This window comes from Neovison vison, chromosome 8, assembly GCF_020171115.1.
Source record: "Neovison vison isolate M4711 chromosome 8, ASM_NN_V1, whole genome shotgun sequence".
NCBI classification, from domain to species: Eukaryota; Metazoa; Chordata; class Mammalia; order Carnivora; family Mustelidae; genus Neogale; species Neogale vison.
Genome location: NC_058098.1, coordinates 107,075,023 through 107,145,486, shown reverse-complemented (window position 1 = coordinate 107,145,486; position 70,464 = coordinate 107,075,023). Strand labels below are relative to the sequence as shown.

The 70,464-nt window shown below is 44.9% G+C and overlaps 1 protein-coding gene across 1 annotated transcript; it reads left to right on the top strand.

Annotated features, from left to right (window-relative positions):
- The first annotated feature begins 39,663 nt into the window (after positions 1-39,663).
- SLC20A1 (solute carrier family 20 member 1) lies at positions 39,664-55,377 on the top strand. The gene is made up of 11 exons (XM_044261607.1): positions 39,664-39,862; positions 40,329-40,943; positions 41,088-41,228; positions 41,440-41,525; positions 45,995-46,091; positions 48,969-49,088; positions 50,583-50,852; positions 50,961-51,519; positions 52,502-52,687; positions 53,461-53,545; positions 54,407-55,377. The coding sequence occupies exons 2-11, from the start codon at positions 40,598-40,600 to the stop codon at positions 54,566-54,568; spliced, it is 2,052 nt and encodes a 683-aa protein (XP_044117542.1). The 5' UTR covers positions 39,664-39,862; positions 40,329-40,597; the 3' UTR covers positions 54,569-55,377.
- Positions 55,378-70,464: the final 15,087 nt, after the last annotated feature.

Genomic DNA, 70,464 nt, shown 5'->3' with positions numbered 1-70,464 from the left:
TTGGCATGGAGTCTGCTTGGGATTCTTTCTCCCTCTCCCTCTGCACTTCACGTCCTATGCACACAAACACACTATCTCAAAAAAAAAAAAATGTAGGCTGACAGCCTCTCCTCTGCTGTCCTGCCCAGTGCTCGCTTGTGGTATATTTGATAAACTTCTAACTCCTTTAAAAATGGGGGGAGTGGGGCGCCTGGGTGACTCAGTGGGCTAAAGCCTCTGCCTTCGGCTCAGGGTCCTGGGATGGAGCCCCGAGTCGGGCTCTCTGCTCAGCGGGGAGCCTGCTTCCTCCTCTCTCTCTGCCTGCCTCTCTGTCTACTTGTGATCTCTGTCTGTCAAATAAATAAGTAAAATCTTTTTTAAAAGGTGGGGGGTGGGGGCACAGTTGATTAAGCATTGGAAACTTTTTGTTTTTAAAGATTTTATTTATTTATTTGACAGAGAGAGATACACACAGGGAGAGAACACAAGCAGGAAAAGTGGGAGAGGGAGAAGCAGGCTCCCCACTGAGCAGGGAGCCCAATATGGGGGTCTATCCCAGGACCCTGAGATCGTGAACTGAGCCAAAGGCAGGCACTTCACGACTGAGCCACCCGGGTGCCCCAGAATTTTGTTCTTTGGCTCAGATCCTGATCTCACCGTCGTGAGATCAAGCCCTGCTTGTCTGGCTCTGTGCTGGGTGTGGAGCCTGCTTAAGATTATCTCTTACCCTTCTCTTCCTTTGCCCCGCCCCTCTTTCAAAAAAAAAAGAAAAAGAAAAAGAAAGATTACCCAGAATTCTGGTTCCTTATATCTCTTCATTTAATTACATTTTTCATTACAGATAATTTATTTTACTTTTTTAGACAGGGAAGGAGGAGAGGGAGAGGGGGAGAAAGAATCTTAACCTCTGTCCAAGCCCAGTGTGAAGCCTGATGTGGGGCTTGACCTCACAACATGGAGAACATGACCTGAGCTAAAATCAAGAGTTGGATGCTTAACCTACTGAGCCACCCAGCCACCCCTGATTACACAGAATTTAAAATAAATACAAAAATGGGCTAGAATGGTGAATACCTGTGCAGCGCAAGGACAACTCTAGAAGATCAACTACAATAAGGACCAGTCAGCACAGTGGGCTGAACCGCCCTACACCAGAGTTTCTCAACCTCGTCACTACTGACATTTTAATTGATTAATTAATTAGTTTATATTATTATTTTCTTGGTGAGTTCTACGCCCAGTGCAGGACTCAAACTCATGATCCCGATATCAAGAATCACAATGCTCTACCAACTGAGCCAACCAGGCGCCCCTTTATTGACATTTTAGGCTTGGCAATTCCTTGTGGGAGTGGGGGGAGGTCCTGGGCATTTTAATATGCTTAGCAGCACCATTGTAATATGCTTGGCATCCCAACCCTGTCACGGAAATAAAAAATGTCTCTAGACATTGTTCTATGTCCTCTGGACAAAAATCAGCCTTGGTTCAGAACCATTGCTTCATTTTTTAAATTAATTCATTATTTTTTTAATTGAAGTGTAGTTGACATACAATGTTACATTAGTTTCAGATGTATGACATAGTGAGTCAATACTTTCATACATTATGCTCTGTTCAGCACGAGTGTCACTCCCATCTGTCACCCTGCAATACTATTAAATACCATTGACTGTGTGTCCTGCGCCGTACCTTCTATCCCACTGACTTATTCCATAACTGCAATACCTCCCACTTCTCTTCCTCCATTTTGCCCATCCCCCAGCCCCCTCACCTCTGGTAACCACCAGTTTGTTCTCTGTATTTATGAGTTTGTTTCTGCTTTGTTTGTTTTGTTTTTTAGACATATAAGGGAAATCATATGGTATTTGTCTTTCTCTATTTGACTTATTTCACTTAACATAATACCCCCTACCTCCATCCATGTTGTCACAAATAGTAAGATCACGTTATTTTTTATGGCTGAGTAAAATTCCATTGTGTATATATACCACATCTTCTTTATTCATTCCTCTCTCAGTGAACACTTAGGTTCCATCCATATCTTTGCTGTTGTAAATAATGCTGCAATGAACAGAGGGTGCATATATCTCCTCTAATTAGTGTTTACACTTTCCTTGGGTAAATACCCAGTAGTGGAATTACTGAATCATATAGTATTTCTAACTATTTGATGAGGGTCCACACTGTTTTCCACAGTGGCAACACCAATTTAGATTCCCACCCACAGTGCGAAAGGGAAATTCCATTGCTTTAGATGATACTCTACAGAACCAGTCATAATTTTTTTTTAGGATTTTATTTATTTATTTGACAGAGAGAGCTCACAAGTAGGCAGAGAGGCAGGCAGAGAAAGAGGGGGAAGCAGGGTCCTGCTGAGCAGAAAGCCCGATGTGGGGCTCACTCCCAGGACTCTGAGATCATGACCTGAGCCAAAGGTTTATCCCACTGACCCACCCAGATGCCCCCGAACCAGTCATATTTTTACTGACTCTTGGATCTTCCCCAATGGACTAGCTTTCTGCTCTGTTACTTAAAACTGCTGACTGATTAAGACACCCCTCTTTGGACTGCAAACTGGAAAAAAGTTGTGGTTGGTGATTCAGCACACTGGGCTCGTGGTAAGGGCCCTTTCTCTGAGGAGGCTGACTGAAGTCAAGGTGTTGGTCAAGCCTATGTGGTCCAGATTGCCTCCTGGACCCACCGTCATCCTGAACATAGCACTCCATCCACCATCATACACTGGACACAAAGTCGAGGACCCTGTTTCTGATGCAGAAGCCTCACTGCATCCAGATTTGTGACTTCTGCCAAGAGCTGTCCCCCTTATCTCACTGCGAAGGAAGCCATAGGACAGAGGGCATTGGCCCTCCCCACTCTTGATGGATTGACCACATTGGACCTTTGACTCCTTTTTTGGCTTCCAACAGTGCTTCACCATTGTTGGCACATTTTAAGGTTATGATGTTTCTGTTCCAGTCTGATTAGCTGACTCTGGGCCTACTGTTGAGGCCTTTGAAACCAAACTATCATGTATTTGGCTTTCTGGATCATTTACAGTTTGACAGTGGTGCACCTTTTGTAGCAAAGCCTGCAAAGCCACCCAACAATGGACCGAGAGTCCAAGAAGTCAATGAATCTATATGCTCTCTGTCACCCAAAGGCTTCTGATATTGTTGAGCTTTGAAACAGCCTCCTCAGGTTTGAAGTGGCGGGGGGGTGGGAGGTTGGGGTACCAGGTGGTGAGTATTATAGAGGGCACAGCTTGCATGGAGCACTGGGTGTGGTGAAAAAATAATGAATACTGTTTTTCTGAAAATAAATAAATTGGGAAAATAAATAAATAAAGAAAGAAAGAAAGAAAGAAAGAAAGAAACAGCCTCCTCAAAAATCAACTCTCTCATCTCCTCCTTGTCCAAATGCCTGGGTAAGGCAGTTTGGTCACTGTGATGTCTTTGTAGTGTGCCACCTTGGCTAGAGTGAACCATATTTCCAAATTCCCATAGCTCGGTGTTGGCTGCCCCCAAAGGCAGATTGGACATTCATCAATGTCATAGTCATAGCAACCTTCTTCAGAAAAAACCGTTCTGTTGAACCCATGCCTAGACTCCATTACTCACTGTGGCCAAACAATGTCATACAGGAACTCTTCCATGTATACTGTTCCCACTTGTACATGGACCTAGTGAGCACTGGCAACATCACCTGATTAAAGTTGTGAAAACCTATCATCTGGATTTCGTACAGTCCAAACATGTGCGTTAAATGAAGATATGTTGGGGATCACCACCTTTGCATCTTTTGAGTTCTGGATGGTGATAATTCTGGATGGTGCTAGTAAGAGCTAGGGATCCCCCCGGGGATAGGGCATTGATTTTTGGTTGAGTATCTAAGGTGGAGGTGGGGAGGGAGCAGTTCTAGAAGCTTTCACTTGACCTGTCCCATCATAATACTATTCTTCAGTCAGGAAAGAAATGTGGGGATTTCACCAGTTGAGAAGGTAATCTGATGTGATCGGGGAAATAACCATAAGGTCAGTTCAGGGTCTCACCTGACCCACTATGAGATGGACTACTGCCAAACCTCTGTATCTATTCACCTCCATAAGCTCTTCTCTCTCCAATGGATGATGGGGCACTTTGACTTTCCAGAGTTTAGGTTCAGATATGAGCTAATATCCACAATATGGCATCTAGTGGAATGAGCACAGGCTTTAAAAATGACCAGAATCTGATTCTTGTTCTCACTTTATTCCAGGTTTTTTTTTTCCCTCCAGGGGAAGGAGGAGGAGAGGCAAGGGTTCTAAGCTCTCTGAGCCTGTTTGCTTATCAGTGAGATGGAGCTAAATATACTTATCTGATTGTTGTGAGGATATGGGAAGACTATTGAAGTCAGATATTTCAAGTGTTGCCTAGAATACAGTCTAATGACCACAAATACCATTTACTTCTGTAAAAATGAGAGTACAAACCTGACTCACTATCATTCCTTCATCAATATTTTGATAACTTACATTCCATAGCATTTTGATTTTTAAAATTCCAAATGTTTTACATCATTTAAACATTCATAATATTTCTTAAAAATAGCTTGAGCTGATAGAAATTCCCTCCTGAGATTTTAGATACCGAGACCTAGAGAATACAGATGATTTGTCCCTTATTTTCAAATAATGAGCTATCCAATTTAACTTACATTAAAAAAATACATTTGGGGGGCGCCTGGGTGGCTCGGTGGGTTGAAGCCTCTGTCTTCGACTCAGGTCATGATCCCAGGGTCCTAGGATCCAGCCCCACATCGGGCTCTCTGTTCGGTGAGCCTGCTTCCCCCCCGCCTCACTCTGCCTGCCTCTCTGCCTACTTGTGATCTCTGTCAGGTAAATAAATAAAATCTTAAAAAAACAAACAAACAAACAAACAAAACATTTGGGGCACCTAGGTGACTCAGTCAGTTGATTATCTCTGCCTTTGGCTCAGATCATGATTTCAGGGTCCTGAGATCAAGTCCCGTGTCAGGCTCCTTGCTTAGCAGGAAGTCTGCTTTTCCCTCCCCCACTCCCCCTGCTTGTGTTCTCTCTCTCTGTGTCAAAGAAATAAATAAAATCTTTTAAAAAATTAAATAAAAGGGGCACCTGGGTGGCTCAGTGGGTTAGGCCTCTGCCTTCGGCTCAGGTCATGATCCCTGGGTCCGGGTCCTGGGCCTGACCTCGAATCAGGCTCTCTGCTCAGCAGGGAGCCTGCTTCCTCCTCTCTCTGCCTGCTTCTCTGCCTACTTGTGATCTCTGTCAAATAAATAAATAAAATATTTTTTAAAAATTAAATAAAAAACACATCTGGGGGTGCCTCAGTGACTCAGTGGGTTAAAAACACATTTGTAGGGGCGCCTGGGTGGCTCAGTGGGTTAAGCATCTGCCTTCAGCTCGGGTCATGATCCCAGGGTCCTGGGATTGAGCCCCGCATCGGGCTCTCCGCTCAGTGGGGAGCCTGCTTCCTCCTCTCTCTCTGCCTGCCTCTCTGCCTGCTTGTGATCTCTGTCTGTCAAATAAATAAATAAATAATCTTAAAAAAAAAAATCTGTACTCCCTATCTTAGAACTTAATTTAGCAATTTTTTTTAAATGTTGGTGAGGGTGTAAGAATTATGTTCCAACCATAGCTAATAGGAATATAAATTGGAGAAGCATGTCTGAGAGATTTAGTAAGACCAAGAAAAATATCCATAATTTTAAGGCAGCAATCCACTGCCTAGAAATTCATTTATTTTGTCTTTTTTGCAACTTTTTAAGTTTAATTACTTACGTGGATGTTTAGTTTTCTCTAACATTAGAGCATTTAAGGCTATAATCTCGAGACAATATTTATGGTATGGTAGTATTGTCACTGTTTTTAATTACTACATCCTAAGTGATTTTCACTACAGTTTCTTCTTTGACACATGAATTATTTAGAAGTTATTTCATGAGGGGGCGCCTGGCTGGCTCATAAGGTAGAATGTGTGACTCTTGACCTCGGCTGATAAGTTCAAACCCCACGTTGGGTGTAGAGCCTACTTAAAAAGAATAAATAAAAAAAGAATAGAAGTTGGGGCGCCTGGATGGCTCAGTGGTTTAAAGCCTCTGCCTTCAGCTCAGGTCCAGATCTTAGGGTCCTGGGGGCTCTCTGCTCAACCGGGAGCCTGCTTCCTCCCTTCTCTTTCTCTGCCTGCCTCTCTGCCTACTTGTGATCTGTCAAATAAATAAATAAAATCTTAAAAAAAAAAAAAAAAAGAAGTGGGGGCGCCTGGGTGGCTCAGTGGGTTAAGCCGCTGCTTTCTGCTCAGGTCATGATCTCAGGGTCCTGGGATCGAGGCCCACGTCGGGCTCTCTGCTCAGCGGGGAGCCTGCTTCCCTCTCTCTCTCTCTGCCTGCCTCTCTGTCTACTTGTGATCTCTGTCTGTCAAATAAATAAATAAAAAATCTTTAAAAAAAAAAAGAAGTTATTTCATGAATTTCCAAATGTGATGTTTTTCTAATTTTTTTTTTCTTTTTGGTTAATACTTTCTAATATAATTGAATTGTGGTCAGGGAATGACATCAATCCTTTGAGATTTGGTGAAAAATGGGATGCAGGGTCCTTTTTCATAAAAGTTCAGAATGAGACTCAAAACAACGTGTGGCCCACAGCTGTTGTTCTATTTCTGCCCAAAAGATGTGCCTTTGACTGCAAAGTGTAGTCAATATAGTAACATCTTGGTCAAAGTATTAGAGGAAATGCTGTGTAAAACATCCCATGGATAGTAGCATTGTGAATTTCTCCTTATAGTTCCACCCACTTTTATTTATATACAGTATTTTATGCTATTTAAGTTTGCACAAGTTTGTATTTATTTCATGCTCCGGTGAATTAAGCCTTTTATCATAATGGAGTGATCCTCTTTATCTCTAGTAATGCTTTTTGCCTTAAATTCTATTTGGTCTGATAATAACATAGCCACATCTGCTTTCTATTCCTTAGTTTGTCTAAATATATCCTTCTGCATTCCTTTACTATAAATCTTTTAAGTGAAAATTTTCAGTTATTTTGTGATACACATTCTATTACAGTTTACATGATAATCAGCAACCTGTTTGGAATATTTGGGACACCTTATTTTGTGCTTCATATTTGCCTTCCTTTCTAATTCTCTTTGTCTCTGGCTTCTTTTGTACTGATTAAGTATTTCTCTATAAGTTCTTTATTTTTTTCTTTGAACAAGTGTGGGATTTCTATCTCTAGCCTAATAATTTTTACCCTAGATATTTTGACATTCACAATTAACTTATTAAAGTCTAAAATTAATGAATGGCTTTACTATCCTTCACATCATACAAGGATATTTGACTACATTAACTTCCCATCCTCTGTCCCTTATTTTGTTTCTCATTTATGCCTGGCAGGCATTTTTATCATGTTTTGCACCATAAATGTTCCCCTTTCTTTCCTTCAGTCTTTTTTCTGGATTGCCCTCTTTCTGACTAAAGTACATCCTTTAGGGGCACCTGGGTGACTCAGGTGGTTGGGTGATGCTCAGGATCATGATCGTGGAGTCCCTGGATCAAATCCTACATCAGGCTCCCTGCTCAGTGGGGAATCTGCTTCTCCCTCTGACCCTATCCCCTTTAATGCTTGCTCTCTCTCTCTCTGTCTCTCTCTCTCTAAAATAAATAAAAAAATAAATAAAACCTTAGAAAAAAATAAAGTACATTCTTTAGAATTCCCTGCTGCTCTGTTGTCTCTACTTTGTTAGCTAGAAAATGTCTTCACTTTGCTATCATGCTTCAAGAGTATTTTTACTGGGCACCTGGGTGGCTCAGTGGGTTGAGCTGCTGCCTTCGGCTCAGGTCATGATCTCAGGGTCCTGGGATCGAGTCCTGCATCGGGCTCCCTGCTCAGCAGGGAGCCTGCTTCCCTCTCTCTCTCTCTGCCTGCCTCTCTGTCTACTGTGATCTCTGTCAAATAAATAAATAAAATCTTTAAAAAAAAAAGAGTATTTTTACTGATAGCAAAATTCCAAGTCGACCGTTGGTGGGGAAAAAGGGGGGCAGGTAACATAGCAGGCCCAAGACTGCTATCTTTAGAAAGGACTGCTTACAAGGATGGCCCTTGGCTGGCATCTGGGCCCTTGGCTTTCAGCAGGGTTCCCATCATTCCTTAACTGACAGGAATGGCTTCCTGTGTTGAAACTGTAGCATATGGTCTATGCTGAACATCTGCTCTCCAACTGGGAGTCTGGAATTTTGATATGTGCTAGACAGAGGTGCCTATGTTACCAGTTCCCAATACAAGTCTTACATGCTGAGCCTCTAATGAGCTTCCCTGGTGGACAACATTTCACACGTGTTGTCACAACTCTGCTAGAAGAATTAAGCATGTCCTGTGTGACTTCACCAGGGGAGAGGACTTTTGGAAGCTTGCAGCTGGTTTCCTTTGGACTGTGCCCCGTGCACCATTTCCTTTTTTGCCCTTGTATATTTTTACTGTACTAAATCATAGCAAGAGTCTGACTATATGTCGAGTCCTGTCAGCCCTCCTGGTGACTTGTTGATCTTGAACCTGAAAGAGTCTGGACACACAGTCATCTCATCTCAGAACACTGGAGAGATTCCATCATTTTCTGGCTTCCAAGCTTGTTGGCGAGAAGTTAGACGCAAGTCTAGATGTTATCCTTATATTCTCAGCTCAAGCACAGTGATTGTCACATGGTAGGAATTCAAATACTTGCCCAAAAATGGTGGAGAAAGGGATTCTGTAGGAAGAAGGGGACTTGACTTCGGTCGTTAAATGCCCAGAGGCTCTCCTGCTCATTCTACGTTGTGACCCGGTCTGCCTGAAGAATGGCTCGGGCCTGGAGATGAACAAGAAGCTGTCTCCAGGATAAAATACTAAAATATTCTTTTAGAGGAACTTGGGCAGCTCTGAGGCACCTGTCTGAGTCTCCTGGACTCATGGGTCAGGTGCAGGAGGCACAGACTGAGAGCCATAGCAGCTGAAGGTCAAGGATTCTTGATACTGGCGATGCAGGAGGGAAATTTAAGGGCCAACAGAAGGGAAGACAAGAAGAAGCAGGATGTTCCTGCTTCGTTTTAGGTGAGAAGGAGCAGGTCTTCTGTTTGGAACGGCTTGGAGGGATGGAATGGTTAAATGCAGAATTTGCAGGATGAGGTCAAGCCCCAGGGTAGGGGAGACAATGGGGAAAGCTGGTCTTGGGAGAGAGGTTGAAGGGCTTGTAAAAGTAACTCATCTCCTTGCCTCCATGTTCTTTCTCCAGTCCATCTTGGGGGAGGAGAGCAGGTACTAGAAGAGAATACACATCCCCAGAGCTTGTGTTCAAAAGGGAGTTCCGTGCTCATTATGTTCCCTATGACTGCAGTTATCTGGGAACACTTTTAGTTGGTCTACTCCTGTTGTAACCTAACCCAGACTTGTTCTCAGGGGAATCCCAATTCCACCCCAAATCATCTTTGATCATAACCAGAGGGTGGGAGAGTTATACTCTGGGACAAGACTGTAGGTGGTCGCTGACAGGGCTGCAAAAGGGCCATTAGCCAGATCACCTGACTGCCCTACTACTGCCCTGAGAGCCTGTTTAGCTCCCCTGAGAAGACATCTGGATACCCTCTCAGGTGAGGCAGTGATGACCCCTGGGGCTACCCTTTGGTTGTGCACACAGCTATCCACTGGCTTTCTGCCAGGAATGCATCCGGTTAGGGTACCAACCGTTGTAATTTAAAGGGACAGGCACCTTTTGACAGGCACCTCCACCTGCTCGTTCTTTCGTCTTTATGGGTGTGCTACTCTGAGCCTATCCCCCTGGGATGAGTGTTGTTTTGGATAGATTATTTTGGTCAGGGGAAGCAGTTGCAGAGGCTTCCCCACTCCAGGGCTTCTTCCCCACAGGCTAAGGACCACATGGGTCCTTCGGATGGGCAAGCATGTCCATTCCAATGATCTACGTGTGGATCAGGGAAATGAGCCTCAGGTGGATCTATGGACACGGCAGATCCACTAGGACTTGGCCTGGTCCAGGACTCCATGTATGACCTTCCTTCTGTAATGGTAATACTTCATCTCTACTTTTCAGTTTTAACTCAGGTCCTTTGTCCAACTGTCCTTGAAATATCTGCTTAATCCCTTTTCTTCTGAGGTCCTTTTAGAGGTCCATTTGGAGAAGAACTGGAGGCATCATTACCATATACATTTTCCATGACATGGGGGGATCCTTCCTTATACAGCCTGGCCTCCCTTTTAGTCAGAGGTCTGATGGGCCAGGGATCATAATTAAAAAAAAAAAAAGATTTTATTTACTTATTTGAGAAAGAGAGAGACAGAGAGCATGAGGGAGAGGAGAAGAAAGGAGAGGGGGAGGGAGGGAGAGGGAGAAGCAGACTCCCCACCGATCAGGGACCCCCACCCCCCGACTCAGGGCTCAGTCCCAGCACCCTGGGATCATGACCTGAGCTGAAGGCAGACACTTAATGGACTGAGCCACCCAGGCGCCTCAGGATCATAATTGTTTATTGAGATGGCTGCCTCGAGCCTTTATCATCCATCCTGATTCCCTTTAGTTGTATAAATTAAGCTCTATCTTGCCCCCTAGGAATACTTTGGTATAAAAACACTTCCGTAACTCTGTGAGAACAGACTCCTCTGCCTGGCTGCCATGAATTAGCACCATACTTGTCACGTACTACAGTAATCTCGCCCACCTTCCTGCAGGCAGCGGTGTGCCATCACCTGGCCTCTGTTATTCTGACATTCTGTCATCCTCATTTGAGGGGTGCCTGCGTGACTCAGTGGGTTAAGACCTCTGCCTTAGGCTCAGGTCATGATCCCAGGGTCCTGGGATCGAGCCCCACCCACATCAGGCTCTCTGCTCAGCAGGGAGCCTGCTTCCTCCTCTCTCTGCCTGCCTCTCTGCCAACTTGTGATCTCTGACTGTCAAACAAATAAATAAAATCTTAAAAAAAAAAAAAAAGAAGAATTGGAAGCTTACTTCTTTCTGTACTGGCATCTCCCATCAGGCCTGGCCTACAAAGGAGCCGCCACTGAACTTTTCACGATGCTGTGGGCCACCTTCACCGGCACATTCCTTACCACTCTACCACTCGGGAAAACAGAATGTTCTTCAGGTCCTCCTGTGGACCACACCCACCTGGTGGGTTTCTGTCCTCAGCAGCCTCTCTCCACCAGCACAGCCTCTTCTCTGAGTCTTCTGATCCCTTCGCCCACTATTTGCCAGAGCCATTCTGGCAGTTCTGTCCCACTTAGTGCGGGCCAGAAGAGGTGTTGGTTATTACACATCCCCTCCCTTGACTGGTCAGCAGAAAATTCAGGCAATGTGATCATCCATTACACTACATAGTTCAGTCTGTTTATGCCTGGCAGGCAGTATATACCTGATCCTCACTGCAGGCAGTAGGGTTCATCTGGGGCAAAGGTGTGTTCGGAGTGTAATACCCAACTATCATAGCCCAGCCCAACCTCAACACGGTGTCCTGCCCGAGACAACGTACAGCCTGCTAATAGTAGGTCTGAGTCACCTCAGCAACAACATTTTGTTGATGTGAAGTCAAGGTCCAGTGCTGGCAAGACTGGGGAGCTGGGATTAATCATGTAAAGGAACTCTTAGTACCGGAAAGGACCTATAAGGGAGAATACCTTCTAGAGGAATTCTTTCAAAGTATCCAAAGGAGGAACTCTCAAGGGTTTGTCAGCAGGGTCAAGAGCATAAGACAAGATTCAGCAATCCAAGGGAATTTCGTGTGGGGAAAGGGGGAGATTAGCAGTAATAAGATAAGGCTGAGTAGAATCTAAGTGTCCTGAAAATTAACTTTTTTAACGTGTTGGATCAAGATTCTCTACTCCTAAAGTCCTTAATTTAAACTCACCACTAAAATGGCTGTCCTATAGTTAGTTGAGGGCAGCGGTGATAGCGCGGGAGCAGGTTACCCAAGTATTCCAAGACGATCCGCCCAGCCAGGTGCTGTGCGGGCCAGAGATAGAGAGGTCTAGGGTATTCCTTCACCATGAGCCTGCGAGGTTGCACGCCTTTCATGGTCACGTGATGGGTATATGTAGTCCCTGCCATCCATTGGCTACTGCCCATGGATCATTGAAAGTACAGCAAGGTCCATTTTGGAGGGCGTGTTCAGGACAAGCGTAGCTAACTCCCACTCTGTCCACCGGGCAGAGTTTTCCTCTTCGTGCAAAGTTTTGGACACTTTTTTTTCCATGGTTGCACAGTAGCAGGGCCCAAGCGTATTCCACCGGCCTTTCCCGTGGCTGGTCTGTCTATGAACCAGGCCCAGGCATCCTTGGAGACCTTGGGGCACTAATGCCCACCAGAAACCGGAGGCGCTGGCACAAACTTTTTCTCTGGGATTGCTGCCTCTGGGGATGTCTGGTCACGTTTTTGAATGCCTGGAGGCTCCTACCAGTCACTGACTTTTGTAGCTGAAAAAGCTGACCAGGACCAGTGGGTCAGAGGGGGAGGGCAGTGTGGACAGCCTGCGGGAAGCCTGCCTGGACCAGCTCTTCCATCAGTGCGGTAGGCTCTTCCCCACAGCCTGTGCTGTCTTGCGGTCTCCCCCATACCACCGGGCTGGGCTGGGGTGCCCGCTGGGTCCCGCATGGATACTCAGCCCACCAGCACTGTCGCTTTTGTAGTATCTGCCCAACAGGGTCTCTTAACCATCAAGAGAAGTTCAACACATACTTGAAACCGCTGTGTGTCCCCACATCGTGGAGGGTGCGTGACCTTGGGTGCAATTGTTCCTGTGAGTCAAGGTCATTCTTGGAAGGGGACTCGGCAGAGCCACCAGCAGCTGGAGGAATGAGTCCTGATGAGGATTCAGGGCAGTGCCCTCAGGTCAACTACAGACCCCAAAGTCATTGTCTTCACATTGCCCCCACAACCGAGACTCCAGCGGGCAGTCACAGCATTCTGGGAGGCTATCTGCTTCAAGGAGATACGACATGTGGTAATGTCAGGGAATTCCATGATTTGGGCACACTGCCACATTTTTTGTCATAAAATAGTGTCTCATGGCCAAATAATTTGTGGGACACCCTTGTAACTGAATAAGCACTTGTAAATCTATGGACAGCGATGTTGGCAGAAGTGCCGTGGAGAGCTAAGCAAATCCATCCCCAGAAGATGTTTGTGTTCACTTGCCTTCATTCCCCACCACCGGTAGCCGTTCACATCCACCACACAGGGGAGCTAAGTGCAGATGTGGTAAAAATCATTAGTCCTTTCAATTCTTTATGCAACTAATTTCTGCAATGTTCCGGAAGCACAGAATTTTGGGGTATTATCTTATCTGTAGGAGGACCATTCAAGGACTTCATTGGGCCATTCTTGCCGTAATAGACCTATTCCTCTGGTAAGGGAAGCAGGGCTGGTGAAATAGCCCTGCGGTGTGTCTGGGATCCTACTTGACCTTCTGTGAGATGGACTCTGGCCAACACTTATCCTGCTCCTGACCTCCCTAATCCTCTCTCCAATGAATCACAGCACCCCGGGGATTAGGCTCAGATAAGCACCAGTATCTACAAATGTGGCTTTCAGGAAAATGAGCACAGACTGAGATTAAGGCACCTGATTCCCGATCCTCTCTTTTGCTCGGCGTGTTATCGGGCAAAACCCTTAAACTCTCTAAGCCTGTTTGCTCATTTGTAAATTAAAGCCAAAAATATTCTTCTGATTGTTTCTTGTTTGTGCTGATGTGATAAGATGACACACAGAGTGCTTTACACACTGCCTAGGATACAGCCATTGATACCACCCGCTGTTTCTTCTGGACATTGTTTTTTGTTTTTAAAGATTTTATTTATTTACTTGACAGAGAGAGACACAGCGAGAGAGGGAACACAAGCAGGGGGAGTTGAAGAGGAAGAAGCAGGCTCCCCGCCAAGCACGGAGCCCAATGCAGGGCACATTCCCAGGGCCCTGGAGCATGACCTGAATCGAAGGCAGATGCCCAATGACTGAGCCACCTTCTGGACATTGTAAAGATGCATAGAAATATATAAATTTATTATCTATCAGTGTTTTAATAGCTCACTTTATGCATTTTTAATTATTTGCATATATTTCTGATTTTTGTTGCTTCTTAACATAGAATTAAGGGATAAGAACTTAAGTCAAGGTCAGCCATCAGCTGAATGAATATTCTTATATGACAGATTGGATAGTAAGGCCCAGAGAATCAAATGACTTGATCCTTATTTGTAAAGAATGCAGCTCTAAGATTTATCTTTTACTTCTTAACATCTCATCTGCACCCCCAGTCTAGATTTAATTTAGGAAAGATTTTTTTTTTTTTTTAATTCACAAGACTGTAGAAAACGTGTGCTCTAACTGTAGCTTGTAGCAACATGAACTGGTAAAGCATTTCTGTAGAGCGGATATCTAGATGAGTTAAAACACCGACCTCTGGACTCAAGCCAAAGAATTTGCATTTCTGACAAGTTCCCAGATGATGCTGATCCTGATGCTGCTGGCCCACAGACCACATTTTGAGAACTACTGATATATAGAATTTAGAGTATTCTGGTAAATTTTTTTTTTTTTTAAGAGGGAGTTGGGGAGGAGCAAGGGCAAAGGAGAGAGCGAATCTTAAGCAGGCTCTACCCCCAGAAGAGGGCCTGACTTGGAAGGTTGATCTCACAAACGTGGGGCTGAAGATCATGACCCTTAGATCATGATTTGAGTTGAAATCAAGAGTCAGACATGTAACTGACTGAGCCACCCAGGCGCCCTCTATTCTGGTAACATTTAAAAACCAGCTGTGTGGGGTGCCTGGGTGACTCAGTGGTTTAAGCCTCTGCCTTCGGCTCAGGTCATGATCTCAGGGTCCTGGGATCGAGCCCCACATCAGACTCTCTGCTCAATGGGAGCCTGCTTCCCCCTCTCTCTCTGCCTGCCTCTCTGCCTATTTGTGATCTCTGTCTGTCAAATAAATAAAATCTTAAAAAATAAAAATAAAAACCAGCTGTGCCTGGGTGGCTCAGTCAGTTGAGTGTCTGCCTTTGGCTCAGGTCATGATTCGGGTCCTGGGATCGAGTCCCACGTCGGCCTCCCTGCTCAGTGGGCAGCCTGCTTCTCCCTCTCTACCACTTGTGCTCTCCAGCATGCTGTCTCTCTCAAGTAAATAAATAAAATCTTAAAAAAAAAAAAAAAGAATTAAAGCCAGAAAAATATTCATAAACTTTGACCCAGGATAAAAGAAGATGAGCAGCCCCCCAACACCTACGTGGATGCTCCTCAACTGAACCCCTAAGACCTGCCCCCCTCCTGTCTCATGAGGCAAGCCCCCCTTGCAGTAGGAAGCACAGAGGAGGCATGACTCATGGGGGTGAGGGAGAGCCCCCCAGGTTCTCCAGGTGTGGCTGAGTCAGCAGAAAGAAGGGCGTTCAGGACCACGCCCTAGCCCCTCACCCTACTTAAAGTGTTTTCCATTGCCAGTATCAGCATCTAGCAATCACAGATATGACTGATTTATCTCACTTACTACCTCCCTCTACAGAGTTTAAGTTCTCTGGAGCCAGAATTTTTGTGTTTGGGGCAAGAACAGTGCATGGATCATAGCAGGTGCTCGTAAGTACGGATTGAATGAGCGACTATCCACATGTGTCTGTATGTTCACGATACTATTTCTATAAGGTTCCACAAGGAAATAGCAGCAGACCTCCTGTGGGTCAGAGGAATGGGAGAAAGAATGGGAGTGAGCATAATTTTCACCGACTCTGTTCAGCCTCTGAATGTTTCCTACCAACAGTTAAAAACAAGACAACAGGCCCCAAATAAAGTCCTTCATGCTGAGCCCCACATTACCAAACCAAGACTTAGTTAACTGTCAGGTCTCCCAGAAAGGGAATACTAAGCCAATCCAATCAGGAGCCACCTGATCAGCAGGAGTTAGGCGACCTGCCCAAGAGACCCGGGCCAGCCCCTAAAGGAAAGTAACTTTGCAATACCCTATGCACTTTTTTTGCCTGGCTTGATTTTCTCCCTTGTTCCTGCTCCGCTCTAGCTAGAAAAGTCTTTCATCTGGTAGAGCTCCTCTGAGCGCCTTTCAATGCGCTAGACTGAATGCTGCCAGACTCAAATAGATTTTTGCTTAAATAAACACTTAATTTTTCATGTGCTTCAGTTTATTTATTTATTCATTTATTTTATTTTTTAAGATTCTGTTTATTTATTTGACAGAGAGAGAGGGAACACAGGCAGGAGGAGTGGAAGAGGGAGAAGTCAGCCCCCGCACTGAGCAGGGAGCCTGATGTGGGCCTCAGTCCCAGGACCATGGGATCATGACCTGAGCCGAAGGCAGACGCTCAATGACTGAGCCACCCAGGTCCTCCAAGTTTATCTTTTTTAAAGATTTATTTTATTTATTTGAGAGCGAGTGCACGCGTGCATGGGCAGGGGGAGGAGCATTCCTCAAGCAGACTCCCTGCTGAGTGTGGAACCCCATGTGGGACTCAATCCCAGGAACCTGAGACCACGACCTGAGCTGAAATCAAGAGTTGGATGCTCAACCAGTCTCCACCCAGTCGCCCCTATCTTTTAGCACAATATACCTAGCTAATCAAAACTGTTAGATCCCTAGTCTTATTATTACTATTTTAAGTAAGCTCTACATCCAGTGTAGGGCTAGAACTCATGACCCTGAGATCAAAAGTCCCATGCTCTACCAACTGAGCCAGCCAGATTCCCCTAGATGCCTATTATCGATGAGGGAAAAACAAGTTGTAAGAGAAATAAGCCTAACGGGAAAAACACAAGGACCACACACATAGTATGGTGAGATGGTTCCATGGGGCGGTGTAAGAACACCCCAGACAGGCTTGAGGGAAAGCTCAGGGCTTGCAGAGTATCCGGGCTTGTAGCCTAGACCTGACACCTCACCTCAACCCCTCCCTAAGCCTCGCCTTGCCCCAGACTAACCCAGGGCGGTTCCCAGAGGTCCCTCCTGGAAACCAGAAGTTTCCAGCCCTTCCCACCCAGTCGTCTTAGTTACAAGCGTCAAGTAACAACAGTAGTTAATGGAGGAAAGAGACACTTGCCTGTAGCTGCTTCAGGAAGGAGAGAATATCTCTAAATCCCATGAAATAAAAGGCCAAATGAGAATCCAGGGGTCCAGAAGGGAGACAGAAGAACATATGAAGAGAGAAAGGGGAGAAGGAATGTATTAGATCTCAAGTGATTAGTAAGCATCTCAGAGTTCCAGTGCGGGGCATTGCTGGGAGTGGGGTTAAGGAGTTAGATGTCCCTGAGACCAAAGGAAGAAGCCCTGGCAGGATCACCAAGACTAGCAGCTTGGAACTGGGAGAGCCAGACAAGAGGTCTGTTAGAGGAATTTCAGAAAGAAGACAATAAACTGTAAATGCTCCGGGGACCTGGGTGACACAGTCGGTTAAACATCTGCCTTCGGCTCAGGTCATGATCTTGGTCTTGGGATCGAGACCCCCGCATCAGGCTCCCTGCTCAGTAAGAAGCCTGCTTCTCCCTCTCCCACTCCCCTTGCTTGTGTTCCCCCCCACTGTCTCTCTCTGTCAAAGAAAAAAATAAAACCTTTTTTAAAAGAATATTTTATTTATTTATTTGACAGACAGAGATTACAAGTAGGCAGAGAGGCAGGCAGAGAGAGAGGAGGAAGCAGGCTCCCCGCTGAGCAGAGAGCCTGATGCGGGGCTGGATCCCAGGACCCTGAGACCATGACCTGAGCCGAAGGCAGAGGCTATAACCCACCGAGCCACCAAGGTATCCCGAAAAATAAAACCTTTAAAAAGCAAACATTTATCATTGTGCCAGACCCTGTGTCAGAAATACCATTTGATGAACTACCAAAGACTTCTGTGAGTTGAGACTGTCTTACCAGAGGCCTTTTAAGAGCCTCTGATACCCCCAGGAGACCAAGGCTTCCCGGGAAGGCGGCAGAGCAGCGAAAGACCTCCTTCATGCCTATCGCCCTTCTCTCCCTTCACGGATGCAGACACTCTAGGCGGGGGCGCCCCTTTCCCCTCTGGATCTTTCCATTGCCTCTGACCCCACAGCAGCATCTGTGCTTGCCCAGCAGAGGGCAGTCAGAGCCTGGGTACCACCTTCCTAGCCACCTGCTTAGGAAACAGGACAGATGGGTACCTAGCCCCCTCGCTGCCCACTGAAGCTTGGGCAGGGTGCCCACTTGCTGGCGGCAGCAGCCTGAGAGAAACAGGATGCACCAGGAGGCTGTTAAAAAAAAAAAAAAAAAAAGGCTGTTTTGAATTCTGTCTAAGCTGTGGCAGTTCTGCCTGGCAGATGCTCAGCTCTGGCCCTCTGCCACATTTACCCTCTGGGGTCCCAGGACGAGGGATCAGTTCCTTCTCATCCCAGGGCAGGCTACTTGCCCTGTTTCTATTCACTGTTCAGAATCTGTTTTTTCTGAGGCCTGGAATCCTGGAGTCCCAGAACAGGAAGGGACTCAGAAGCTGCTGGTCTGTCCGTTGCCATTTCAAATAACTTCAAAGGCAGGCAGGGAGCCCTAAATTTGTCTCACTGACTCAGGGTGAGATGGTGGGAGTGACAGTGGCTGTGGGAGCTGAGCCTGCGCCAACGCACCTACGTTCCCCAGCTTCTCACTGAGCAGAAAAGAAAACAAGGCCATGGGCTGAGCCGGGAGGCCAGCTGCCAGGTCTTTCTTTCATCCTACGGTGAGAAACTGAGGTCCGGGGAAGGGAAAACTACTTGCCCGAGATCAGACCCGATTCCCCTTCTCACCAGGCAGATCTTTTTCAGTGCGGGCTGAATATTAAACTCAGTAGCAGGGGTGATTAGGACGTCCAGCTCTGCCCGCCCGGCAGGCTGCCTCGTCTTGGATTACTTCATTTCCTTCCTTGGCCACCGATCCCCTGTTTGGAGAAAGGAGCCTCCCCCAGGATACAGGGCCCTGCTTTTCCTCGCAGTGAGTCACAGCCTCTGAGCTGACTTGCGGACAGCTTGACTCCCAACACAGCATCCTTCCCTCCCACTGCTTTTTTCCAGTGACTACCTCCAGCTATGGGGCTTCACTTCCTCCAGCCAACTCCCTAGGGATAGAAACTTCTATTTACTCAGGTCTTTTCCTCCTTGAAATGAGGTCCTGTGGAGAAGGACCCAGGCGTCCTTTCAACCTTGACTCCCCAGAAGTAATGACCATGAGGCATGGAAGAGCTGTTTGCCTGTGTTGTGGGAAGGTCAGAGGGAGGCAGCTTGTGTTTGTGATGGCTTTGCAAGGACTGAGTGCGGTTTTTAAAAAATCCAGTGTTATATAATCGTTTACTCTGCTCGGACAAGCCGGGGTGCTCCCCCTGTCCAGGAGAATCAGCAGGCTTGGTGGGAATGCTCCGTTAGGGCTCAGCCTCCTGAGTGGCAGGGAGAGGGCTTTGGCCTCATGACCGGTCATTGGCACACCTCTGGGACTTGGGACAATATTCGACAGAGCCCGTCCTGTGAGGAGCGTCAGCGTTCTCACTTTGAGGAATCTGGGTGAGAATTAACAACAGCCATCGCCACTGTCATGGGGTCAGGGAGCTCCTGCTCCCAGCATCTCCCACGCCGCAGTGCAAGAGATGACTGGGGTCCGGAAAATCCCGTCTCTGAGGAACGTCATTTGGGGGCAAGAAATAAGGACATTTACCTACTTATCCAAGTGAAAAGAGAAAAAGTGGAAAACAGACTAATGAGATGAGTTAGCTGCAGGGCACTACGAGAACAGGATGGAAAGGCCAAGAGGGACGGGGGGGGGGGGGGTGTGGAACTTCTCTGAGATACCTTCTTGTTCTGACTTGGCTTTTGGAACCATTTTAATGTTTCTTGTTTCAAAAATAAATTAAAATAAAATAAAAGTCACAAGGATGGGGAAAGCCCTACAATGGCATATACTTAGAAATAAGCAAGTAAGAAAGAATGCCCTTTGACTTCTATCTTACATTCTAGTTAAAATAGTTGATTCCTTAGTATGTGTTAAACATTACCTTGTAGTTCACTTAATCTATGTAACATTTCTAAATGCTCGGTACTATTCCTATCCTAGTTTTACAAGAGAGGAAGTCATACCTCAGTGGGATTCAGGAAGCTGCCAAGGTCCCAGAACTTGAACTCAGATTTTGTATCAGATTTGTATGAGGTCTCAGTTCTGAGATCCTGTGACAGACTCAGCTCTGTGCCAGGCACAGAGGTATGAGTTAGTACCCCCTGGGTTCCAAAAATCTATAACCTTAGTGATTAACATTTAACACCAGGAGGCTATAAAAATAGGGAAATGAGGGAGTCCCTTATCATTCATAAAGATTTAAAGGCCATAACAATTTCAGGAATTCTGAGCATTCCTTGAGGGCTTACTTCCTGGAGGATATGCGCAAGACTGAAACCTAGGTAGGATTCAGATAGGTGTGGGAAGGGAGGAAGAAATTCCAGGCAGCAGAACCCACTAGGGAGCAGAGGTGCAGAAAGGGGCTTGGTACATGGGGAGCCAAGGAGAAGACCAGCCTTTGCAGAGGATGGACAACATAGAAGGGCACGTACATATCCTTCTTGGAGATCCTTTGGAGTTTAAGGTCAAGGTGAATATCATGGAAGGAAGGTGTCCCCAATGAGACTGGGCTGAGGTCAGTGAATTCCCAGGCCCTAAACATTAGTCCTTTCATAGCTGCATATTGTTATTTGATATCTGTCTAGTCCCTTTCCAGTTACTGGGCTCAACGAGCTTACTAGGAAAAGGTAGGCCATAAAGATCCATATTCTGAATTCACAGGTTAAAAACTCTTTTTGCATAAAGGGGAAGTAAAATGTGAGATCCTACGGTGGCTTTTGCTCTTCTCTTCCAGATCTGCTTTCTCCGCGGAGATTCACAAGCAGAAGGAGAAGCCATTCCCAGTTTGTTCCTGGAGCTGAAAGGCAGACTTGTTAGCCTAGCACCCGTCTAAAGCCAGCCTGCGGGCAGCCCCCAGGCTATGTAACCAGAGGTGTTAGGGGAAAGCACTTCCCCTTCTCATCTCCTCGGGCTGCTGTAAGTTTGATGCTCAGCAGGGATAATGAGAGGAACCGAGAAGATGAGAAGACAAAGTCTGATGCTGACTGGAGGGTAGGGAAGCCAGCCGAGCCTGGTGGGCAGACACCAGTGCTGGTCCTAGCTAAGCAGCAAAACGGAAACATGACGAAAATCAAAATACGGACATCTTTACCAGACTCACGGTTAACAGTATCCTAGGTTTTTATCAGCACCCATACTCAGATAAACCTAAAGAGTTTATCTTGAACGGGGGATGGTCACAACAATGGCTTTCAAACTGCTGCCCTGGGTGTGTGGTGTGGTGTCATAATCTTTGAAACAGTAGAACTAATCTCATATTGCTCAGAGGATAAAGTCCGCATCTGGCCGCTCCTGATCTTTTCATTGCTGTCTGACACCATTGCCACTGTTCCCTTCCACAGCACCACCCCAAGCCTTGTCTCGGGCCAGGCACACCGCCCCCTACAGCTCTGCGATCTCCTCCCACCACACCCCACCTTGGGAACACCACTTCCCTTCGTCTCCCCTGGCAGCCTCTCTTCTGGACCAGCCACACACCACCTCCTAGAGGGACAATGGGACTCCAGGGCGAGGCGGTGGCTCCCTCCTCCTCTGGGCTGGGAGGGAGGGGTGCACGGCCCTCTGTCACTGTGGTTTTCACATCCTGTCCTGGTGACATGTTTGTCTTCCCACCCCCAGGCTCAGAGCCTCTTAAGGAGCCAAATCTTGCTTTTTTCTGTACTAGAACAAGATACAGTTTTTGATGATATTTGTTTAATATTTGAGGGATGGATATTTCCCCTTAAAACAATGTTTCCTAAACTTTTTAAACCACAGAAAAAATACTTTTTACACCACAACCCAGTTCACGCAGACTCCTCCACACACACCTAACGGAAACAAACTCTCAAGATATAATCCTTACTAGGTGGCGTGCACTCTGAGATTTTCTCTTTTATTTCTCTCTCTAAGTCCTTATTGGGACTTGCAGGTGGAGAGCCACAATTCTAAAGTATAAAGAAAAGCTGTCATACGGGGTGCCTGGGTGGCTCAGTGGGTTAAGCCGCTGCCTTAGGCTCAGGTCATGATCCCAGGGTCCTGGGATGGAGCCCCGCATCAGGCTCTCTGCTCAGCAGGGAGCCTGCTTCCTCCTCTCTCTCTGCCTGCCTGCTTGTCATCTCTCTCTCAAATAAATAAATAAAAAATCTTTAAAAGAAAAGCTGTCATTGCTAAAATGAGAAGAGCTTCCCTTCCAAGCCAGGATCAGATGAGGATTAAGCTGTAAACAAATGAGGGCCTCCGCCAGCTCCGATGTGCAGACCATAAGGGTCGTGGCCTTATTTTGAAGCTGTGTGCTCGGTGGGCTTTATCGACCACGTGATGGACCTTAGCCTGGGGCACAATGACCCTTGGCAGCTTTCCTGTTCAGTCCCTCCTAGCTTTCCTTCATTCCTTAACACACACACACACACACACACACACACGCACGAACACACGCACACGTTCCCGAAGAGTTCTCCCCATTACACTTGCTACCCCTGCTCTATTTTGTGCAGCCTTCCATGATTGCTCTTATCATGTCCGACTGTGATGCAAGTCTTTTTCATGGGGCTGGGTGCTCGGCGGAGCTCCTGGAGGGAGCCTGGCATGGGAAAGGCTGACAAGAAGGGTTTGGTGTGTAGCTGAGAAGAGACGACGAATGGCTGCACACTTGGGGGCTGCAGGTGCCCACCTCCTCCTGAATGTGGCCAGGGTGGGGGGTTGCCAGGGGCTCTGTAGGGTGAGAGCGGGGAGAAGCAGGCCAGGTCCAGCTGCTTTGGAGTTGGACGGGCAGGGGCTGCCTGAGGCAGGAAGCAGTGGCTGGAATTCAACCGGGAATTCACAAAACTCACTTATCTCTTCCCTTTGTGTAGAAATCTCACAATTTAAGAAAGGAAGATGATAAACCTGAGCTTTAGGGTAAACTTTGACACTCAAAAGCAGGCCGTTGGGACTGGAGTTGCTGAAGAACTAATTAGAATGGCAGGTGGCAGCCACCTCAGCCCCCCCCCCCCAGCATGGAGAGCACAAAAGTGACCCACCAGAGTTCCTTCCCGGCTGGTTAACCCAACCCCAGAGACTTCAGAGCTCCCGCCTCTTCTCTTCTTCACCATTTCTCTAATCTATTGCCTCACTCTCAGCAGGTAAGTGGAATACAGGGAGGGAGGGCAGTGAATGCAGCAAACCCCACAACCCAACTTGCTAATAGTCCCGGTAGAAGATTTCTTTGTAACTATCGGAAATGACACAGATCACGAAACGTCAGTAGCACATAAATTGCATTACATCGGGAAATGTAAGTTATGCTCCTGCTTGTCCTACGACAGCAGTCACCAAACTTTCAAAAAGCAAGAATCAGGGCACCTGGGTGGCTCAGTCGGTTAAGCATCTGCTTTCAGCCCAGGTCATGATCGCAGGGTCCTGGAATCAAGCCCTGGGTCAGGCTCCCTGCTCAGTGGGGAGTCTGCTCGTGCTCACTCTGGTGCGCTCTTTCTCTCAAAAATAATAAATAAATAATTTAAAAAAAAAAAAAAAGCAAGAAGCAACAAACATCACCAGCTCCATTCTGTACAGGCCCCAAAATTCCAGAACATTCCAGCTGGTTTCTGCCTGCTTCTGGGCCCTGCTCCCTTTGTGTCTTTGTTCTTTCAGCCTTACTGAATGCCTTCTAGCAGGATAGCATTGTGGTGTCTCCCACAGGGGAGGAAATTCAGCTTGGGGAAGGATTTGAGCAAGCCACTCTAGGTTAAAAATAAACAAAACCGAATTCCTCTTAGCAGTTTGCCTAGTTCTGCTTTCTGTTACACACCCAAGTTATAACCCACTGTAAGCATTGTTTGTTACATGGGACTGAGAACCTGGCCCTTGTTCCCCTGAGCTCACCTCTCCCAAGTAACTAAGGTAAAGTGAACAGGTCATGGCCTGCAGAGGACAAAGGTCCGAGCTGAGACCTCGATTCTGGCACTCATAAGCCCTGTGATCTTGGGAAGGGACTGACTCTTGCTCCCAGTTTCTTATCTATAGAATGAGGACAATGACACTCTTCCCCAGTCCCCTGAAAGGAGGGGCATGAGGGGAAATACACGGGAACAGCTAACATTCGTGAAGCTACTTTCTGCGGTGACCACGCAAATCCACTGGCTTCAGTGCCCAGAAGGGAGATGGAGGTGACCAGCCAGACTAGGCAGAGTAGGCTTTTCCTGTTGTGAATCAGTGGAAAGTAAAGCTGGATGGTCAGAGAACCCCGTCACGGAAAACCTCTGTCAGATGGACCCGTTTGGTCCTGGAGACAATGGTAGACTGTGAGAGACTTCAGGCAAGTAGTGGTTTGGCAGATTAGTCTGGTCTAAAGTCTGGTTGGAAGTGGAGTGAGGTTCGAGGCTAGGATTAGGGATGAGCCACTGGACTTAGGAGGCTGAGGGAGGAGGGTGGGCTGGTGTGAGAGGCAGACCCCAGAAAGAGTCCAATTTGGGTGTCCAATTGTTCTGTATGTTTCCCCCACTGCTTCTTCCCCCTCCTCCACCCCGGTCTTTGCTTTTTCAGCTCCTTGTCTTTCCTTCTGCCTCCACCCTACACCCACCCCATTATCAGCCCTGTGTCCTTCTACCAGCTAAGGAGGCACGCAAACGCAGCTCAGCAAATGCTTCAGATGATAAAGATGCTGCCCAGTGGGCCTCCCTGGGTAAAGCTGGTCTGGCTGGCATTGATTGGGTCATGAGTGGGGAGGGTAGGTCCCTGTTTTCTTTAAGACCAGAGTGAGAAAAGCTACTGCAGATTAGACCTCACAGGAAGCTAGAGCCAAGCGACAGCACCTGACCTCGAGTGCAAACAGCGGGTGGGTGAGAAGAGAGGTGACAGCTCGGGGCTGCTGAGGCCTGTTGCTCCTTCTACTCCAGGCCGAGGAAATCAGGTCACCTGATTTCACTAGCCAGACACAGAGGGACTGACTGTTGCCTTGGGAAAATCAACCATAAAGAAATGTTCACGGAAGAGTGGCCAGGATGTAGCACCTGGGTGAGGATTTCAAACTGGTGGCCACAGGTCCGTTCACCCCGCAGATGGATTTTGTTTGGCCGGCTTAGGCCCTCGCACCCTCTATTATGTTCCACACCATCCTTGCTCCCTCTCTGCCTCATGTATTTGCCTTCCTAGTCTCACCCCTGAGCTTATGAATTTACCAGTCCCACCCTAGAAGGCACAGAGGAATACAAAGTTGTTCCAGGAACTTCCAACATTGCTAGAAAAACAAAACAAATACACGGGCGAAGCCAGACCCAATGTGTGGGGCCGACATTGTATTCTGAGTTGAGTTTACATAGGAGATCTTCTCCCACTGGAAGAGACAGGTCTCGGTGGAGATGAGGTAGGGATGGTGCTGGATGGGATCAGGCCGGGGGAGTCAGCCTGGAGAAGGTGCACACACAGCACGGGACCTCTGGGGTGTTTGTATAGGACAGTGATGATAAAGGCACAAAACAATCCAGGGAAAATAGCGGGTGGGTGGGAGCTGAATTAGGGAGAAAATTTTTTTTAAAGATTTTATTTTTATTTAAAAATTAAAAAAAAAAATTTTACCAAGGGGCACCTGGGTGGCTCAGTTGGTTAAGGGTCTGCCTTCAGCTTAGGTAATGATGCCAAGGGTCTGGGGTGGAGCCCTGCATCAGTCTCCCTGCTCAGGGTGGAGACTGCTTCTTTCTTCCTCTCCTACTCCCCCTGCTAATGCTCTGTTGCTCTCTCTCTGTCAAATAAACAAAATCTTTTAAAATTTTTTTATCTAAAAAAAATTTTTTTTATCCATTTATTTGAAAGAGAGTGCACACAAGAGAACACAAGTAGGCAGGGGAGGCAGAGGCAGAGAGACAAGCAGACTCCCCACTGACCAGGGAACTTATGCAGGACTCTATTCCAGGACCTCGAGATTGGGACCTGAGCCAAAGGCAGATGCTTAACTGACCAAGCCACCCAAGTGCCCCAAGATTTAATTTTTTAAAAGCAATCTCTATGCCTAACATGGGGCTTGAACCTGCAACCAGAAGATCAAGAGTCACATGCTCCACCCACTGAGCCAGTCAGCTGTCCCAGAAATTTTGAAGATGTAAAAAGTGGTGCAGAGTGGGAGTCGAAGGATCCAAAGGGTACCAAGGAAGCTGCAGAACATCTTGGAGATGCTGCTCTAGTCACCGCAAAAGGGAAGTCATAAGAAGGCAGCTGCTTGGGGTGGGGTGTGAGAAGTTGAGAGAAATTTTGATTTACATGTGTTACATTTGATGGAAGAAATATGCAGTTGGCATTTAGGACAGAGACGGAGGTGGGGATGGAGGACCGCAGGGGATTAAATGGGACTTCCAAGGGAGATGAGGTAGGACAAGGTGGGGAGAGAGAGACTCGGGAAGGGAAAGGTGGAAGAGAAACCAGGGAAGGAGACTAATATGGAACTGGAGAGGTGGAGAATAAACAGATGTCAGCAGAAAAGAAAGAGGTCTGTCAGCATTATTTACTACAGGAGCTTCCAGAACAGAGCAGAGCAAAGCCCGGGGTTTGAAGCTAAGAGGTGACAGGGATTTCTGCTGGTGTGGAGAAGGGGACAACATATTTCAGAGTCAAGGAGAGCTGGTGGAGGGGAAGGTAACAGAAGACATTATGTCAAGAAGCACGTAGCAGGTAGAAGCCACAGTAGGAGCAAAGGGAAACCCATGCAAGTTTGAAGGTAGAAGGAGGATTTCGGAGAAGAGAGAACTGAATCTGCTCAGGAGAAAGGATAAAATGAAGAAGACAGGACCCAGAGGAGGTAGATGGAGATGCTTATCTTGGATTTCACAACTTTTGCATCTCCTTGTCCCTCAGTGTTGGGCTGGGTCCTGGGTCCCCCACTGTCTTTGGTCCTCATTATTGTGGTTAGGCAGCAGAAGGAAGTTGGTGAGGCCAGACGGGGCACTGTCTGCGAATGGTGAGGGGGGTCCTTCCCCGGGGACTGGGACCCAGAGCACCAGCAATTATCCCTTTTCCCCTTTGCCACAGATTCCCTCTCTTTCCTCTATCAGCCCTGGTCAGTTCTGGTGGGTTGACACTGTCCAGAGGGCTATACACAAGATTGAAGCCTCTGGCCCCTGTTTTAGGTATGCAGGCACAAGCAGGCAGAGAGGAAATGAAAGTGGGGTAACCACAAGGAAGAGGGGGCAAGGACTGAGTTAATCATCTGAATTCGCAGCCAAAAGCTCCCAGCCAGCCTTTGCAGAGACGGTGAGTAACTACAGATGTAGAACTCAGCGGCAGAGTCTGTGTCCCTTCAGGGTCCAGTTACCGACACTGGGCACAGAACAGCCACCCCCCCAGCCGGCCAGGGCGAAGGTAGGAGCATCAACAAGCAAGGAGGTGGCGGTGAGGGGGACCTCAGCAGAAAAGCAAATGCAGCCCCCCCCCCAAGGGAAGGAGGAGCTTGCTCCCTGCTGGGCTGGGGGAGCCTGCTCTGGAGAGAAGCGGGTGAAAAGACAGATCTAAGCTGGGAGGGACAGTACGAAAGGAAAAATGCTGGGGCAGGGGTGATGGGGGCCTAAGGGGAAGGGGGGGAAGCCCAATGCTTGGGCTGAGTCAGAAGTTTTCATTCTGACGGAGCGTGAAGACGCTCTGAAGAGGTAGCTTGTGTGGATGGAGGGCCATCATCGGAAGGAGATCTAAAACATCCTGAGCCTCAAAACTGGCATTTCCCCCTTATCTGCTGGGTGGGTGTTGTTCTTATAGAAGATGAAAACATTCACATGCACACGCGCGTGCGCACACACACAAACACACACACTTTATAATGGACTATTATGCAGATATTAAAAGGAAAGAAAGAGCTCTGTCTGCAATGACAGACAAAGTTATCTAAGACAATGTTAAGTGAAAAGAACAAGTTGTGTAATTGTGCATGGTGGTATTTCGTTTGGTTAAAAAAAGAAAAATGTATATTATATATTATAGAAAAATATGAATATCTTATATGTTTTTGTATATGACAAGGAATTTTTATTTTTTCTATTTTTTTTATTTTTTAAAGATTTTATTTATTCATTTGACAGACAGAGATCACAAGTAGGCAGAGAGGCAGGCAGAGAGAGGGAGGAAGCAGGCTCCCTGCTGAGCAGTGCAGGGCTTGATTCCAGGACCCTGAGATCATGACCTGAGCTGCAGGCAGAGGCTTAACCCACTGAGCCACCCAGGCACCACTCACAAGGAATTTTTTAAAACCACTTTATTAAAATATGACTGACATGTATTTGTGTATACAACTTGAACTGTTAATAGTTATTATGGGGTTTAGATTAGAAAATTAAGGTTCTATGGAGGGACATTTTTAACTATATGGTCTTCTGTGTTAAAAAAAAAAAAATTCAGGGGCACCTGGTGGTTCAGTTGGTTAAGTGTCTGCCTTCTGCTCAGGGTCCTGGGATAGAGCCCCCCCACCCTCCCCCCGGCCCCCCCAGTCCCCCCCCATCAGGCTCCCTGCTCAGTGGGGATCCTGCTTCTCTCTCTCCCTCTGCCTGTCACTCTGCCTACTTGTGCTCTTTCTCTGTCCAATAAATAAATAAAATCTTTAAAAAAATTCATATAACCCCCTGCCAAATCTGGGGTGCCTGGCTGGCTCAGTCAGAAGAAGGTGAGACTCTTGATCTGGGGGTTCAAACTCCATGTTGGGTATAGAGATTACTAAAGAAAAGTAAATCAACTTAAATTCAAGGTCAAATGGGCTTTGTTCAACAATTCATGAATCAGGCAAAATCCCATCTAGCAAATAGAAAGGAGCTCCAAAGAGCTGCACAAAATAGAAGGATTTTATAGGCAGAAACAGAGGCTGATGGCGGGTTGGGAGGGTAGAATAATTAGCAAAAGAAAAAAAAGGATATTTTCAGGCAAGGTCTTCTTCCCTTAAGGAGAAGAACAAAGGTCTTATTGGGTAGATGACCTCATCTTCCTTTGTGGGGGGATGGAGAGGGCCTCTGTGACAGATGACCTCACTGGTGTTTACCAGAAAATTCCTGGCTAACTGGTTAACACCACATTTCTGGGGAAAGTTTGAACTGCCATTAGATTAAGGACCAAGCCCCAATTTGGTGACTTAGCCTAGCATAAGTGACACCATTTGGAGTCTGGATTTTCTTTTTAATATCTGCACAGTGTGGTTTTTAAAACACTATTAAGTGTGATAGTTTCAGTGACCACATTTTATGAACGAGATAGAACAAAGGGCTGATAAATATGAATTTTTATGGGGCAAATGGAAAAGAATATTTGCAGTTGAGGTCATCCTAGAAAATGAAGTACATTCTCCTTTCCTTCTTTCTGCTTTATCTGGCCTGAAGCTTCACTTCAGTAAGCAGCTTCTCTGGTTTAACTCCAGAGGGAAGAACATTGGCCTTTGAGTTATTCATTCGCTGACTCCCTGCCAGGGCCCACTGTGCCAGTGTTCCAGGCCCTAGTCCCCTACTTACTGTCTGGCTGTGGGCTCTTGGACTTTCATATCCCTATAAGATGGGGTAATAGTTCTCGTTCTGCTTATGAAACCTCTTAAAAGCATAAAGTTGAACAAAAATCAAAATGGCTGCCCCAATGCTTCAGCGAAGCTTGATTTTATTTTTTATTTTATTTTATTTTTTAAAAAAGATTTTATTTATTTATTTGACAGACAGAGATCACAAGTAGGCAGAGAGGCAGACAGAGGGGGAGGGGGAAGCAGACTCCCCACTGAGCAGAGAGCCTGATTCCGGGCTAGATGCCAGGACCCTGAGATCATGACCTGAGCCGAAGGCAGAGGCTTAACCCACTAAGCCACCCAGGTGCCCCCGAAGTTTGATTTTAAAGTAACCTTTTCCCTCTCTTCTGCAAATCGCCCCTCTTCCCTTCTTAGTTTTTCATTTCAGGAACCTGGTAGCATCCTGAAAATAACTAATGACTAAGGAGGGAGGCAGCATATACAAAAATTTTCCCTATAACCTCCCCCGCCCCCCAGTCCTTTCCCCCGGGCAGGGTTGCAGTCTTTGAAGGCCGTAGCTTGCTGCCAGGCAAAGGAATGAGGCTATTATTCCTTTCTATCCCGACCTCTATCTTTGGATTATATTTTGGCTTCAAAGCATGAAGCTGGTTTTCAACAACATCTATATCACACAGATGTGAAGATGAAATGAAAATGCTTTTGGAGGTATCTAGAACCAGGGGGATAAGAGCCCTATCTACAGATTTGAGGTTTTTATGAATCATCCTCGGAGGCATTATCCAAGGTCACAGTTAAAAAAGTTAATTCCTGGGGCATCTAACTCGCTCAGTTGGGGGAGTGTGCAACTCTTCATTTCAGGATTGTGAGTGTGAGCCCCACATTGCAGGTAGTGAATACTTAAAAACAAAAAATATATGTATATTTTAAAGCTTTTAATTATTTATTTGACAGACAGAGATCACAAGTAGGCAGAGAGGCAGGCAGAGAGAGAGAGGGGGAAGCAGGCTCCCCGCTGAGCAGAGAGCCTGATGCGGGACTCGATTCTAGGACCCTGAGATCATGACCTGAGCCGAAGGCAGAGGATTAACCCACTGAGCTACCCAGGTGCCCTAAAAACAAAATCTTAAAAAAAAAAAAAAACCCAAAATTTCAATTCCCTGAAGCAGCTTTAGTATCCAAAATCTATTCTTACACAACTCCAACACACAAAAACCAGATAATCCAATCAAAATGGCCAGAAGACATGAACAGATATATGAAGATGAAAAATATGAAGAAGATGGTCAACATCACTAATGATCAGGGGAATGCAAATCAAAAGTATAATGAGGGACCCCTGGGTGGCTCAGTGGGTTAAGCCTCTGCCTTCAGCTCAGGTCATGATCCCAGGGTCCCGGGATCAAGTCCCACATCAGGCTCCTTGCTCAGTGGGGTATCTGGTGCTCCCTCTGCCTGCTACTACTCCTGCTTGTGTTCTCTCTCTGTCAAATAAATAAATAAAATCTTAAAAAAAAAACTATGGTGAGCTATCACCTCATACCTGTCAGAATGGCTAAAACCACTAACACAGAAAACAAGTGTCAGTGATGATGCAGAGAAAAACAGAGGATGCCCTGTTGGGGGGAACGCAAACTGGTGCAAACACTCTGGAAACAGTATGGAGGTTCCTCAAAAAATTAAGAATAGAATTATGGAGGTGGGAGGGGCGATGGGTGAAATAGGAGAAAGAGATTAAGAGTACACTTATCTTGACACTGAGTGATATATGGAACTGTTGAATCATTGTATTTTATATCTGAAACATCACATTGTTTGATAACTATATTGGAATTAAAATATAAGTAAATAAATAAATAAAAATAGAATCACTATCTGATCCAGTAATTCCACCAGTGGGTATTTATACAAAGAATATAAAAGCACTAATATGATAAGATACATGCACCCCATGTTTACTGCAGAATTATTTACAATAGTCAAGACATGCAAACAACTCAAGTGTTCCTCCATAGCTGAATGGATAAAGAAGATGTGGTACACACACACACACACACACACACACACACACACGATGAGGACTAAAATCTTGCCATTTGCAATAACATGGACCGATCTAGACCGTATAATGCTGAGTGAAATCAAATCGGAGTAAAACAAATACCACATGATTTCATGCATATGAAGAATTTAAGAAACAAAACAAATGAATGAAGAAAAAAACCTAGATAAAAACAACAACAAAAAAAAACCCCAGACTCAGGGCGCCTGGGTGGCTCAGTGGGTTAAAGCCTCTGCCTTCAGCTCAGGTTGTGATCTCAGGATCCTGGGATCATACCCAAATTGGGCTCTCTGCTCAGCAGGGAGCCTGCTTCCCCCTCTTTCTCTGCCTGCCTCTCTGTCTACTTGTGATCTCTGTCAAATAAATAAATAAAATCTTAAACAAAAACAAAAACAAAAAAACCCAGACTCTTTTTTTTTTTTTAAGTTTATTTATTCGTCGGAGAGAGAGATATCGAGAGAGTGAGCACAGGCAGGCATAGGCAGGCAAAGGCAGAGGGGGAAGCAGGCCCCCCACCGAGCAAGGAGCCTGATCTGGGACTCCCAGGACACCGGGACCATGACCTGAGCCGAAGGCAGCCGCTTAACCAACTGAGACACCCAGGCGTCCCCAGACTCTTTTTTTAAAAAAGATTTTATTTATTTATTTGAGAGCAACACAGAGAGAGAGAGATAGTGAGAGAGAGCACAAGTTGGGAGGAAAGAGAGAAGCAGGCTACCCATGGAGCAGGAAGCCGGACTCAGGTGTTTGATCCCAGGACCCTGAGATCACTACGTGAGCCAAAGGCAGACACTTAAATGACTGAGCTACCCAGATGCCCCCCAAAACCAGGCTTTTTTATTTTATTTTTTTTTATTTATTTTCAGCATAACAGTATTCATTATTTTTGCACCACACCCAGTGCTCCATGCAGTCTGTGCCCTCTATAATACCCACCACCTGGTACCCTGACCTCCCACCCCCCATCCCTAAAACCAGGCTCTTAACTATAGAGAACAAACTGGTGGTTACCAGAGAGATGAGTGAAATGGGTAAGGAGAATTAAGAGCACTCTTGTCATGATGAGCATCGAGTAATATATAAAATGGCTGAATCACACTATACTGTGCAACTGAAACTAACACACCACTGTAGTTAACATACTGGAATGAAAAAAAAAAAAAAGATGGAAAGGAAAGTCCAGTTCTCTGCAGAGAGCAAGTATGGAATAAATTAAATGGACAGTCCTGAAAGGGAGGTATCTTGGAGAGACAGAAAGTCGCCCCCAGGAAATAAAGTCACCTTTGGAAAATAAAGCTAAGAGGAATCTGGGCCTAATAGATGAGACCATCAACCACAGAAGCATTCAGCCTAAACGATGTAAATGTAGTGAGTAGGAAATTTGGGGACACCCAAATCCAATCAGTATCCAAATGTATCACGTACTTGCTAAATGCCAGGTACAGGCCAACCCCTTTAGTTATTCCATCCTCCTAACAACCCTATTATCTCCACTTTATAGAGGAGTGTGAGGCACGGAGGTTTGCTCGAGGTCCTGGCAGGGAAATGGGAGAGCCAGGATTCTGATTTCAGATCGCCTGATCCCTGAGTGCTGAAACGACTCCTCAGTCAAAAAAAAAAGGGGGGGGGGTAGGAGCACTTGCTCAGGAAACTGGGACTTAATATAGAAAAACAAGGGATGGCTTTTCAACATCCAGCTGAGAAAGAATGTGTTAACATAATGTTTCTAAACTTACCAGGTAACAAGAATCATTATTCTCCCCCTAATTGCTTCTCAAGCTGTAATGTACATATGAATCACATGGTGACCTTGTTAAAAATGCAGATTCTGATTCAGTAGGGTTGGGTGAGGCCTGAAGACTGCCAACTGCCTTCCTGAGGGTCTGCAGACCCCACATTAAGGAACAAGGTTCTGGGCAGTGGGGAAGAAGGTCCCCGTCATCGGAAATAGATTTGCCTGATGAAAATGAGGAAACTGGGTTCTGCTCAGATTCTGTCTCCCACAAGGCAGCTTCCAGCAGCTGAAGCCCCTCTTTGAGTCCCCAGACACCTGAATTTCTGGCCCTGCCTTGGCTCTGTTCTCTCCCCCAAGACAGCTTTTTCTTCAGCTTTACCCACGGGGCCCTGTGGGGTTCTTCTTGGCCAGCTTTCTCTTGCTGAGGTGAAGGGAAAACTGAGGGGCTCTGAGCCAGCCAAGGGGGGAGCCTGTGGAGAGCAGGAGGTGGGGCAGTGTGGGGGTAGACTTTGAGATGTGTGGCCTGGCACTCTCTTGCGCCCTGGAAATGTTCGCTGAGGGAACGATAATAAGGGTGTACTGGGAAAGGAGCCGTGTGAGCTGGGTACAGGAGTGGGAGGTCTGGCGGGGTTGGGTAGAAGGTTTGCTCTTTGGCTGTTGCCTCTGTGGCCGGTCCTCAGCGTGAAGCTCTAGATGGAAGGAGTTTGTGTTTTGCGAGGGCATGGGCTGGTCAAGCTTGCTTTTTCTGCCCGATCCATAGTAGACTATTTGTTGAGTGAATGTACAAATGAAGAGCTAGGGGAAGCGAGGCAGTGCCCGGAGCCCTTCCCCTCTACCTCCTCCTTGGAATGGCTAGGGGGATGACTCACGTCCTGTAGCCCACTCACTTTCTCAGCCTAAAACCACATGTCCTGGGGTGTGGTGGCAGTGAGCTGACCCCTTCCCCACCTTCCGCCGCAGGATCTTCATGACACACAGTTCCTGAGTTTCCTGCAAGTTGCCTTTCCTCCCTGCTTTCCCGGTAAGAGCTGAGAAATGTGGGCCTTGGAGAAAATGGAGTCCCAGTTTAGGTCTCCAGAGAGAGGTGTTTCTGAATTGTTCAAAAACACTGGGCTGTCCTGCAAGCTGGCTCGAAGGAGAACCAGAGACTTCAAAGCCGTTTCAAACTCCAGGAAATGTCCTTCTGGGGGCGCCTGGGTGGCTCAGTGGGTTAAGCCTCTGCCTTGGGCTCAGGTCATGGTCCCAGGGTCCTGGGATCGAGCGGTTCATCAGGCTCTCTGCTTGGCAGGGAGCCTGCTTCCTCCCCACCCTCTGCCTCTCTGACTACTTGTGATCTCTGTCAAATAAATAAAATCTTAAAAAAAAAAAGAGCTGTCTTTCTGTCCCCTCTGTCTGGGTCCTAGGCCATATCACACGCAGATGTATGAACTCAAAACCAAAGGAAAGAGACCAGGCAGTGAGCATTCAGGAGGAGGCACATAAAGTCTGGAGTGGGAGGCCCTGTCCCCCCACTTCTTATGTGGGCAGAGCAATGGACCGATTCATTTGCCTGAGGCAACCAAATCTGGCTCCTTGTTGTTGTGGGACACTGGCCTGAGACCAGTCTCAACCAGTGTCTCCACATCAGAGCTCAGCTGTCCTTGTGCTTAAAAGTACCCTTCCCCTACTCTCCATCTCTGTCTGGAACTTTCCCTGGATTTGGTGAGGGCCGAGCCGTGGATAATGGGCTCCTCATCCTGTTTGATGGGGAATGAGGAAGTGTTTGAAGGCAGAGGCCAGCCATGTCGACAGCAGGTGGGAAAGTGCTGGCAGTGATGGTGATGCGTGGTCCTTACTTTATTATTATTAGTTATTCATTCATTCTTATTAATTTATTTATTCTGAAGCTATTGCCTGTAAGCATTGACTACGGGTGGGTGCAAGACAGATTTCCTTTCTTGAGAAGTCTCAATAGGATGGAGTTTTCAGTAACTCTGAAACACTGCATTGACTTTGTTTCTGCAGAGAACCTGTGCCCTTGGCTTCCTGCCTCTTCTTACTATGGGGAAACTGGGGACAGTCTTGGAGTCAGGTCTCCTAGAAATGCCCTTTCCATTCCAACAGGACTCAAAGAGGCTTAAAATGCAGGCATTAAAGAAACAGAATTAATAAAAATAAGGAGGAAAGGAGATGGAAGTAAAAGTATTAACTGAAGTGCAAATACAAGTTAACACCTAAGAGCATCATGTTTGCCTGTGTACTTACTGACAGCGGGGTGGGGGGCGAGCATCTACAAACTTGCAGTTTGTTACATTCTTCACTGGTTTACTTGTTGCTTCATTCTTTGTGCTTCAGTTTGTCTATAAAATAAGGTACATCAGCTAGAGCTTTATGGTCCCATGAGATGATACACACATCACCTGAAACAAAGCTTGGCACATTATAAACTTTAACAATATTACAATATTACTACCTCATTCATTTGTGACTGTAGCCAAGTGGAAGGGAGTGGTGGGTAGAAGGGAGGTGGTTTTCTTTTATTCAAAGGTTCCTACCTTCTCTTCCTTGCTCCATCCAAGTCCTAATGGACAGCCTCTGAAGTCTTTGATCGTAGTCTGGTTCCACACTGTTCCCACTCCCACTGCAGTCTCTGCCCCTCCAAGGAGATTATTTCCAGGATGCTTACTTCTTGCTCATCGAACAGTGACCTCAGATGCATTTCCTTGACTGTAAGCCTCTCGGGCTCAGGAAGTGCAGAAGTGGTGTTGCCTCCTCCTTTTGTTCCACTTTGGCAGGTCTGGAGGGGCTGGTGGGTCTGCCTTCCCAGCTCTCAGAAGCTTAATTCCATCAAGTTAGTGAGAGAACTCCAAACCGATAGTGCCTGGGTTGATGTTTAGCAGTATGTAGTAGGTTGTTTTTCTCTCTCCACTTTGAGGATGTGGATGGGTGAGGGACCCTTGGGCTTGTGAGCTCAGGGCCAGTGACTCTGATCTACCAAAGATCCTGTGGGCAGTCAGAGCCTGGGCCAGGCCCAGGCCTCCCACTCCCAGGGCAGTGAGCCCACATGTGTCCTCCGCCACACACTGCAGCTTCCCCCTCTGGCAGCAGGTCCCAGTGACCCCTCATTTTCTATAAATAGTGGGAGAAGTCTGAAAGAGCTTGGCCCAGATGGCAGCTCTGACACATAGTAGGCCTTCCGCAGTTGACTAAGGAGAAGATGAATGCTCAAGTAGTGCCAGCCATGGGTGAGAACTTCAGAAGAATTTTATATACCTTGTCCTCCTGATGGCCCTATAGCGTAGGTACTCCCCTACATCTCCCCTTTACAGATGAGGCAAATAAGGCAAGAATTTATCTGCCCTTGGTCATGTGACTAGCAAATAGCAGAATAGGCAGTTTGGCTTTACAATCTGTGTGTTTTACCACTAGACCACATGGCCTCACTCAGATCCTAGAGTGTGCATCAACAACTTGACTCTAACAGAGAAACATTATCCTTAGGGTCTTTGCCCTCTTTCCAAGTTCAGCGAGGAGGTCAGAACCAGTACAATTTGTGTATGACTTGGAGGTCTGTCTATCTCTTCCCATTTTCAGAGCACTTTAACTTCTCTTATAGGCAGAGACCTACCTCTTCTCCCCTATGGGAGGATGAAGGTATCAGGTGTCTAGGTGTCAAGGCAACTTCAGGTGTCTAAGGGCAGTCTGTACCCTACTGATGTTCTTACCCCTGGTGAGGTGATCAGGACCCACCCCAGTCCCAACTGCTCCCTCCTCATAGCCTGGTTGATCGAGGCACTCTGTTGTCCTAAGGAGGAAGGATAGGACCAACCTAAAGATGGTGACAGAATTCACCTGTAACGCAAGGGGAAGTTTCTTCGATTCTCTGCCCCAGGGCCCCCCGACTCTCTGCAAACCCATCTCAAGAAGCCTGGACTGTGCTCTCTCACCTTGATGGTTACTCCCTGTGGCTGCCTGACCTCCTCACTCAGAGGTTGTCCTGCAAGTATCTGCGAACTTAAAGGGCTAATACCACAGACCAGAAAAAACATGCCCATGGACAAAATGAAAAAAGATCATGCTGTGAAACGTCCTAAGCAATTCCCTTACAAACAACTGCTTTGAAAATTGTTTTTAAAATGTTATTATTTTTAAAATTCAAGTATAATTGACATACAGTGTTCTATTAGTTTTAGGTGTATAGTAATTCAACAGTTTGTTACACAGTGCTCATCACAGTAAGTGTATTCTTTTTTTTTTTTTTAAAGATTTTATTTATTTATTTGACAGAGACCACAAGTAGTCAGAGAGGCAGGCAGAGGGGGTGGGAAAGGCAGGCTCCCTGCCAAGCAGAGAGCCGGATGTGGGGCTTGATCCCAGGACTCTGAGATCATGACCTGAGCCAAAGGCAGAGGCTTTAACCCACTGAGCCACCCAGGCACCCAGGGTGAGTGTATTCTTAATCCCCTTCACCTATTTCACACATCTTCCCCAAGCCAAAATCATTGTGTGTGTTTTTTTTTTAGGATTTTATTTATTTGAGAGAGACAGAGAATATGAGCAGGGGGAGGGCAAGAGGGAGAGGGAGAAGCAGACTCCTTGCTGAGCAGGGAGCCCAACACCAGGCTTGATCCAAGGACGGTGGGATCATGACCTGAGCCTAAGGCAGACATTTAACAACTGAGCCACCCAGGTACCCCAAAATCATCGTTTTAAATGGCCGAACACTAAGGACCTTGAACGGATCAGTCCTTTCATTTAATTTTTTCATAACCTTGGAATGAATTGAAGATGGAGGGAGGAGTACATTTTAAGGTGTGAGAATTACATCAGAATTGCATTCTAGGGTCACTGCTCCCAGACACGCACTTTCTGTTTCAGACATGATCTTGCGACCTAGAGCTTTGTGAGTTATTCACAGAACTCCATCAGCTGTTCTAGATAGGTCAGAGAATACTCATGTGCGGTTTAAGCCTCCACAGATGTCCCAGACAAAGATTTAGAGCATCTTTGCTTCTGCTATTCTGTGACCTGCTGCTAGAGATGACAAAAAGGTGGGGAGGGCTCCAGATCATTCCAAGCCTGATAAGTATTTCTGGTTGAAATCCTTCAATCTCACTACCACCCCGACAAGAAAGCACGACTTTAATCTCCTGGCATGATTAGTTTTGATCCTAAGCTGCATAATAGAATAAATGCCCCCAAACGTGCAGAGTAAATCTTATTAACGTCAAAACTACATTATATGCCCTGTAGGAGACGAGAATTCAATTTTACATCAAGAGAATAGGAAAGCTTCTGGGATGCACAGAGAACGTCCCCTTACACCCTTTCCTACATCCCCAAACAGGCGTTTTTACATTAAGAGCAAACCGGAAATTAGCATTCTGTGCCTACTGAGTGCTGATCGCATTCGCGCTCGTTAACTCATTTAAGTCCTGCCACAAAGTAAGTACTGAATGCTAACATCTTACATTCGTGACAGTGCAGTCTGAGAGATCTGGAATTTGCTCAAGGTGACACACTGCAGCAAGTAGGAGTCAGGATTTGAATCACAAGCAGTGTCCTTCTCCACCCCCCGCCACCGCCACGACGCAGAAAACACAGGTCTGCAGGAAATTAATGACCCACAGCCTTCCTAAGGCTCTGCGCCATAACGGGGAGACAACCTGGTTCTCGTGACTCTTCAGTCTTTCTGTTTTCACCGAAGTGCATGACTGCGGGAGCAAAGCGACCACGTGAGCCTTCTCCCTCCCCCGGCGAGGGCCAGTGCTTCTCTGGCCAAGGGCAAGTCACAGGTGCGACAACGTGCCAGGACTGGATCCGGAGCCCGAGGGCTCGAGCTCTCCCGCAGCGTCACTGGACTGCCGGGAGGGGAACTCGGCCCGGTGTGGCCTCTGGACGCGCGACAGGTCACTAGTGCGCTCAAAGGGAGGCTGGCGAAGCGGTCAGCACTGTGAACCCGCGAGGTGGAGGGACTAGGAATGACCTTGGTCGCGCGGCCTCTATAACCCCGCATGGCGACCTCCGACGGCAGAGCTAGGGTCCCCCACGGCCTCCACCAGTAACGCACCGGTGTGGCGAGACCCTGCACAGACGCCAGGGCGAGGCTGCAGAGACGGGGCTGGCCCTCCCCACGTGGACAAGCTCCCCGCTGGGGGCGTGGCGGCCGGCGCGAAGCCGGCCAATGAACGCCGCCGTCGGGCTCACCCGGTTGGGCACGCCGGCCGGTGGGGCTGCGCCATCCCGGGGGCGGGGCTCCGGAGACGGGGCGCGGCGCGGCGGGTCACGCGGGTCGGGCGCCGGCCTATAAGTAGGGGCCGGCGGCGTGTGTCGCCAGAGTGATGGCTGCCGGCGCGCGCTGCGTGCTAGCTCTTCTCGGCCGCTGAGGCGCCCGCGGGTGCTTCCAGGGTGGGTCGCCAGGCCCCGCCGAACCATCCCCGGAGCCTCCGCCCCGGGCCGACTCCTCGTCGACCCCAGGTGCGTGCGTCTGTGGTTCCAGCCCACCGCCGCGGCTTGCACCTCTTGTCTCCCGCTCGGCTCTTCGTTTCCTCTGGTGAGTAGTGGCGCCACTTTGGATAAGGCTTTCTTCTCCCCGCGGCCATGCGCCGATGCCGTGGCGCGGGAGGCGGCCGGGTGGGCCGGTGCGGGCGGTGCGGCGAGATTCTGGCTTCGTTTCTGTTCGCCTCCCTCCCCCACCCTGCCCGCCCGCGGGCCTTTTTGGCGGTCCCCCGGCGGCGCGCGCGGGAATGGCCCTTTTCCGGTTGTCGTGGGGAGGGCGCGCGCGGGCGGTCGGCGGCGGGAGGCGGGGGTTGGGGGGATGCGGGCTGGGCGCGCGCCGGCTGAAGGGGTCCCCGGCGCCACGTGCCCACCGCCTCGCTAGCCCTGCTCGGGGCCGGGGCCGGTGGGCTGCGGGCGGGGGTCAAGGCCGAGTCCCCCTGCCGCGTGGGCCAGCGCGAGGTGCTGCACGGGCTCCCCAAGGGCGCGCTGCTATTGTTTTTTTCTCCCCCCCCCACCCCCAGGATGAACTTGCGTCCTTTCTCTTCTCCGCCATGGAATTCTCCTTGCTTTTAGCCCTCCAGAGCCAAAGAAACCCCAGACAACAGATGCCCATACGCAGCGTATAGCAGTAACTCCCCAGCTCGGTTTCTGTGCCGTAGTTTACAGTATTTAATTTTATATAATATATATTATTTATTATAGCATTTTTGATACCTCATATTCTGTTTACACATCTTGAAAGCCGCTCAGAAATTCTATAATTAAAAAAATAAAACCACTAGTCTAGAGAATGGCATCTACCGTGACAACGCTGACTACCAGTACTATTGCTGCTACTGCTGCTTCTGGTCCATTGGTGGACTACCTATGGATGCTGATCCTGGGCTTCATTATTGCATTTGTCTTGGCGTTCTCCGTGGGAGCCAATGATGTAGCAAATTCGTTTGGTACAGCTGTGGGCTCAGGTGTAGTGACCCTCAAGCAAGCCTGTATCCTAGCTAGTATCTTTGAAACCGTGGGCTCCGTCCTACTGGGGGCCAAAGTAAGCGAAACAATCAGAAAGGGCTTGATCGACGTGGAGATGTACAACGCGACCCAACAGCTGTTGATGGCCGGCTCCGTCAGTGCGATGTTTGGTAAGTTCTTTTTATGTGTGTCCCTTAATGGCGGGTGAACAAATGGGTATTTCCCTTCCGTGCTTTCCCTTTCAGATTTTCTTCTGCAGAATGCAGCGCATTCCTAAGAATTTTGCCATTTAATAAAACTTGCCTGTGTTTCAGGTTCTGCTGTGTGGCAACTAGTGGCTTCGTTTTTGAAGCTTCCCATTTCTGGAACCCATTGTATTGTTGGTGCAACCATTGGTTTCTCCCTTGTGGCAAAGGGGCAGGAGGGTGTCAAGTGGTCTGAACTGATAAAAATTGGTATGTTTAATTCTAAATGGCTTTTAAATTTTTATTCTTGTCATGTGCTATCATGGCATTATATGAAATATATGGTGTAAAATAGAAAGTTTTGAAGATAGACTATTAAAACGTAAAGTGGTTTTTTTTTTTTTTTTTTTGGTTGGTTTGTTTTTGGTTTCTGATTTTCATTAGTTGACATTTTTTTTTTTTTTATTGTGTTCTGTTCCAGTGATGTCTTGGTTCATCTCTCCACTGCTTTCTGGTATTATGTCTGGAATTTTATTCTTCCTTGTTCGTGCATTCATCCTCCGTAAGGTAATCCTTCTCTCTCCTCCTTTATGACCTTTGATGGGTCATACTCAGTGGTATTCAGACTGCTAGCATTTTTCCAGATGTGATTGGTGTGGCCTTAGAAAGTTAAAAAATTTATGTTTGGTATATTTCTTGTATGTCGCTAAGTTTTCTGAAAGAAACAAGTTTGCAGTAACCAGGAATGCATTCGGGCAGGAAAAATTGAATGAGTACTGTGGTGTCCCAAGAAATAGGAGAGGCTGGGAATGAGAAAATAAGGAAATGTATTCAGGGGGGCTTTGTAGAAGTGTTTGCAGATTATTGCTTTACCTAAACCATCATATGCAGATCAATTTGAATTAAAAGCTTGGGGTTCAGGAAGTCACAGTGTCTCTTGGGGCTTTTTTTTTTTTTTTTTTAAAGCTGATAGTTAAACTGAGTAGTTTGGGTTTCCACATATTTAATTATGTAGTACTGATTATCATAACCAGTTTGTTTATTTTATTTTTTTAAAGATTTTATTTATTTGACAGAGAGAAAGATCACAAGTAGGCAGAGAGGCAGGCGGGGGGGGGGGGAAGCAGGCTCCTTGCTGAGCAGAGAGCCTGATGTGGGGCTCGATCCCAGGACCCTGAGATCATAACCTAAGTCATGATCTCAGGGCTTAACCCAGTGAGCCTTAACCCACTGAGCCACCGAGGCGCCCTCATAACCAGTTTATGAGCTTCTAGGTGGAGACTATCTCTCACAGTGACTTGACTCTAATTTCTTAGACTGGGTAAAAAGAGCCAATAAAGGTAGTTTTGTTTTGTTTTTCTTGGCCAAAAAAAAGTTTCCACACAGTCATTTAATTTCCTGTCCTATTTGAAAATCCCTTTTGAGTGACCCAATAGCATTTCTTTTATCTAGAAGTCTGGTGCTGGCTCCAAAATAAATGTAGACAACAAGGAATGTTGTCATTGGACTGAGTTATTTATTGAGTAAGAATAAATGCATTTTGCTCAGGAAACAAAGTTGTCCTTTTTTTGAGGTGAATGGCTCTTAACGGTCTATTGTAAGTTCTTAAAAATGCTCCTAAATGGAAGAAATCTGAGTGAAGGAAGATAGGTAGCTTAGAAATCTGAGTGAAGGAAGATAGGCAGCTTAATCCCAAAGGGTAAGAATATATTCAAAGCCATTTGTTTGGTCTAGTTGTAAGCTTCTGTAGGGAGGGATTTGTACCTTTGTGGAAATACCATGATTCATTAATCACTTTTCCTGTGACCCGAGTGTGGTAGAATATAGCAGTTGAATATTTGGAAAATTTGAAACTTTTGTAGGTTGGTTATAACTTGAGAGTAAATAGTTAATTGTTACTATTATTGGCCTTGAAATTTGCTACCGTTCTATTTAGCAAACAGGTATGGAGAGCTCCTACCCTCCCAATCGCCAGAACTGCTGTAGCATATGATAACATGATGCTTAGATTTGAGGCATACCAGTAGTCACAGCTCAGATTCTTCAATCTAATTATTAGAGGCATATAGCTTGCTCTATACCAGATACCAGGAGAATTAATTAGGATCCTCTGTAGAGGATTCCTGCTTTATATAAAAGTTTACATTGGGTCTTTGTTGATAATTGGGAAGCAGATTGTTTGATTCTGGAGAGGCTTTGTGTGTCTCCAGACAAAACAAACTTGTCTTCTTTCTTGGAGGGAGAATGGTGGTGGTGCTCTGAGGGATTTTCAGTGGCCTGAATCTCTGATTTGAGAAATGTGTGACAGGTATTTTTTTACCCAAAGTCAGTAGCTTAAGTTAAGTATATTAACTTCTTAACTATATATTCATTATGGGGGAATGAGGGTGAACATGATCAAGAATGATTGGAATAGTGTTTATTTTTTTATTTTTTAAATTTTTTTAAAAAGATTTTATTTATTTATTTGACAGAAAGATCACAAGTAGACAGAGAGGCAGGCAGAGAGAGAGATAGAGGGAAGCAGGCTCCCCGATGAGCAGAGAGCCCGATGCGGGACTCCATCCCAGGAGCCTGAGATCATGATCTGAGCCGAAGGCAGCAGCTTAACCCACTGAGCCACCCAGGTGCCCCGGGAATAGTGTTTAAAACAGTATTGACTTTGAGGACCTTCTTGACCTCCAGGCCTTGATTTCCTCCCCATGGCACATATATACCCTTGTGTCCAGTCTATCAGTGAGTCTTTAGGTGATGAATATGAATAGTTCTGGTTATCTCAGGTTTTAAATCTCAAGAAAACCGCCTTATGCTGGTAACCTTTGGGCATCCTGGCAGTTAAAGTCTGAATATTTGACCATTAAAATGCTTTCCAACTTAAGATTCTGTTTTGGGAATTAACATTAAAATTGCTTTTAAAAAAATTTATTTTCTCAATGTCTATTCCAAGGGTATTGGGTAGTCTATTAGGAAAAACCAGAATGGAGGTGCCATACTTCCTCATAAGGACCGAGGGCAATAAACAGGAAATAGGGGAAAAGGGTAAATTTTCCTATCGAGTATTTAAATGCTAGTCAGAGAAAACGGGTTGTTCAGCATTTTCCCTTTTGTTAGGAATCACATAAAATCTAGGACATCTTTTCAAACTCAGAGGAGCCTTTTTCTTTATACAAAGGCTTATGTGAAAATCCAGTATGTAAACAGTGGACTATTCTGGTTGAAGATGGGGAATTATGAAGACCCCTCTTTTACATCTCACGTAACTGTATGGTGAGATATTTACATTATTTCCAGGTAAAGATTAAAGTGTGTGTTAGATGGGTCATACAGTAATGCAAATTATGTGAAGTTGTTAGCCTTGGTTACCTGTTGTGAGTGACCCAGAGTCTGGAGGGAGTAAAAGGGAGAACACAGTTTGTTTTATCCTGCCCTCCCCACCCTTCTGGCTGATTTACGAATTTAGCCTTTTTTCTTTTTTCTTTCTTTCTTTTTTTTTTTTTTAAAGATTTTATTTATTTATTTGACAGACAGAGATCACAGGTAGGCAAAGAAGCAGGCAGAGAGAGAGGAGGAAGCAGTCTGTCTGCTGAGCAGAGAGCCCGATGCGGAGCTCGATCCCAGGACCCTGGGATCATGACCTGAGCTGAAGGCAGAGGCTTTAACCCACTGAGCCCACCCAGGCGCCCCTGGATTTAGCCTTTTAGATTACGAGTCTGTATTTCATTTCTTTATCTTTTCTTTATTTTTTAAAGATTTTATTTATTCGAGAGAGAATATGAGCTGGGGGAGAGGGAGAGGCAGACTCCCTCTAAACAGGGGATGACGCTCCCCCCGCCACCATGGGGCTCAGATCCCAGGACCCATCCAGGCATCCCTAGTCAGAAGTTTTAGAATCACTATGGGTCTTTCCCTTTCGTCTCAAGATTTTCTTTTGGATTGTGATCAAGACAGCATTAAACCTTTAGGGTAATATCTTTCAAAGTTTAGTCTTCCCCATATATTCAGATCTGTATTCTCTTTAAGGATTTGACTTCGGTGTTTTCCTATAGAATTAATACACTTTTGTTGTTAATGCAACTTTTATTTCCAGTCACACCAGCCGTGCAGTTCCTTAAACATTTGTTGCAGTTTTTGCCTGAGGGCTTTTGTACCTTCCCCCCCTTGCTTTTTTTCCCACCTTTAGATATGTACTGGCTTGTTGACTTAACACATTTGTGTCTTTGTTCCACTGATACTCCCCAGTGTGCCCCTCCTTCCATCACTGCCCCTTACTCTTCTTTATTTTCTTTATAGTATTTATTGCTATTTTTTTCTGTACTAGAATGTAAATGCCAGTTTTTTGAGGGCAGGAACTTTGTCTCATTCATTCCCATATTTTAGTGCTCAGAATAGTGTTTGGCATAGTCTGTTGAATGAGGAGGTGACTTAGTGTACAATTCATTTTTATCTTAGCACTCTGGTAGATCATTAATAATGGCATATTTATTGATGTCTAGAAAAAAAGGTTGTCACAGGTAAATTCTGCATATTTTGGTTTTAAGAAATCTTTGCAGGGGCGCCTGGGTGGCTCAGTGGGTTAAAGCCTCTGCCTTCGGCTCAGGTCATGATCTCAGGGTCCTGGGATCGAGCTCCGCATCAGGCTCACTGCTCGGCATGGAGCCTGCTTCCTCCTCCCTCTGCCTGCCTCTCTGCCTTCTTGTGATCTCTCTCTCTCTGTCAAATAAATAAAAATACTGGGTGATGAAACTGATTATTTGGGACATTACCAGTCACTGGTATAAGTAGCCTTGTTAGAAATAGCACCCTTCCCCCCTCAAATAATAAAAAACCAAACACAAACTTAGGTTCAGGTAGATGTATAAGATGAGATCAGCCTTGGTAAGGGAGACTTCTAGGAACAAGGCCAACTGGGATTTTCCTACTACTGTGGAGACCATTAGCCGGCACTGTAATTCCTGAACCTCCCCTTTTACAGGGTTCTTTGGAAATGAATTAACTTTAACACCTTTTAAGGTATTGATCTTAATGATCTTTTGCAGGCAGATCCAGTTCCTAATGGTTTGCGAGCTTTGCCAGTTTTCTATGCCTGCACAGTTGGAATAAACCTTTTTTCCATCATGTATACTGGAGCACCTTGTAAGTACATAACAAAATATTTAAATGTGAATTTAAGTTGTTTATAAAACTTGCATTAAATGCCCAATTTACCCCTTTTTGCTTTACAGGGCTGAAATCTCCTAGAAGGTGGCTGGCCTGCGCCCATTTCAGAAGGCTGCAGGCTAGTGTATGCTGAGTTAACCTAGATAGTTTTTCAACCAAAGAGACCTGCTAAGATTCTAAATCACTACAGACCTTTACTCTTTAGTCTTCACAGGATCCACGATAATATGACCTTCTCCCTCCCTTTCTCCTATCTATGCTGAAAATACTGGAAGTGATAATGACCTCACCTACTGCCTACTGAAGAGTCATTAGTTATATTTGGTCTTCAATAATCAGTCATTTAGGACTGGTTTGCTGGATATTCTCATTTTTCTCTCCCAAATGGAGCTACCTTTGTTTCTAAGCACTAAATTTACTTCCATGAATCTGCTTGAATGAGAAGAGCTGGGATGTTTAACAACTGGTCTAAGTACACTTGGAAGAAGAATTCATGCAGCTAAGAGGAAAAATAATTTGTGAGGATATAAAGATTAAAATGATTGCTTTTATTTTGGGACTAAGGCAAAGCATGGATTAAATTATGATACATGTTTAATTTGGGAACTGAAAAAGATCAGTCACTTGTAATTTACAGGACGTTACATGCTTTGATCAGTCATTTTGCTGTCTAGGGTCATTTGACTTGATGGTCAAGTCAGTGGCTTTTGACCCACTGGAAAAAATACATTGTACATTGCTGCCCAAGACACCCATGTAGAGAAGCTGCTTGCTCTTACTGTGTGCTCTGCACCTGTATTTTCAGATTATTCTCTAGCTTTTTTTTTTTTTTTTTTTTTAAGATTTTATTTATTTGATGGATAGAAATCACAAGTAAGCAGAGAGGCAAGCAGAGAGAGGGAAGCAGGCTCCCCGCTGAGCAGGGAGCAGGATGCCTGGCTTAATCCCAGGACCCTGAGATCACCAGCAGAGCTGAAGGCAGAGGCTTAACCCACTGAGCCACCCAGGCACCCCTCTCTAGCTTTTTTTTTAATGTTCCTTGGGGCAACTAAATTGATTACTTTTCTGACTAATAGATCATAACTTGTTTCTTAAACTTCACTGAAGTAATAAGTCACTGACCGAAAATGAAATTAGCTCAGTATTTTTTTAACCTTGTCTTTATTTTTGGAATAATTAGGAAAGAAAATGGACAACTTAATGAGAACATTGATCTTACTTAGGGGATACCAGACTCCTTACCGAATGGTATGGGCAAAAAAAGCTTGCATGCTACATTTTTGTTCTTTTTTAAATTGAAGTCTTTGTGCTAAACAAAATAAGTCTCCTGTGAGGCTCTCAGCACTGAAGTTTTATCTGGTAGCTGCAAAGCTTGTAGTTCAGTGAAATTAGAAACTAAAACTTTCAATCATTTTTGAAAAAGGAATTTGGGATGTTTTTGTTCTGTTCTTTGTGGATCATTTACAAGAAAAATTTCCCCTTCTCGTTTCCCCTCTTTGGGGAACTTGGAACACAGGCAAATTTAAATTGTTATAGAGATTGATTAAATTTCATTAATGTTTTAGTTTGTGTGACTAAATACATGGTTAGAATTGATAGGAATTAAAATGGTAAGATTTATAGTCAATATAGAACTTTAGTTTTGAAGGGACCACAATTTATATCAGATTTTTAAATATTAATAATTGGGGGAGAATAGATTTTCCATTTTTTTTTTTTTTTAAGATTTTTATTTATTTGACAGAGATCACAAGTAGGCAGAGAGGCAGGCAGAGAGAGAAGGAGGGGAAGCAGGCTCCTTGCTGAGCAGAGAGCCCAATGTGGGGCTCCATCCCAGAACCCTGGGATCATGACCTGAGCCGAAGGCAGAGGCTTTAACCCACTGAGCCACCCAGGTTCCCCTAAATTTTCCATTTTCTACCCAGGTTCCCCTAAATTTTCCATTTTCTAAGTAATTTAATTCCTAATCAGAATAAAGCAAAAGAACTGTAGGTAGCCAAGCTATTCTTGGATAAACTATAATCATTATAATATCTTTTAGGCTAAAATAGAATTCTGTAGTGTTTTGCTTCAGTCAGTAGTCTAGGCTAGTGGCGTGGAACCTGTTGGCTTATAAGTGATAAGCAGAAGAGGACTGATACAGATGATCCCAAAGCTAGGTGGAAAGTAGGCAAGTCTCTAAGATAAGGCTTGTTAATGAAATTACCACTGAACTATTTTCTTTTTGTGAAAGATAGCCCTTTGAACTATTCTTATCTTTTGATAGATAATCTGGTTTTTCTGTATCTTAGTTTGATAATGTCTCTTAAGAGATAATCTTTTTAAAGGATTTTACTGGAGGATAATAACAGTGAATGTGGTAACTTCCACAGAGAATTCTGTCACTATGACAAAGATGACTCTTGGGGCCCCTTTCTTTTTAATATCAAAATCTGTATATGCAAACATAATGTGTGGTAGCTACCATCTGGAGGCTAGGGAGTAGAATGCTTCCATTTTTTCATAGCTAGTTGCAGATCCTGAGAATAGCGATCCTTATTATCTTCTAAGTAAAGAAAGGAAAAAAAAACCCCAGTTTTTGAAGGAGCTTGGGAGACTTGAACCTAATCTAGCAGGTGTGGAGAGTGGGCCAGAGGTGGTGGTGTGGGTTTCAGATGACTGGGGGATTTTTCTCCCCTCCTGAATTTATGTAGTCAGGAACACAATGAAAATCCTGTGGACTTAAGACTGGCAGCAATTGTAAAGGGTGATGGGCTGGCTTGGGGAACTCCAGAGTCCCCAGAGGAGGGTTTACACATTGTTGCAGGGGGCTGTTGCCCTGGGGTTTTCAAGATGCACCATTTTATCTCCTAGTGCTGGGCTTTGACAAACTTCCTCTGTGGGGCACCATCCTCATCTCGGTGGGATGTGCAGTTTTCTGTGCCCTTATCGTCTGGTTCTTTGTATGTCCCAGGATGAAGAGAAAAATTGAACGTAAGTAACAAATTGTGGCAGAACATTTTAACTAGGAATGTGCTCGTTTCTTCTTGTGTGATCAGTTAATAAAAACACACTATTCCGATAGATTGGCAAAGTCAAAAATTTAAGTGAGATTTCAGGAGATGGGTTTATTGGCCAAACTATGTTTTTATTGACTTGAAATGACCTGAGACCTACTTATAAGGAATAGTTGGCATATGTTGGGGATGAGCTGGTCATTTAATCTAGTTTTTACTGTATCAGTTGCTGGTGACAAATACACCAGCAACTGAAGTAGCTTAACATTAACTTAGAAGTATGAGGATATCTTAAAGTCTAATAAGGGTAGGCATAAAATTTTCAAGGGGGAAACTATTCTAACTACTTCTGTGTGTAACTTCACAGATTTTGACATGTGAATTTAAGTGTCTTGTTAGTATCTGACTTTTAGATGTGGTCGGTTCTCAGAATTGTCACACAGATTTGAGAGGTAGATATTTTCCATTGTTAATGTGAAGGAATTGTTTAGACCATTACTACATACGGTAGTAGAGTATAATTAAGTACAGAATAAATTTTGTTAGTGTTAGTCTTATTTAAATTTTGTATTCATTTCCTTACTGGCTGAGATTTGTTACAGTAATCTTTCTGCCTTTTTCATCTGCAAATGGTTGGTTAGAGATTTCACCTTTGTCTTTGGGAAGTGAAAGGCTGCACACACTGCAGGGACACTAGGAAGAGTGCTGTGTCATTGCAGCTGCACTGAAGTGCTTGTGCCCTGCGCACAGTGGGAATGAGGCTTGCATGACCTCCTGCTCTCGTTTTTCCTCCAGTTTGGGAGAAGAGACCAGTCTTGCTAATGTTTTAGGTCCTAGTCTATAGCATGGTTGTGCTGCCTGAATGAATGTGTAAATATACTGGGCATTGTAGACTGGGCAGAGGATATTCCTGCTCAGTCGGGGCATTTAGATCCATAAGGTGTGGAACATTAAAGCACGTCTCTGTTTTACAGAGGTGGGAATTCGAGTTTTCCTCTGTAGTTGTCTGCATTGAGCTGTTCCTTTGCTTAAACTCCTAGACTGAAATTTGGGGGCATTCCTTTTTTAAAAGGAACGTGAATTAGATGCAGTGTAAATTTTCAGTCTGTCTACCTCATGCTTGAGGTACGTTTCACCTCAGAATGGGTTAGCAGGGAGCTAGGAATAGTTTTTATCCTTATAAAACCAAAACCTTTGTTTTGTAAAGGAGAAGAATATACAACAGAGCCCAAAGTGCCTAAAATATTTTACTGTCTGGCCCTTTACTGAAAAAGTTTGTGACTGCTGAAGCACTGTTGATTTCTTCCCAAAGGAAAGATAGGAGATATGGCAAGTGAAGCAGACAAGGAAACCTATCCCAAATTTTCACTGAAATATATTACATTGAGATGGATATTTTTGAGGTAGGGGGAGGGAAGGTGTGGAATGAGTTTGGTCAAAACCAAACCAAACCCCCCCACCTTTTTTCTAGGAGAAATAAAGTCTAGTCCTTCTGAAAGCCCTTTAATGGAAAAAAAGAATAGCTTGAAAGAAGACCATGAAGAAACAAAGTTGTCTCTCAGTGATATTGAAACCAGGAATCCTATTGCTGAGGTAGGATCTGCCACGGTGCCCCTCCGGGCTGTGGTGGAGGAGAGAACAGTTTCGTTCAAACTCGGAGACTTGGAGGAAGCTCCAGAGCAAGAGCGGCTTCCCAGCGTGGATCTGAAAGAGGAAACCAGCATAGACAGCACCATGAATGGTGAGTGGAGTGTGAAGAATTTTACTTTGTTACCTGTACTGGGGAGGAGGCTTATTGTTTGGACCCCATGATGTTCGTTTTTAACGTTACTGTTTTGGTCTTGGCTAGGGGCAGTGCAGTTGCCTAATGGGAACCTTGTTCAGTTCAATCAAGCCGTCAGTAACCAGATAAACTCCAGTGGGCACTATCAGTATCACACTGTGCATAAAGATTCTGGCTTATACAAAGAGCTGCTCCATAAATTACATCTTGCCAAGGTGGGAGACTGCATGGGAGACTCTGGTGACAAACCCTTGAGGCGCAATAATAGCTATACTTCATATACCATGGCAATTTGTGGCATGCCTCTGGATTCATTCCGTGCCAAAGAAGGTGAACAGAAAGGTGAAGAAATGGAGAAGCTGACCTGGCCTAACGCAGACAGCAAGAAGCGAATTCGAATGGACAGTTACACCAGTTATTGCAATGCTGTGTCTGATATTCACTCGGCATCCGAGATGGACATGAGCGTCAAGGCAGAGATGGGTCTGGGGGAGAGAAAAGGAAGTAGCAGCTCTCTCGAAGAATGGTATGACCAGGATAAACCAGAGGTGTCTCTCCTCTTCCAGTTCCTGCAGATCCTTACAGCTTGCTTTGGGTCATTCGCTCATGGTGGAAATGATGTCAGGTCAGTTGACTTGAAGTCTCAGCGTCCTGCTTTCTAGTTTTGTATCCCCTCATCCCTTTTATAAGGCTGTGGTTGTGGCTTTGGTACCATGTATTATTTGGCACCCTGTGGGACACGAATAATCTAGAGAGGATGAGGTAATAGTTGTTTAGCTGTTATTGACTTAATTAAACAGGCAGCAAAAATTTTTTTAGAGGGGTGCTTGACTGGCTCAGTCAGTAGAGCATCTAAGTTTGTGGCCCATGTTGGGTATAGAGATTACTCAAAACCTTTTTTTTTTTTTTTTTTTTTTTAAGAGATTTTACTTATTTATTTGACAGAGATCACAAGTAGGCAGAGAGGCAGGCAGAGACAGAGAGAGGGGAAGCAGGCTTCCCACTGAGCAGGGAGCCCGATGTGGGGCTCGATCCCAGGACCCTGGGATCATGACCTCAGCTGAAGGCAGAGGCTTAACCTACTGAGCCACCCAGGCACCCCGTGACTACTTAAAATCTTAAAAAAAAAAAAAAAAAAATTGTGTGCCCCCCCCCCTTTAAAGAGATTACAAAGAATGTTTCTGTAGATGATAAACACAGATATTCTTCAGGGAGAGGTCCTCTCTGTCAAGATAGGGGCCAGTTCTGTGATAGTAAATTCTATGAATACTGAGATGAAAAGCTTAAAAATCACTGCCCTAGGGAATGAATTTGGATGTTGTTGGCCTTAGTTCTGTGGTTTGTAAACTGGTCATTGGAACCGGAGTTGTTCTAGGCTACCTCTTGGATGAGAGGCCACCAAATGCATGGGATTCTTCTCTTGAGAGCAGCTTTTATTTTCTTTTGCTGTGTATGTTGGGGTTCTATTTATTTCTGTTGAAAGGACTGTTTGCTAAATGAGCTTGACAGGTTTGCTTTAAATAATCTAGTAGGTCATTTAGCAAACTGAATCTTGCCAAATTCTAGTTCTGCCTGAAAAATCATCTTTGTCCTCTTTTTTCTTTCAGCAATGCCATTGGTCCTCTGGTTGCTTTGTATCTGGTTTATGACACAAGAGATGTTTCTTCAAAAGTGGCAACACCAATATGGCTTCTGCTCTATGGTGGAGTTGGTATTTGTATTGGTCTGTGGGTTTGGGGAAGGAGAGTTATCCAGACCATGGGGAAAGATCTGACACCAATCACACCTTCTAGGTAAGTTGGTAAAACATCTTAGGCTAATGCTCATTTTCTTAGGATGCATAATATGTGTAGTGTTACCACATGAATCTTCAGCTAATGTAACCCAAGCTTGAATTATTTCCTGGTGTTCCTCTCATTGTTGTGAACTTTTTCGATTTTATATACTGTCTTGCCCTTAAACAAAATTTTGGTCAAATATTCATCTCCAGTGGTCTCTTAATAACATAACTTTTCTGAGAAAGGCTGTGTGTGGAGCAAATAGTCTGTATACTTGTCCTTTATTTATCTCTACTTGAGAGCTAAGATTAATGTTCATTACATTCTTCAAAATAGAAGTGCAGACTTTAATAATGGGCTCTTAGGAACCCTTAGAACCTTAAAAATGTTAGAAAAGAGGGAAGAGAGCCCAATTTAAAGTAGATTTCAGGTGCACCTGGGTGGCTCAGGTAGTTAAGCATCTGCCTTTGGCTCAGGTCATGATTTCCAGGTCCTGGGATCCCACCCTCCATTGGGCTCCCTACTCGGTGGGGAGTCTGCTCTTCCCTTTAAGATTGCCTCTTCCCACCGCTCTGCTTGTGCTCTCTCTCTCTCAAATGAATAAGGAATAAATAAAATCGTAAAAAATAAAGCAGATTGCAGGAGCTAGAGCAAATGAAAGATGTTAGGTCAGTGTTAGGTTTTGTCACTGAGTGGATCACAGTAAGATTGGGTTAACTTTGAGGTAATGTTAGCTTATAAAAAAGATCACCTTCCATTCTTGACAAGTAATCTTTTTATGTCTACAGTGGCTTCAGTATTGAACTGGCATCTGCCCTCACAGTGGTAATTGCATCAAATATTGGTCTTCCCATCAGTACAACACACTGTAAAGTAAGTATAGTGTAAGGTATATGAACTGTGTCTATTGAATGGTTCTAGTAATACAAAGGTTTTTTTTTTTTTTAATGTAGTAACTGTGGTTTAGAAAGTTTTATGCAGTTGGAGTCTTGAAGAGTTCACAAAATTAGGACAAATGACTGTAATAATGTAAAGGCTTACAGTTTATAATTCCTTGGGTCCAGTGTTCTTATTTAAGCCGATAATGTATGTTCTCCCTAAACAATGGCGAAAAGTCCTTTTACAGATAGTTAACCCATCTGTGAGGCATTGTTGGGCTGTTGAAGGACAGCGTTAATTATAGAAGGCATATATTCATAGCCTCAGAATTGAAATACTGAGAATCTTGTTGAATTCTGAAGTTGCTCGATGGCCATGTAATAACTAGAAAAAGGAAGAAACTAGCTTCCTTAAGGCAATTTAAGTTGGTTCATCCTGGAGCCTGTGAGTCATACTTCCTCTTCTAGGGTATCTCCAGGTGATTGGCTATGAGGTCTGATATCTGTCCTCCTCTAAAATGATGCTCGGAAAACCTGAAACTTAAAATAATTTATTAAAACTTGGTTTATTTAATATTTTATTAAAGCAGTTGATTAACATGCTGGTAGCTCAGGAGAGAGAAAGGAAGTGTTCTCATTCTCGTCTTTTTACGCCCGATACCACAGAAGTAATGATTGGATTTTTGTATTGCCTTCGTCTTCCCATGAGTAATCTGCTTCTTACCCTGTTACAAATCATCTTGCCTGGAATCAGTCTCATCAGCAGTTTGGGCTGCTTACCTATGTACGATTATGAGTCTGTTACCAGAATACCATTGGCCTCTCCTAACCAGTGTCCTCCATCCCTCTCTGCTAGGTGGGCTCTGTCGTATCTGTCGGATGGCTCCGATCCAAAAAGGCTGTTGACTGGCGACTCTTCCGCAACATTTTTATGGCCTGGTTTGTTACCGTCCCCATTTCTGGCGTTATTAGTGCTGCTATTATGGCAGTCTTCAAATATGTCATCCTCACAGTGTGAAGCTGTTTGAGATTTCAATTCGTGTCGATGTTTGGGGCCACCTTACACATTCCTGCTCCTTTCAAGAAGGATCACAGTGTTACAGAAGACCGACAAGAGTTTTTTTAAAGTTTGGGAGCTGTGGGAGGGAAGTGTTACTTGTGCTATAATTGCTTTTGTGCTAAATACAACTTGTCTCAAAATTAGCTATGTAAAATAGCTGGGTTTCCACTGGTTCCTATTGAGGTCCCTTTTCCTTCTGGGCTGTGAATTCCTGTACATAATTCTCTACTTTTTGTATGAGGCTTCAATTCCATTATGTTTTAATGTTGTCTCTGAAGGTAACTTGTGATTCCTTTTTTTTTTTTTTTAAAACAACCATTCAGAGCCTTTTGATGCAGTGTGCTCTGCTTTGGTGGTTTCACCAGCTTCTGCCCTAACATGCACAGGGACCTAACAACAAACATAACTGAAGCTTCCCTTGTAGTCTCTTAGAGAAATAGAGCCATTTGTACTCTGCCCTCCTGTTGGTAGTGGCAGGTTCCGTTGGCATATGTGGGAACTTCTTATAGGGACGAGGTTCTTTGGACACAGTGAAAATTTTTAAGTTAGTAGAAACTTCTTGGCAAGCAATTCATTGACAATTACTGCTGAAAAGAAGTAGGAAGAAAAAGCCTTCTGGCTGTCTTGGTTATTTCTTTACAATTTCTGGCAGTGTGGGATGGATGAATGGAGTGGAATATGAACTTTGGGCAAGTTAAATGGGACAGCCTTCCATGTTCATCTGTCTACCTCTTAACTGAATAAAAAAGCCTACAGTTTTTAGAAAATTTTGTTCTCATGGTTTTTGTTCATGTTTGAAGCATCTGGGCTACAGATCAGTTAGCCCTATGCCATTCTTAGGAGAGTGTTCTCATCTTAAATGAGAACTACCGACCTACTTAAATTTTCCCACTCTTCCCTGGTAAGTTTCTTGTGATCCCAGAATGTACGTGACTTAACTCCATAGGTACTGTTGTAGCTGTTTGGCATTTTTCCTTAAAATAGCACAGCCTAGACACTTTCACGTTAGCATGTATAAATGTATTCATTGTTTGACAGCCGCAAAATTTTCCTGTTTGAATGGACTGTTACCAGATCCTTATTTAGAATGTCCCTAGCTTTGCTATCATGAAGGATATTAAGACAGGTGGGGTGTGTATATGTGTGTGTGGGTAGCTCAACTTAAAAATGCTCAGTGTTGGGTTCTTCAGTCTGGACCCATTATCTCTTTTACCCTTGATCAGACAGTTAATGAAAAGTACGTTGCTTTGCAAACTATGTTGATGATTCCTGTCCTGAGAGTTGTGTTTTAGGAAGATGCTTTTGAGAAGCCACACCGTACCACATAAAGATAAGCCTGCCTGACCTATGCCTGAGAGAGATTAGATCACTGGTTGGGTATATGCCATGGACTCCTCGATGTTCACCATTTAAGGTCAGGCACTGTGCTAAACTTTTTATATACATTTAATCCTTAAGACCTCTTCAAATAGGTTTTTACCCCTCTCTTACAGGTGACAGAACCGGCCTGGGGAGCTTTATCTTTCCTAGTATTACATGGTAGCAGAGAATTGTCATCAGTTGTAGCCTTTGGGGCTGGCTGAAAGTAGCCTTGTGATTTTTTTATTTGAGGAAGGAAGGAGGGAGCTCATTATGGTAAAGAAGAATTTAGCATTAATCCCTGAACTGAAGGTTTTGGAGGAGATGCTCTTGAGTTTTGGTATTGGTTTCCTTTCCTGATGCTGTGTGACCTCACAAGTTCTCCATCGTGTCTTCCCTGTGATTAAATGAATAGTGACCAGCCTCAACATTTCCCCTTGGCTTGGGAGAAAACAGCTGAGAAAATACTTCAATCAAGAATGTGTTTCTCGGGGCGCCCTGTGTGGCTCAGTGGGTTGAGCCTCTGCCTTTGGCTCAGGTCATGATCTCAGGGTACTGGGATCGAGCCCGTTGGGCTCTCTGCTCGGCAGGGAGCCTGCTCCCCATTCCCCACCCCCCCGTCTGCTTCCCTGCCTACTTGTGATCTCTGTCAAATAAATAAATAAAATCTTTAAAAAAAAAAATGTGTTTCTCTAGGAAGAGCAGCTAGATGTGGGAAAGAGGAACCACAAGAGCTGGGGAGAGAGCAGAGGGAGTTTGTATTTGCGTATATAGTAGTAATACCTACCATGGGCCGGGAATACATGCTCCAGAGAGCCTTTGTCTATGCTTTTTCGGTATAGAGGTTGCCTTTTTTTTTTAAACGAGTTTTTAAAATCGAAGGTTAGATGTGGGCATGTGGAGGAGTTACGTGCTTCAGCAAGGCTTATAACAGAAATGGGTCTCCCACCACCATATCTCCCTCTCATGATGTGACACTCAGTCCTTTTGGTATTTATCTCGGTGTTGCTGAGTGCTATAGTTTGTGTAACTACTTGGCCTTTCCAGCTTTTGGCTCTTGACTTCCTATAGTGGAAAATGATGTGTAGTTTTCATCATCTTCAACTTTTCTCATATACAGACCCTAATCTCCCACTTTCACTGTATAATTGGGTCTTAATTTTGTTAAGATAATCATAGTATTTAAAAGCTGTTACTGAGTTGTTGAGTCTTAACAGTAATATATGTAGTCACTTATACAACTTCTTGTTTTCCCTGGAGTAGTCTTTTTTAGGCCCCCGTACCAGTTTTGTTTTTGTAAATATTTTGTCTATCTGAGAGAATGAGCAGCAGGAGGGAGAGAGAGAAGCACATTTCCTGCTGAGCAGGGAGCCCAACACCAGGCTTGATCCTAGGACTCCAGGATCTTGACCTGAGGTGAAGGCGAATGCTTAACTTACAGCCATCCAGGCTGTACCCTGTACCAGTTGTCTTAATTTCCTTTTAGGACTGTTGTAAACAGCAGGAGTGTTGGGGAAACCTCCCTCACGGCTTATCTGCTCCAGTCTAGACCAGTTTCACATCTGCATCCTAAAATTTTACTCCATGTCCTGGGAGTTTCTTTTCTTTCTTAGGTTGGAAAGGAGTGACAGAGGGAAAGGTAGTGAGAGAATCTTTTTTTTCTTTTCTTTTTTTTTTTTTAAATGATTTTACTAATTTTATTAGAGGCTGGGCAAGCCGGTGGGGGAGCGGCAGAGGGAGAGGCAGGCTCACCACTGAGCAAGGAGGCACATGTGGGACTCCATCTTGGGACCCTGGGATCATGACCTTAGCTGAAGGTAGATGCTTAACTAACTGAGCTACCCAGGTGTCCCTGGAGAGAGGGAATCGTAAGCAGCCTCCACGCCCAGTGGGGAGCCTGACACAGTGCTTGATCTTAAAAACTCTGAGATCATGACGTGAGCTAAAATCAAGAGTTGGATGCTTAGCAGACTGAGTCACCTAGGTGCCCCTCTGGGAGTTTCTTTATCTCCTTTGTTAGGGTTCCTATTATTTAACTGTAGTCTTCTGTTTGTTTTACTTGGTTTGTTCCCTTGTTTTTTTGTTTTTTTTAAAATTTTTTAAAAGATGTTTTATTTATTTTTTTGACACAGAGAGGTCACAAGTAGACAGGCAGGCAGAGAGGGGGGAAGCAGGCTCCCTGCCGAGCAGAGAGCCCAACCTGGGGCTTGATCCCAGGACCCTGAGATCATGACCCGAGTCAAAGGCAGATGCTTAACCAACTGAGTCACCTAGACACTCTTATTGGCTTGTTTTAATGGAGAACACCTTGTAAGCATTATTGGGTTTTTTTTAATGGAGAACACCTTGTAAGCAGTTTCCTGGGACGAGAATTGGAGAGGATTTTTTGGGGGGACCTTGCACATCTGGACATGCTTTCATTACATTTTCACATTTAGTTGAAAATTTGAGTATATGATCTATGTTTGAAATACTTTCCCTTGAATATTTGAAGGCATTGCTTTCAGGGCTGCTATGGAAGAAGTCTGAAATCTTTTTGATTTGTAAATGACCCATCTTTCGGGAAACTTGTTAGGATTTTTAGTCCTTAGTGTTGGAAACCTGACAGTGAAGAGTTGGTTTACTTTTCAGTTGACTTACGTACTTCTTTGAGTCTAGAAAATAACGTTTTTCAATTCCAGCAACTTTCTGAATTTGATATCCTTTTTTTTTTTTCTTGAGCTTTTTAAGCTACCCAACTGGTCCTAATTTCTGAGTATTAAATTCCTGCTTTTTGATTTCCAAAACCTTAAAAAAATAGCATCCTGGGGCACCTGGGTGGCTCAGTGGGTTAAAGCCTCTGCCTTTGGCTCAAGTCATGATCCCAGGGTCCTGGGATCGAGCCCCACATTGGGCTCTCTGCTCTTCGGGAAGCCTGCTTCTTCATCTCTCTCTGCCTACTTGTGATCTCTGTCTGTCCAATAAATAAACTAAAAAAAAATAGCATCCTATTAAGGGATGCAATCAGTATCTCTTCGTCAGGATATTAATGAAAATTAAAATGTTTGTCTTCCTGTTTTTCACTCTAGTCTCGAATGCCAGTGACTTTCCTGGTCATCTTCTTTGTATGAGAGGAAAGCACTAAAATGGTGGTGGGAAGCTCTGAGTGTGTGGCTAGGACTCTGGGGCTTTTGTCTTGGGTAGCAGTTTTCCCACCACCGCCACCCCCTCCAGAATATATGGCAATACTGGTTTTGAGACATTCTTTGTTGTCACAGTAGGGGGATTTCTATATATTGTACAATTGTGTAAACATTGTGCAGTACACGGGGAAACCCCTGACAGCACAGAATTACCTGATTTAAAATGTCAAAAGTCTGAGGCGGAGAAACCTGGGATTAGGGTGGTTTGGTTAGAAACCTTCTCTGGGAGAATCCCAGAGAAGCATCGGACTGCTCAAATTTCTGGCACTCAGTGGGGAAAGAGGTCACTATGTATCTTAATCTCCCTGTGTCCAGTACAGGCAGTCCTTGCTTTGTGTGACTCCAATATGCACGATCGGTTACTGCAGTTTAGGCAAATAATAGCCTTCCCCCAACAACACGGTTCAACTTTCAGTTGCTGTGGTCTTTTCACTGAGCAACTGCATAAAGTACAAACTTGAATGCTGGTTCTTCAGTCCACAAATCACATTTGCAAAAGAACAGAGTGCAGCACCATCAATGGCTTATCAGATCACTCCTTTCTAAGTCTGCTGGTGGCTGCTTGCCAATCATCTGTTGGGCAGTTTACTCACTGAGGACAGAGCTTTTGATGGTGTCAGCTCTATACCTCCTGGTGGTAGAGAGACATTGTAAGCTTGAAGCACTCCTGTCGGGTTATGCCCCACATTCTCCTCGGGCTTTTGAATGAAAACGTGAAAACTTTGTTTTTACCATCAAATAAAACTTCATTGATCAGCCGGTGGACAGGTTTATTTCAGCTTTTAATGTGTTTTTGGATGGTTATGGATGCTACAACCAGAGATCTTGCAGTATCTATAGCTGAGGTTTGGAAGACATGGGAAGCATTAAGGCAGAAAGTAGCAGTAATATGCAGTGTGACAGAAATGTACTACATTGCAGATAGTCATGGGATTCAGACTGAAAATGAGTTGAGTTGTATTTGACCATGGGAAGGTTGCTGCTGCTGTTTGAGGGATTCTAGACAGGCAGCTACAGGAGCTTCATGAAGGTGAGCTTTTCAGCATAAATGCGTAAGTGATTGTGATAAAAAGTGTATGGATGTCCCAGAAGAGGTGATGGTGGCCATCACTTCACAGTAAGGAAATTCTTGGAGATATTTTACAACATTCAATAAAGGTGAAGTGTTGGAAGCTGATCCCAAAATGTTGAGTCCCAGTATTTCTAATGTTTTAAATTAGTGGGCTAACTAATTTTTTCCATTTCTGTATTCACTTATTACTCTGTTTAATGTTTTGACAAATTCTTAGACTTCACAGGGCAGCCATCTTTTTTACTATTGATTATTAGTTTGTTTTGCATGGTTTCAGCTTGCATTGTCAGTTTTACGGACCCGTACGTACGGTGCATAGTGAGGGCTGCCTGTATATTTTTCTTTTTTTTAAAAAAAGATTTTATTTATTTGACAAAGACACAGCAAGGGAGGTAACACAAGCAGGGGAGCAGCAGAGGGAGAGGGAGAAGCAGGCTTCTGCCAAGCAGGGCACCCAATGTGGGGCTCGATCCTAGGACCCTGGCATCATGACTTGAACCAAAGGCAGATCCCCAACAACTGAGTCACCCAGGCGCCCCTGCCTGTGTATTTCTTGTGCCTAAAACTGCTATTTCCCAATCCATGGACCCTCTGGTACCCTTTATAAAGGAAACTTCCTGTCTAATGCCACCTGGGGAGACAGATGCCTGACCACAGTGTGGGGTAAAGGATCTGGGGGCTTAACTTGATATTGAAAGAAAAAAAGTTTAATTACGGAGATCTTTAAATGAACATGAAAACAGAAGAGTATAATGAACTTGGTGTACTTTCTACCCGTCATCCAGCTCCCAAGAACACTGAGTATCCTGCTGTTGTTTCACTTATTTCTCGAAATTGTTCAGTGGAGTATTTTTTAAAAAAAATTTTATTGGGGCACCCAGGTGGCTCAGTTGGTTATGCAGATGCCTTCAGCTCGGGTCATGATTCCAGGGTCCTGGGATCGAGCCCCGTATCGGGCTCCCTGCTCAGCGGAGAGCCTGCTTCTCTCTCTCCCCCTCTCCCTGACACTCTGCTTACTTGTGCTCTCTCTCTAACTCTCTGTCAAATAAAATATTTAAAAAAATTATTTATTTGACAGAGGTCACAAGTAGGCAGAGGCAGGCAGAGAGAGAAGAAGGGAAGCAGGCTCCCTGCTGAGCAGAGAACCTGAAACTGGTCTTGATCCCAGGACCCTGAGATCATGACCTGAGCCCAGGGCAGAGGCTTAACCCACTGAGCCACCCAGGAACCCTACTTAGGAATTCTTGACTAATATTTTAATGATTTTTTTTAAAAAAAAAAGATATTTATTTATTTGACAGAAATCATAAGTAGGCAGAGAGGCAGGCACAGAGAGAGGAGGAAGCGGGCTCCCTGCCGAACAGAGAGCTGATGCGGGGCTCGATCCCAGGACCCTGGGATCATGACCCGAGCTGAAGGCAGAGGCTTTAACCCACTGAGCCACCCAGGTGCCCCTTAATGATTTTTTTAAAGCAAAAAATTTATTGGAATGTTTACATTGAGAAAGTTTGAACAATTAAGGTAGAGAATGAAAAGAATCTCATTTAGCTTTCCCCTTTCCCAGCTCCAGTCCCCAAAGGTAGCTGTCAGTAGCTTGCCTGAGAGTAATTTGTGATTACTGTCAAAAGCTTACATTTCTTTTTTTTTTTTTTTTTAAGATTTTATTTATTTATTTGACAGAGGGAGAGAGGTCACAAGTAGGCAGAGGCAGGCAGAGAGAGAGGAGGAAGCAGGCTCCCTGCTGAGCAGAGAGCCCGATGTGGGGCTCGATCCCAGGACCCTGAGATCATGACCTGAGCCAAAGGCAGATGCTTTAACCCACTGAGCCACCCAGGCACCCCAAAAGCTTACATTTCTTAGGCACTTTGCCCTTGCCTGTGTGCACATGTGTGCATGCACACACACACTTGAAGAATCTTTTTGAGAGATGAAGTTGTTCACTCCTGTAAAGCCTCCTTGGTATCTAGAAGTTAAATGGTGTCATTTCACAGAATAAACAAGTCAGTGTTGAGACACCCGTTAACCTACAGTTGTACCAAGAACTAGACAGATGTTACACAATTGTGCTTACTTGTGTTTACTTGCAAGTTGCTAGGTCCTTTGCAAGCTGGACTGAGCTTTAGGCAAAGCTAGTGCTTTCAACCGTGCATTTCCTGACTGGCTGGAAATAAAAGGATTTGTTCTCACCCTCCACTCCTTTCCCTTCAGGCAATATAAAGCTGCTTACAGACGAAAGATGACAAAGTTAAGATTGTTGCTCATTAAAAGCTGGGTTGTGTTCTCTATAAAATCTAGTGATATGAGGATGCCTGGTCTATTAAAACCCTTTCTCCGCTGTGTGTAGTGTGTAAGATTTTCATATCTTTTTTTAAAAATTAAAAATTTTTTTAAAGATTTTATTTATTTGACAGAAATCATAAGTAGGCAGTGAGGCAGGCAGAAAGAGAGGGAGAGGCAGGCTCCCTGCTGAGCAGAGAGCCCGATATGGGGCTCGATTCCAGGACCCTGGGATCATGACCTGAGCTGAAGGGAGAGGCTTGAACCCACTGCGCCACCCAGGAGTCGGTCTTTTTTTTTTTTTTTTTTAAAGTGGGCTCCACACCTAGCATGGAGCCCAATGCAGTGCTTGAACTCCTGATCCTGAGACCAAGAGTGAGACACTTAACCAACTGAACTACCCAGGCGCCCTGATTTTCATGTATCTTGATGGCTGATAAATGTTTTCTCTTGCCTCGTACCAAACTTTTGTTCAGGGCTCCAAATTTTGGTAAGGTTATTAACCCAGAGAGAGCTTGGTTCTCTGTAATATTGTTTTCTGCCTTTCTTTTCACCTCTATTTGAGAAATCTAATCCCATCCTTTGTTTCACCTGAGACACATATTTGATAAGCTGAGAGGGGTCTGGTGGCTGTAGATTGCTGAGGTGTTTATACCAAATGATTTCTTTTGTGACAGATGGAGACTTCTGAGAGTTTATGAATAGATTTTTTAAAATAACTACTAAAAACACTGGAGCTGCTCATTGGCAATAGTCCTTGCCTTTCTAATGATTGGGCTTTAGCATAAACCCTTTTTGTTACATTCAGAGGTGATACTGGATTTCTCTCATCAAACATACCGTGGTGCAGTGCAGAATGCTACTTATTAAAAGGACAAGATGGTTATTTTCTGGAGACTGCTGATAGAGCAAGGTCTTTCCTCCCAGAGTATTATTGCTAAAGACCTAGATAGCAGGTTTCTACTTCCCATTCATTCTATTTCTAGAAGCAAGCAAATGTTCTCTAATTGCAGGCTTGGGCTGAATGCCTCAACAGTGTTTCCCACTGTGCTAATTGGAAAAATATAATTCTCAACTAACTCTGTCCTGCTTTGCAAAATAATAGTTGGCAGCTGAGTTGCCTGTTTGGTTCCTAAAGTGAAGTGGTGCTTTTGGACCACTTGGAACCTTTGGAAATTCCAGGGAGAGCTTATTCTGTGTACAAGGATCATTAGAGATCAAGCTTTAGCCCATAGTAACCCAGTGCCTGTTGATTTGATATCTTTTCCTAGGAGTCATTATTAAATTTAATTTCAATTAAAAATTTTTTGGGGGGGCAGGTTCTGGGAATGTTAGTCAATATTTCCCATTAGTTGAACAGTCCTGTGAGGGGCCTTGTGTGTACCTTACTGATTTGGAAGGGAGATAATTTTCTTTTACCTAAGGCCTTGGCTTCTGGCAAGCTCTCCATCCACATCAAATATGGTTGGCCTTGCCAGCTTTTTGGGAATACTGCCAGCGTGTGCATATAGAGTTGATGTGACACTTCTGTTTAGAATCTTTGGTTTTTCTCGGACTTCCCCACAGAATCACTATCTAGTATATAGAATGGCTTTTTTTTTTTTAAAGAAAGGCTTTAAATTCACACTTTCCATTGGATTCAGGTCTTAAAGACAGTTGATTACCTCATGTGTAACAGTATAATATAGTGGGTTAGGAACATGAGATCTGGAGCCACATTTATCTGGGTTCTAATCCCAGCTTTAGCACTTGCTAGTTGTGTATCTTGGAGGCTGTTTAATATTTCTAGGCCTCAGTTCCTTTGTCTAAAGATGGGTGATAATAATGGTACTTATGTCACAGAATTTTCATGAGGTTTATGTGGAATAGTGCATGTGAAGTGTGTAATGCCGACACTTCGTAAGCACTTTGTAAAAATAGTGTTTATTAACTGATCTCATTCTCCAAATAAATATATGTAATTTTCTTGGTATGGTAATGTTCAACTTGACATTGATACCTTTCCTTGGCTGATGGGACAAATAATTTTCCTTAATTAAACCTTTATTTCTTACATCTGAAATAAAGGACATAACTTTGGTGGAATGTCTTTGAAGAAAAGTATATAGGACTGTATAAATTGGGATTAGGTTAAACTGAGTGACAGGAGGGGTGCCTGGGTGGCTCAGTTGGTTAAGCATCTGCCTTTGGCTCAGGTCGTGATCTTGGGTCCTGGGATCAAGCCCCATATCAGGCTCCCTGCTAGGTGGGGAGTCTGCTTTTCCCTCTCCCTCTGCCTTTCTCCCTATTCATTCTCTCTCTCTCTCTCTGTCTCAAATAAATAAAATCTTTAAATCTATGAACAAAACAAAAAAACACCTGAGTGGCAGGAAATTGCAAGAACGAAGAAGAAAGTTTCTTTTTTTGCCAAGTGAAAGAGGCCCAAGGGCTGTTACAGTGGCATCATGGTCCTCAGGGCAGAAAGACTTTCTATCATGTTCCATCTTCAGCATGTGATAACTCCCTCAAGGCTTAAAGACCCAAACTATGCCAGTTTTCTTATTGATCACTCAGTTCTGATGAGCAGGAAATGCAAGTGGTTTAGATGTCCTTAGTAAGGTGTGTATGTGCTGGGGGGTGGGATATACACAATGCTCTTGCCAGAAATCAGATTTCACAGTAGATCTGACAGAAATCATAGATTTCTGTGAGATTTCTTTCTTAACAGAATTTAATAAAAGAGCTAATGAGGTATAGAGTGAAATGGCAAAAAGCAGACACAGCTGTGTCCTAGATGTAGCAGCTAACGAGGCTGGGAAAACCAAGGTAAGATGTTGGAAATATTAAAACTTTAGAAACAGAAGAGCCCCGCTGAAGCTGACACTCAGACCTCTGAGGAAGGGTTGCTGTTGGCTGCTGTGGGTCCCCAGCCATTGAGGAGGACATGCTGGTGGCTAGTGACTAAGGTCTGTGAAGAGGCGGATTCTGTGAGGGCTGCTGTACAGGAGGGGACCACTGCTGTCCTAGTGAAGAAATGTGAGGGTGACCTTCACAGGAACAGGAAGCAAGCAAGTAAGCAAGGAGGTGAGTTCTTTCCCCCCGCAATCTCCTCATAGCCCGCCCCCCCACCCTCCAATAGCAGACAGTAGTAGGGAAGTCAGTCCCCAGTCCCCAGTTCCCGTGTCACCACGAAGCTTAAGGGCTGAGATATGAGAGCTTAACCAACACGGGACGGCTACCTGCCAGATGTCTCCATTTTATTTTATTTAAAAAACTTTTTTCCCCAGATTTTATTTTTAAGTAATCTCTATACCTAACATGGGACTTGAACTTACAACCCCAAGATCAAGAGTTGTGTGCTCTACCAACTGAGCCAGCCAGGTGCCCCAGGTTTCTCCATTTCAGGAGGATCTTTGGAATTAATACCTGATCAGTGGAGTGAAAATGAGAATGTGTGAGTATCCTATGCTTTAGCCGTCTTTGACCCAATTGCCTTAGTATCCACTGGGGAATCTAGCTGGAATCAGTTATCACTAAGATGGTTGTAAAATGGTGATTTTGGGGCCACCTGGGAGGCTCAGTCAGTTAAATGTCCAACTCTTGATCTCAGTTCAGGTCTTGATCTTAGGGTTGTGAGTTCAAGCCCCATGGGGAACTCCACTTACTTAAAAAAATTAAAAAAAAAAAACAGTTATTTTTCCATTTTTCTCATTCCTTGCATGTTTATTAGTTGGCATTCTTTGGTAAAGGAGAGCTTTTTCTTCTCCCTCATCCCTCGCCCTGGGAAGTGTGGTTTCACTCTGGTGGCCACATAGCCAGCTTAGAGTTGGAGTTGTACTAAGAGCTGGGATGGAACAGATGCTGGTAGCTAGCTGTTACAGTTCCTGGCCTAAGCAGTCTTATTACTGCAGTTGGATCTGTAACTGACTCGAATTGTAAAAACATTAGAAAGAATAAGAAGGAATTACTACTTTGTGTTTCACATATGGAAGGGTGAGAGCAAAGAGCTGGAATTCGCAGGTGGTGTCTGGTGTTTTAGGGACTTAATGGGCCAGTGGTTCTCCACCATGGCAGCATCCTGCATTCACCTGGAGAGATGAGGCCTTGGTTCCAGCCTGGCCCATTGGGATTTCATAGGTGTAGGTGTGACCTGGGTGTCAGGATTTTTAAAAACCTTCCCATAGATTCCAATATGCTTCTGGAGTTGAGGGCTCTGGAACAGGCAGCCTAAATTGGTCACATGGGGTAAAAAAAACACATGGGGTATTCTCTGTTCCATTCCATTGGATGGGAATGAAGGAACTGAACTAGGTATATTGGCATGTCTTGCTTTCAAATCTGCACTTCCAAAAATCTGCCCACTGTTGGTGTTTGACCTTGACTACATGGCATATTTGTAAATTTGACTTCTTCCCTTAAAAAAAAAAAAATTCTCAAAATCCAGTCTGACCAGCTAGTCCAAATCCAGGCAACCAGGTTTAGAATGCGTCTCATAACTTTAGCCATAAATTTATTGGAGCTTCTGTAAAAATGGAAGCAACTTTTTGTACCTTATGCATAGAGGGAAGGAGAGAATCCTGAAGATGAGTGAACATAAGGGGTGTAATGTCTGAGTGAAAAGGACAGACATTGTTACTGTATATGAAGCCTTTGCTGTGTCCCCAGCATTGTGCTACATACTTAATATAAATTTGGTCTTTAAAATTTACTTCTAAAATTTGCTGTGAATTATTTATGACATAAGGTTATATAAAGAATAAAATAATGAACACTCGTATACCCAAATGTAGCTTAAGATTCCAGGCCCTGGATTGTTTTCCCTTTGTTCCATTTAGGGCCGCTAACTATTTGTGTTCATTATTTGTTATGTAATAATAGGTAACCAGAGCTACAGCCACGATAGAAACTGAAGGGAGGACATTTCTTCTCCTTTATGGATATGGAAAATAAGTGTATTTAACGCATGTCAAAATTTGAAATCCACCCAATACGACTATTTTGGGTTTATTTTTCCCATATTCTACAAATAGCACATTTATAAAATCACCTACCGATGACTCCCAATCTGCTTTTTCCATTTTTCCATGTTCTGTTCTAGTCTTCGCTCTAATGAAACATTTAATATCTAATTAAATATGCAATTATAAAATAGATGTCATTTAGATTTCCTGTGTCCTAATTCTTAGATGGATTTGGTCAAGGGAAATCACTCTTCAGGTGCTAAAAAATTAGTCCTAGTTCACATTAATTTAGCACTCATTTTGCTTTAACTCATTTAATACAATAACTCAGGAAGTTACATACTATAGATGAGAAGACCGAGGCCGTCTAAGGGTTAGGAAACAATGCAAGATCACATAACCAGCACACTAGGGAATGTGACGTTACAGTAATGGAGAAAATTAAAGTACCGGGGATGGTTTATCTGGGGCCCATACAGAGAGAACACATCATGTGAGGCAGGAGCATTTCCAGATCGGAGATAAATGGACTGCTAGATGCCAGCTCGACTGCTCCTCCTGCAGTGACTGAGTGCATGGAAACAACGTTGGCTGTATGCTTTGGCGATAGTAACTTCAGAAACAGCAGCCAGCAGAGAGCTAGATACCATAAAGGTGACCCACTGAGACTTGTACCTGTACTTGGAGCCCTTACCAAGAAACATGACCTGTGCTTTTCGGGTCCTTAAAGCCCATAAAAACAACTGGGTAGTCAAAAGAAGGAAACTAGGAGTGCCTGGGTGGTTCGATCACTTAAGCCTCTGACTCTTGATTTTGGCTCAGGTCATGATCTCGGGGTTGAGCCCCAGGTTGGGCTCTGCTCAGCGGGGAGTCTGCTTGAGATTCTCTCCATCTCTCTGTCCCTCCCACCCTGTGTGCATGTGCGCACTCTCTCAAATATATAAATCTTAAAAAGGAAGGAAACAGTGAGGTGGTTGGCTTAGTAGATGGTAGAGATGCCTCTATTCCCCACCTCTGGGGCTTTGGTGCTGGTATCTTGTACTCTTGGTGAGGTCTACCATGTCCGTGAGCCAAGGCGGAGTGTTGGATTCAAAACAGTGATTTGCAAGCATAATTACCATGATGCTGATAACGCAGCCATTTTCTGCATGCTGGCCTGCAGTGCTGGTGTTCCCAGTGCAAACCTGTGGCCAGCAGCATCGTGGTCTACCCTGACCACAGGGGGAACCTTGAGGCACGATGGTGTCCTAACGGGCTAAGCCTTGTTTGCCCCCACCCTCACCTCGTAGTACCTTCTGTCACACGGCAGAGTTCATAGCTAGGAGCCACTCATCTACTTGATGACCCCAAACTCCTGGGCGAAGCAAATGAGAAACCTGCTTTGGAAAGAGGCTGTTCCTGGAATTGCCTTTGTAAAGCTGCTGGGCTAACACCAGACTGGGACTGGCTTCCTTGCTTGCTTCCTCCCGAGCAGCCCTCTTGGCACCAGGGAATAGCCTGGTATCTCAGGATGGATGGTGGCAGTGGCAGACAAGCTTGGATCCCCAGGGCTGGTTTTGCTATAATAGTTGCAACTTCTTTCCCACACAAAGCACTCTTACTCAGGCCTCACCACTTAGAGCTTGTGTATACCCTTTATTGAGGGGCTGGCTGGAACAGACAGCAAGAACCTGGCTTTGCCTGCTGTTGGGGTTCTAGTCCCTGATTGAGGCCCCATGCATTTCCTGGGCCTTTGTTTCATTAGCCTTACAATGGGGGCTAAGAGGGCTTTTGAATCCTGAGCTTTGGAAGAAATTAGAAGGATCTTATAAAGATAAGTGATGTTATAGGTCCATCTAAGGTTTAAGAGACAAATTTCCTCCAAAGACACAAGTATCTCCAGATTTCAAGATCTAGGCTTCAGGCTGCTTTCCTTCTAGCTCTTTCAGGAAGCAGGTGCTGTGGATACTCATGGACATCTCAGCAGCCACTCCCTCCTCCCTTTCCCCTTTCCCAGCAGCTCCAGATTCCTGGTGGAGGAGGTAAGTGGTTCCATCCCTAAGCCAATCAACACAAGCCAATTCTCTCTTCCTCTGGGAGGGACATGTGAACAAATATGGTCTAATCAGAGTGAATCTCCGGACTGCTGGGAATTTCTGCAACACAATTATCACCAGAATTCAAAGGGAAGCACGCAGCAGCTCCCGGTAGTACCCCCAAAGATGCTGCTGGCAACGAGGATGTGCAGAGCCAAGGACAGAAACAGATCCTTGTAACATTCCTGAACTACTGGAGGAAGCCTCCCCGTGGACCCTTCCACCTTCTGCTTCTGTACATTTCTAGTATTGTTTAATCCAGGTTTTCTGCTTCTTGCAACTGAAACCCTCCTAGCTGGTACCTGTGGGATGCCAGTTACTACTTTGATCTGAGCGGTTATCTCTGATGTGGAGGAGGGAAACTTAGAGATCGTGGCCTAGGCCCTTCTGAGAATTCTAGAACCCCAGGGCTGTAGGCTCATGGGGGAAGGCAGCCCTGACTTGTTCATCCCAATATTCCTAGCAGAGGTGGAGCCCTCCTTCCCAGATGTGAGGAGGACCTAAGTGTCTGGTCCTGAGGGAGTTTACCATGAAGCATTCATGCCCATGTAAGTATGGTTTGCCCATGGGCTTGAAGGACTAATTCCCTATAGGGCTATATTCAGTTTCTCTGGAACAAGGGAAGTCTAGCCACTCTATAAATAATCACATAAATAATCACATTCTCCGTCCTTCCCCTATCCTCACTTAATAATACCAGCAGCTTGAGGGCCTGGGTGGCTCAGTTGGTTAAGTGTCAATTTTTTAAAAAAAGATTTATCTATTTATTTAACTATCCATTTATTTGTGACAGCACACATGGCGGGAAGGCGCAGTGGGAGAAGGAGAGAGAGCCTTATGCAGACTGCCCACTGAATGCAGAGTCTAACATGGGGGGCTCCATCTCACAACCCTGAGACCATGACATGAGATGGAATCAAGAGTTGGACATGCAACTAAGCCACCCAGG

Coding starts and splice junctions, on each gene's coding strand:
- SLC20A1 (XM_044261607.1), top strand. CDS start 40,598: ATGGCATCTACCGTGACAACGCTGACTACCAGTACTATTGCTGCTACT. Junction 49,089..50,582: donor GATGAAGAGAAAAATTGAAC/GTAAGTAACAAA, acceptor CCTTTTTTCTAG/GAGAAATAAAGTCTAGTCCT. Junction 52,688..53,460: donor ACACCAATCACACCTTCTAG/GTAAGTTGGTAA, acceptor TTATGTCTACAG/TGGCTTCAGTATTGAACTGG.